This window comes from Miscanthus floridulus, chromosome 11 (assembly GCF_019320115.1).
Source record: "Miscanthus floridulus cultivar M001 chromosome 11, ASM1932011v1, whole genome shotgun sequence".
Taxonomy (NCBI): domain Eukaryota; kingdom Viridiplantae; phylum Streptophyta; class Magnoliopsida; order Poales; family Poaceae; genus Miscanthus; species Miscanthus floridulus.
The window spans coordinates 77,596,869-77,668,957 of NC_089590.1; the positions used below are offsets into that span (position 1 = coordinate 77,596,869).

A 72,089-nucleotide genomic window follows, 5' to 3' on the forward strand; every position below is an offset into this window, starting at 1 on the left:
TCTCCCCTGTCTCTCGTTGCCTTGGCAAGCTGTTCGCCTTGCATCCGCCGGTAACAACACACCCTACTGCTTGCCCTTGCCGTCAAAAGAATGTACGCGTATCTGATTTACCGCTCTTGTGTTACTTCCTTACTGCACGAGGCGTGCATCGTCGATGCACTTAGCCATTGGTTGCGCAGGCGTTGCTCTTGAGTCTACCTATAACAGGATGTGACCTTGGAAAATATTCACATGCCACCTATCCATCTAAACCATCGAAGGGACAAAGAATCATAGGAATTTCTGACAGAAACTGTTCTCATCCTGGAGTCCTGGAGTCTCTCTTTCTAGGATTTGGCCACGCAGTGGTGATTTTGATTAACAAGCAGCAGGTTCGTTTTATCTGACTAAACATGAGATCTGATATGAAGTTGCTGTCGAAGAGCATCGATGCTGAATGTTTGTCTGCGCAAAAACAAAACGGTCTTTGGCCTAACCTACAGGGTGCAGCAGGGTTCGATTCCTTTCGGCCGAAGCGTTCGTCTTTCACATCTCAAGCTAATCATCATGCTTCTTCTTCTTTTTATTTGCTGCATATATTATTGTGCCTTTTAGTCCTCTAGTGTTTATGCAACTTACTCCGTACTAGCTATGGCCTTCTTTAGTCCACAGCGGGATTGTTTTGCATGCTAATTGCTGAAGATCAGAGACATATACATAAGCAGGCAGCCAAGCTGATATCATTTATCATCACATTTTTTTGGTTAGAAACATCACAATTGTTTTATCCCCTCCAATCAAATCAGAACGATATGGTTATTCTTGATGCATATCATAGTGTATTTTAGTCATCTAGTTTATCAAACTTATGACTTGTGAGCTATACTATTATATACTCCCTCCGTCCCTAAATATTTGTCATTTTCGTTTTCTGATAAACAACTTTGACTAAATATATATTAAAAAATATTAATATTTATGATACTTAATTAGTATCATTGGATAGATATTTGAATCTAATTTTTAATAAATTTATTTAGAGATAGAAATGTTGCACGTATTTTCTATAAATCGAGTCAAAGTTATCGATAGGCAAATCGTGGCGACTAACATTTAAGGATGGATGGAGTATACTGTTTCCATAATGTTCAGTCGGTAAACTAAGGGGCAGCAGGGGCGCCTAACGCTGACATCACTCTTCAGATTTGTTTGGATCATTGAGACAGATAAACAACCTGACATCTGTGTTTGATTTTTCTTGTTAAAAATTTTGATGGGACTTTGCTAAAGACGAGGCGGGGTGTGGGGATCGCCATACTTTATGCTCAAAATTCCTCACACCATTCAATCTCCAAACAACTTCTTGTAGTATTCGCAAGGAACAAATTAATCAAAAATCTTCCCCTACTCGTGTTTTTTCTTTACATGAAGGGTACCAAACCATGTCGTCACACAATATATTGGACAGAGATGGGTCAAATGCTTGTGTGCTTCATAACTATCACTGGTACTAATCAAAGCCCAAAATAACAGCAAAAAAAATGTAGATTGTATTACACATGGCCATTTCCGTGATAGTTCTGTGTGTTCACAAAAAATAACAGCAAAAAAACGTATATACTGTATACACATTAGCAACAAGACAAGAATGTCATTTCCGTCCGGATTAAACTACACACTTCACCCTATAAATATTGAAGCTCGCTTGTGAAAATGCACATAGCCTAATGGTTACAAGAGCCTCAGTAGCATCTTAGGTCTTGGTTTCAACTCTCCGTGGAAGCGAATATTCTAGGATTTATCAGTGTTGTGCATTCAGTGGTAGGCGACGTTCCCGTCGACAACGAGACACCTGTGGTGACTTTTTCAATCTCGAGGATTTACCGGCTCAGTCTTCAGAGATGCTCATAGGGGGAAAGGTTGACAGTGATGGGTCCCAAATTATAAGACATTGGCTTTGTCATAAATCAAGAGAAATGCTATCCAACACTCGAGTGTTTTAAAGCAATCCGACACTTAATTTTTTTTCCTTCCCTTCCCTTCTCTTCCTCTCCCTCTCTTCTTCTTCCAACCTCAGTTGGGGGAAGCAGGCCGGCCAGGCGGTGGGAACGGCGGGAGCAGAGGCAGATCTACAGGGGGGCTGGGGGGCTCCAGCCCCCCTACAGCTGGTGCATCAATGGAAATATGGGGAGGGTGAGGGAGAAGAGGTGGAGGAAAGAAGAAAAATGGAGAGAGAGAGAGAGAGAGAGAGAGAAGAAGAGACCAACCCCCTTCAATCCTGTTCTGCATCCGCCACTGGGCGGGAGGACGGCGGTTAGGGTTACAACGGCGTAGGAGGTGGTCGGACTAGGTTTGGGACAGGGGGGCGCCCGTGGCCATGGCGGCCGTGGGAGGGGAGAGAGAGGAGGAGGTCGCCGGGGATGGTAGGGTCACGCCGGAGCTCCGCGGCCGCGGCCACGGAGCTCTGGCGGGGCAATGGGCGGCGGCACGTCGAGAGGAGGCAGAAGGTATGGAGAAAAAAAATTGGGTATTGGAAGAACCTAAAACACACGAGTGTTGTATATACACATTATAAATCAATACTACCTCCGTCCAGAAAAGAATGCAATTATGGGATCGTGCCGGTCAAAGTAGCTCAAGTTTGACCAAATTTATAGTAAATAGTATTAATATTTATGTCTCCAAATAAATTTATTATGAAAATATATTCTATGACTAATTTAATGATACTAATTTTGCATAAAGAATGTTAGTATTTTTTATATAATTTTGGTCAAAGTTTAAATTGATTGACTTCTTTGGAAGCGAGAATTGCATTCTTTCGTGGACGGAGGGAGTAGTGACCAAATTTATAGAAATACGTATTGATAGATGCAATATAAAATAAGTGTTCTCTTAAGATATATTGCATGGTGGGTTAAATGTAACTTATTTGGTGCTAACATTTCACTATAGAATTTATCGAAATTAGATAAATTTAACTTAGGATAAAAACCAAAACGAATTATACTTCGAATGGATGGAGCATCGTGTTGTATGGGAGGATATCAATGAAAGGCGACGCGTCCATGGATCGGAGTGCAGCATAGGCATAAACAAAAGTTTATAATCTGTCAAGAAACTTGATATTCTAGAATTTTTAGACACGGGTGCCACGGGTGGAACGGCGACCCTCTATGTGGACGTACAATCTCTTGGTGAAAATCGTGTCCGGTTTGTCCAGGCCGGTGGCGGTGACGCAGTCTGCGGTCATCTATCTCCTTGGGGGGGCGTCGAAGTCTCTATTCGTCAGGAGCAGGCTAGGGACGAAAGTCCTACCCATGTGTTTTACCAGCGTTGTTGTCGTCTGCGGATATCAATAACCTTCCTAAAGGCATCATTGGCGCACTTCCGTAGCCCATCTCCCGCTTCTCTCGCTGGGGTTGCGCCTTCCTGTACTATGCATGTGTGTGCTTCAAGCTCCTCGTCGCAATTAATGGTCTGTCCATCATGTTTGCAGTAGATACTTTGCCGTTGTCCTTTTTTGACGAATGCTTTGTTGTCGTTCCTACTCGAGCGGATACTTTGCCGCTGATGTCGCTTCGGGCGTCCTCCCCTCCCCCCTCCCTCGCCGACCCCACCCCCCTCATGCCGACAGCTAAGGGCATGATGGCCCCCCTACTACGGATACTTTGTCGTGTTCACTTTGGCGGATAATTTACCGCCGTGTTGCTTGGGCGGATACTTCGCAGCCGCCGTCGTCTCATCGCGTCTCAGTGGATGCATTGCCATCGCGGCTTCATCTCTTTTGTTGGCACCCTTGCGTTGATGTAATTTTACTTTGCAGATATAGTCGGTTGGGTCTAAGGTGTGTGATAGAGAGCCTCTCCATAACGCCTTTCTTTCTATTCTGTCTGTCATCTAGGTTCCGAACCACTTTGCTCTGTAGTTTTGTAACCGGTACTATGGGTTCTCCCGTAGCTGCGTTATGTAAGCCATTCTTTTGGCTCTCCTTCTTAACGATACACGCGTGGAGTCGTGGTCACGAAAAAAAGAATTTTTAGACGGATTAGTATGAAAGACAAATGACCAGACCACACGACGCTTGTGATAGTATGCAATGGTATATCACGTGGTGCTCACGTTCATAACGGTTCTAGGCTATGACTCTATTGAGTCCCGTGTTTCTAATCGTGCAGCCGTGCATGCGGCGGAGCTAGGTCAAGTCAGATTCGGCATTTCAGTAGCAGCTGATCGGCCATTCAAGAGCCTCCGAGCCGGAGGGCAAAAAAACTGGCGTCGCAATCTCGCCTTCGTCCCTTCGAGCTCGTGTTCCCTATAAAAACGACTTCTCATGCTCCACGTGTAAACATAGTTCTAGCAAACCATGTGATGCACAGAGCGTAAAATGGCGGGAATATTCGCCTTATCAGTTTATCCATTTGGATGTTTTTGTGTGTGTGGGTGGGTGGGTGGGGGGGTTGAGAGCAGGCGAGCAGCGATGGAGCTCGAGAAGGCTAGCTAGTTTGAGTAACTACTGCCTTGTTGGTGTCCATGTTCCATTCCGATTCCGTGGCCTCATACAGTCATACTGCGAGTATCCCAGGGGGCAGGGGAATCTACAGCGCTGCCCACTTGTTACATTCAACGTACTCACAAGAAGAGGGCCAGCAGCACAGCACGATGCAGAATCTTTTGCCATATTAGTGTTCTCATCATTCATCAAGGCAACTCTATGGAGCATATTCAGCGAACGTTGGGATATCAGTAAGTTTGGTAACAAATTCCCTTATTTTTTTTTCGGATTACAATGACGACGGTCATGACGCCAGCACACCCATTTGGACATTCAGTTGAACAAAACGACACCTGGGGTAGTAGTATCTGACCAGGCCAGCAGGCACATCGCACAACCACACACGGTCCATTTCTATTTGGAGGATATCCATTTCGGTCCCTGTGAACACCAAGGGCGCCTGGAGTTGGGTCATAGGACGGCTGCGTGTTCACAAAACGGCGCAAAGGAGTATATACCTGATATATATGTATACTCGGCTAAGGGGGAGAAAATAGCTAGGAAGTTATTATAACTTATATGCGTGTACAACAAGATGCATTTCCTATACAGCAGAACAATTAATCTTAGCCGAATACTCGAAATGGGGTCTGATCCGCTTATTTTTTCATCCGGAACAGTGTTTTTCTCTCACAAATTCATCCAGCATTCCTCCAAACCATCCAGATTCCTCCAGAATTCAGACAAGCGAACAGGCCCAAATTCTGGAGGAATCTGGATGGTTTGGAGGAATGCTGAATGAATTTGTGAGAGAAAAACACTGTTCCGGATGAAAAAATAAGCGGATCAAGCCGGGTTTAAGGGCACGCGAACGGGGGCCCGTTCGCGTGCTCTTAAACCCGGCTTGATCCACTTATTTTTTCATCTGAAACAGTGTTTTTCTCTTACAAATTCATCCAGCATTCCTCCAAACCATCCAGATTCCTCCAGAATTGAGACAAGTTTTTACAGCAAGGCAAACACTTTAGCCTCTTGGGTCGTAGCTTTCAAGGATGAGCTTGGATCGGTGTGTATCAACGCCAAGCATAGTGTCGGAGTTTCGAATAAACACCAACTAGTAAATTTATATTTGTTGCGCGTTAGACTCGGATGGTGTACTAAAGGACACAAGGTTTATACTGGTTCGGACAGAATGTCCCTACATCCAGTTTGCTGCTGCTCGTGTTATTAGTACCGAAAACGGTTCGTAGTAGAGGTATAGACGGTCGAGAGAGGGACAGATCCCAAGTCTCTGATAGAAGAGTCAAAAGGATGCCAAGAGCTTGTTTGCTGCTTGGCTGTATGTTGTGTGATGTGTCGTGTATGAAAATTGATCCGTCCCCTCTCTAGTGGGGTGCCCTACCCTTCCTTTTATAGACAAGGGGGAGCATGGATTACAGACGGGAGAAAGAGGAAAAAACCAGAGGATAGAGAAGGTCCTTCGAAAAAGCTGGGTCTTGCTTTCCCCTTGTGCCTGCCCTATTGACATGGCAGACCGTATCCGGGATGGCATGTTCGATGATCCTTATAGGGCCGTGCTCTGGCCTTAGTTAGCAAGTGGGTACGTCCCATCCTATACCGGCGGGCAGTGCAGCGTGCCAGGGAGCTAAGCTGTGACCCTACAGGGAGTAGACGGGGAAGTGACCATATGTCCGTCACTGTAGATGATGTGAGTTCTCTCTTGTATGGTAGTGGTTGTCGTATGCTTGTGTCAGGATCCGCGCCCGAGGACTGATGGCGGCGCCCACAACACTATAGGACAAAAGTCGACGCCTACAACACTATTTGGGCTCTGCCAAGCCTAGGAGGGCTTAAAGCGCCCGTCCCGTCATACCCGGACGATACTTTTCCGTAGGCGCGTAGGGCATGGTCCTCGGTACCGCGGTTGACTAGAGTGTCATGTCTTACCCTGTGCTCGTCATCATGAAGGAGCAGGGTGCAGGCGTCGGGCGAGATGGAGCCAGCCCTGAAACGTCGGGCGAGGCGGAGCCAGCCCTCAGCCGTCGATCGAGGCGGAGCCAGCCCTCAGCCATCGGGCGAGGTGGAGCCTGCCCTTCAGTCATCGGGCGAGACGGAATCTGCCCCCAGACGTCGGGCGAGGCGGAGTCCAGCCCTCGGGGGTCGGGCGAGGCGAAGCCAACCCTTAGGGGTCGGGCGAGGAGTAGGGCAAGAAGTGTAGTTGCGTTCTTGTCTGTTCGAGAGCATCAACGCTTGATGGTTATTAGCTCCATCTCATTGGGTACCCTAGTATTAGGTCGCGACACATAGTATAGCAGCCCCCCTTTCTTTGTGGCGCGAGAATATCCCTTAATGTACTCTTAGATTTTCTTCTTGGGCTCTTCAAACCTTGTAATTTGTAAATATTCTCCTTTTATATATATATATATATATATAGAACTACTATCCTGTAGCTGGCTACAGAATAACTTATTCTGTAGCCACTTTGAGTTACGATAATTACTATGTTAATTTACGAGATTATAGTAACTCCTTACTAAGTGGTTTAATATAATGTTATGGTAAATATCCCTATGTATTATAGTAACCCAACTATCGTAAATATGTATTGACATTACGGTAAATTAGTATATAAAATTATAGTAAATGGAGGTGGCTACAGAATAACTTATTTTGTAGCCGGCTATTGAATAGCCTCTCCCTATATATATATAAGTTAGGTAGGGGCCTTCCCTGCCGTTCCCCTAAAAAATAACCTTAGCCAAACTAACCGAAGTCTTTCACTAGTTTGTCACAAGATATTTCACAGTCCAATCGCTTCTAATTAACATAGGAAATTGAATTTCGAATTGTAAATAGACTACTTTCATTCTGGAGATTAATTAAGGCCTTCTGTATGAAAACCTATAACTAAACGCCAACTGTGTATTAGATCTTGAAGTTTGAATTCAAACTTGGTTTTGATTTCTGATCTGCAAGTTATAATTGAATGCTGAGCTATATATCAACTTTGAATTCCAAATTTCCATATGTGGAACTCAATGTTTTTACCTAGAACCTAAACACAGAGCCAAAAAAAAAAAGAGTGTCCTCTTGTAAGTTGAGTGGTAACCGGTAAGTTATGTTACCAAGTTACCACAATCTAGATCTCTCCCTCACACACACACTAGATAAATATATTTTAGTTTGTTATAAATCGAACTACACTTTAAGATTGATCATTTTTTTTGAAAAAAGTATTAACATTTGTAGCAACAAAGTGGTAACTATAAAATTATACTTAATAATGTGTCTTATGATGTCGAAATTAATATAATAAGCATTAAATTTTCTGATAAAAAAATGGTTAAACTTAGAATAGTTTTACTCAGGATAATTTAAAGTCCACTATATTTTAGGAAGAAGAGAGTATTTGATTTGTTCATGCGAGTGAGGGGGGATGCTTGACTTAAGATGAAGTTTTTTGCTGTTATATTTGTTTAGCTCTATCATTCGTGGTGGTGAGGTTGACGGGCGTCCAAGTTCTGCTGGGTTGGTGCAACCGTGCTGCTGACAATTGTATGGCCCCGCCCTTAAACTCGGCTTAATCCGTTTTTTTATTCGGAATAGTGTTTTTCTCTCACAAATTTTTCCAGCGTTCCTCTAAATTATCTAAATTCCTCTAGAATTCCTCCAAGTGCATGAGTGCTGCTGACCATTGCATGAGCATGAATGCCTGATTAGTTTTGTCGATGTACCGTGTACGCACCTGCTGCTAATGTCATAGTGTTAATTTATGGGTGCTAACTAGTACGCAGCAAATCTTCACTTGTGGTAAGAAAAAAAAGGGCTAATAATGTCATATGACAAGCTAGCTACTACTCACGAGCAAGCAATGAGTGGGCAGGGCACGTCGCTTACTATTGGCGAAAAGATCATTGGAAAGTTTTTGGTACCACGGGACAGGAACGGACACTCCAGTGGCACGCAGATGATGCGCCGGTGTAGTAGTGTACGGCGCAAATCGAGTGCCAGTGCCGGATGCGCTGGCCTCCGCCGTGGAACCTCTGGCCCTGGCCCTTATCGCTTGACTGACGAGCTATCACCAGATTTTCAACGAGGGAAAAATATTATTAATTATTAAAAAAATATAGTTTATAAGCCAAGCGAATAAACGTTTGTCCACCACTTCTCTGCGTGTTACCGGAATATGGGTCGGGGATCCGCGTGCGTCCCCGGAAAGGCAGGAGCCAACCCTCCCCGACGACCTAGCGTGGACAAACGAAAAAGCCTTAGACCTGATTCGTTCGAACTTATCCGTCTAGCTTATAAGTTATAATACAGTATTTTTCTTTCACAACAAATCAATTAATAATATTTTTTTTTTTGGCTTTTCAACTTACAGTTAATGAAAACGGCATAGCAACGTAACGGAACAGCCCGTGACTGCAAGTTCGCAACGACACAAACGATGCCCGTCGCCGCCCCGCAGGCTGCAGCCACTCCAGGTCTCCAGCCGGCCAACACAACGCGCACGCCTTCCTCGCGAGTTGCTGCTCCACCTATAAAACCCACAGCCTCCTCTGACCCGCCCAGTCGGCACGGCAAAAGGCAGTGGAACACACCCACGAATGATGGCCGGGTACCGCCGCGCCATCTCGTTCCCGGCCCCGAAGCCCGCGGCGGACGGCGCCTTCGCCCTGGCGACCGCGAGCGACAAGCTGGCCACGTACCGCATCCGGTCGTCCAGCCTCCCCTGCCGCTTCCACCCGCTGCTGCTACAGCTGGACGACGACGTGGCCGCGCTGCGCCTCGTGATCGGCCAGTCGTCCCCGCCCCGCGGCCCGTCCGCGTCCGCGGGCGCGGGCGCACCGCCGTCGCCGCCGTCGGCGTCGTCCGTGTCCGCGGCGGCGTCGCAGGTGTGCCGTGTCCTGGTCTCGCTCTCGGAGCTGCTGCACCACCCGCAGGCGCAGGAGCCGATGCGCCGCCTGGGCCGGTGGCCGCGCCTCGCGGAGCGGCTCCTCGACGACTTCCTCCGCCTCGCCGACGCGCACGGCAGCTTCCGCCAGGCGCTCGTCGCGCTCGCCGCGCTCCAGGCCGAGACGCGCGCCGCGCTGCGCCGCGGCGGCGACCCGGCTAGGCTGGCGTCCGCGTCGCGCGCGCAGCGGCGCGCGGCGCTCGACCTCCCGCGCCTCGCGGCCGCCGTGCGCGCCGTGGCCGCCAGGGCCCCTGCGCCGCTCCCCGAGGGCCTCCCCGCGGACACCGCGGCGCTCGCGGCCGCCGTCGCCGACGCCACCGTCGCCGTGGCGTCCGGCTCCGCGGCCGTCTTCTCGGGCCTCTCCTCGCTCTCCAACTCCGCCGCCTCCGCCCCCGTCGAGGTCGCATCCACGCCGTGTTGGGTCACCGCCGCCCCCGCGAGATTCGCCGGCGGCTCGTCGGACGCGCCGAGGACCAGCACCCGCCACTGCATATGGTGGGTGGCCGACCTTGTGCGCTGGATGTCGCGCGCCAAACGGCGGTCCGCCGAGAAGCAGAACGGCGGCGGCAACGAGGACGAGTCTTCCACCGTGCAGCTCCGGTCCGAGGCGCGCATGAAGCCCGAGGAGAGGGCGCGGAAGGCGGCGTTCGAGCGGCACGAGAACTTGGAGCGGTGCATCGCCAACGTCGACGGCAGCGGCGAGAAGGTGTTCCGAGCGTTGGTCAACACCAGAGTGTCCTTGCTCAACATTCTCAGCCCGGGCTTCTGATGTCCGCTGAACCACTCGAATTGAAAATTTCAGAATTTGATCCTAGCTCGCGTGCTTGGACAAAACCTGTACATATACGCCACGTTCGATTGACTTATAAGTCATACTTTTTCTTTTAAATAAACGAATAATATTTTTTTCTAACAATAAATCAGTTAACGGTACTTTTAGTCATAGTTTATCAGACAAACAAACAGCCAATAGGAAATACCGTCCTGGAGCCAATCTGTTCGTGTTCGTTCACCTGCATCTTTCAAGAGATTTGATTTGAAACCGGGCGTTCTGAATTGCAAAAAGTCGCAACTTTTGACTCTGTGTTTGTCAACAACCGATCGAATCCTAATGCAGTATTCTTCCTCGAAGTCTTCGTTATCCAAACTCCGGAGAGGCATCTAGATTGATTGATGCCTATTGAGATTTTTGGAAAACAGAATATACCATGTGTGACCTCGGCGAATCCGCTGAAGAATTTCGATCGCCCATGGCTTCCGCCACCGTACGTTCATCCTTAGGCCTTTGATACGTATGTATTCATTCCAATTCATATGTATTGAACTGAATTAAATTGAAATTAAACTAAGTTCTATCCCAAATTCCCAATCAACTTCGACATATGTGAATTGTAGTAAATATAAGCTCATCCAAACAAGGTTGAAGAAGAATGCTCGTGACAAAGCGTTGGATCGCGTTATTGCTCATCCAAAGTGTGCAGACTGCAGAGGTTGTCTGCAGCCGAACCGAACGACTTTGAATCTGATTCGCATATATAATGTAGTTATTAACTTATTATGTACTAGACGAAAAGCCAAGAATTTCACGGCTAGCCAGCCGGAGATTGTAACATCACGCACGACACAGCCTGCACGGCTGCACAGTACTACAAAGTATTATCCAGTTCACCGGTGCCCTCGTGCTGCCCTGTCGCCTGAATGTTACTGTCGTCTGTTGGCCTTGTTTGCCATTGTTGTCACGGTTTGAGGCCTCAGGATTCAGGAATGCTTGAATAGGCTAGCAAAAACAAATTGATCTCCTCGGAGCTCGCAGGCGCCCCTGTGAATGAAGGAGCAGATCACGTGCTGTCGGGTCCCAGCCCGTGTCACCACTGCCCCTTGCCGGGGACATGCTTCTCTGGTGAGCGGTGACGGATGCGCGCCTGCGAGGACATAGCTGGACGCCTATGCAGGCTGTGCTGGTGCAGGGAGCAGGAGCACGGAGCAGGCGGCTGGCTCTTTGGTCGATGGACGGCGTGCGTTCGGTGAGTCGGTGCGGATTCCTGATTCCTCCGCGCCTTTTCTACTCGCACATCCACGCAGCGCCTTGTTGCGGAAAGACTTGAAGGAGCGCCCCCTTCGTTCTTGGCAAGCGGTACCATGTGCATTTCAGCGTTGCGACGCCTGTAGGATTTGTCAGTCGTCATGTGGCGCACACTACAACGACGTGGGTGTAAGAGAGATGCGCGATGGGCTTCCCGTTGCCAGCCTCGAGAAGGCAACAACGCACATCCATCTCAGAATCTCAGTTTGCCAAATTAACCAGCCTCCTAGAGATGTTTTGAAATCGCAACTTCCAGTTTGGCAGTACGTAATTTCGATATGCATCGCACAACCTGGTTTTGAAATCCAATCCAGACGTACGAACGAACCAGGCCTCCCAGCCTGTTCGGGAGGCCGTAAATGATCGTGGATTATTTACTGATTGCTAGTTTGATGTGAGAGAAAAACAGTGATCCTGGCTGGCGGCACTACCGGGGTAGCTATTACCTGCTACTGACCTGCATGCGGCAACGACCTGCTGTACCTGTACGCGGCTTCGCACGAGGCACCAGTGCGCCGCACGTCGTTAAAAGAGTATGTACAACCATGTATTTTTCGTAGTTTTAATACATGATTTTTTTACACCATAGGTTTAAGATCTAACAGCCTCTATCTTTAACCTCTACAGATCACAGATCATAATTTTCAGCCTGTTCGGCTAGTACACAAAATTATTGTGTACTAGTGTGTTCCGGCTGGTTTTGGTTGATTTAATAGTATTCTGTGATAGAGAATAAACTGAAACAAGCTGAGACAAGCCGAGCCGCTATTTATTTTCCTATGGAAGGACAAATCACAGATCCATGGACGTCGAGACGAGCTCGCGTTGTCGCCGGCACCGGTGGTCACCGGTGAGAAAGAGAGAGTGAGAGATAAAAAATACATGTGTTTTTTTAAACACATATGTGTTGTATAACATTTCTGAATAAAAAAAAACAAATTACAAAATCCTTCAGTAAAGTTTCGACGGACTAACCGAACCGGAGCGAATATTCGTGTTTACGGTTTACCATCCCAGAACGCCATTGAATTTGGGCCGGGAAGTCAGCGCGCACGTCGTGTCGCCGGAGTGCCAGTCTCCCGCGGTTATTAAACCGCTCTGACCTGCTGCGTCAAACATTTGCTGCTGCTACTGGGATGGGGCCAACGTAGTGGTGGTAGACTCGTAGTAGTAGTTGTAGTAACCGAGTACGTACGCGACTGGGGCGGCTGGATCGGTGGACCCGTAGACGCACGGGAGCTTCAGAAGTCTGTTATGGCTTTCGTCAAATGGTTGCTGTGCTGGTACTAGTAGTGCTGGCGTAGCGTAGAACTACTGCAGTTGCAGGACTGTAGAAATAAAGTGTTCCCTAGGTAACACGGCAGCTCCGTTTGATTTCTGTCTTCAAATATAAATGTGGGTACAAAACTGTTATGTGTGAAATTTCTGATTTTGTACCCATGGTAAAATTTGCTCAAAAGCTTCTCCACGATGTGTCAGCTGTCGCCACCGAAGAAGTTGAGGGTCTGGCTTGGGACCAAGAGTTAGGGTTCTTGGGTTCTCGGTCACCGGTAACCAGGCGATGTATAGACTTGGTCCTATGTTAAAGAAAGTTCAATTTAGGATAAGATTAAAATGATTTATAATTTAGAGTGAATGAAGCACTTATTCTACGAGTGTCTTGGGTGGAACCTGACAGTTGTAACACCCTCGGTATTACCCCGTTAATCATCTACTAAAATATATCATGAGTATCATACTTATGTGTTAATACATGTGGTGAAATGTATAGATCAATTTTTATAAGGAAAAAGTCTACTCCACCCCCTCAACTATGGGAGGTGGTCTACATAACCCCCTCAACTATGAAACCGTCTGTTTTACCCCCTGAACTTTTCAAAACCGTCTATTCTACCCCGGGGCAGTTTTCAGCGACGGGTTTGCTACAGTAACAGCGACGGGTTTCCAAAACTATGAAACCGTTGTTTTGAATTTCCTTTTTTTGTTTATTTTCGGTGAATTTTTGAAAAATCATAGAAAAATCATAAAATAAAAAAATCTAATTTTATTGGACTCCACATGAGTAGATCTACACAGTGAATATATAATACGGTATGTTTTAGTACAAATTTTTTTTGTAGCTTTAGATTAATTGGAAAATCCAATTTTATCTGTAATTAATTAGAATTTATCTATAACTAAGTTATACATAGTCCAATGAGTACGAAATTTTTACTATAGTTCAAGCATACAATAATTAGCGTACCATAAAAATTTCACCACAATTGGACCATAGAAGCTGCAGCTATGAATTATTCCAATTAATTACTGACAAAATTAGATTTTTCAATTAATCTAATGCTACAAAAAAAAATTTGTACTCATTGGTTCAATGGTTCATGCAAATCAAGTAGGATTTAAAACCAATTTTTATTAAGCAAAAATACTATAGAACATGTGTGTGATACTTAAATAAAGTTGGAAGTGCAAACTTTGTAGATGACAATGAAATACTTGCTGTTGAAAAAGAATATTGCTAAGTAATATTTTCAGTAGTTTAGATATGCAATATGAAATTAAGATTAGCCCAAATGCTTAGAAAATTTCTAAGTCTGTGAACAGCTACACGTTGCTATGTTTAGCAATTTATTTGGAGAAATTGGGTAAAGGAGTGGTGTAGTGCTATGATTCGATTTAGTAGTTCCATATGCCATCTTGAGTGTAGTGAAGCCGGTTTAGGTTTAGGAGCAACGGTTTGGTCATGATCAGTGTTTTTAAAATTCGTGCACATCACAACTTTGTACTGTCTGTCGCCGTGTGCGTGGTCACCACACATGGCCAACCTGCGTCGCCGCGCGGTTGTGCCGTGCGCGCGCGTGGTCGCGCACTGGCTGGCCGTCGCCGCCGTGGCCATGCCGCGGCTTGGACGCTCTGGCCGCATCACTAGGCCGTCGGTCCGCTCTACGCCCGACTGCCCCTGCCACCGTAGCCGCCACTGGTGCTGCTGCTACCTCCGCGCCCGCGCCGCGACGCCGCCGCCACCGTCGCATCACCACGCTACGCGTCTGCAACTGCGCGCACGCGGCCGTGTCGCTGTCGCCTTGCCATTGATGGCACTGTGGCGCGCGGGCCACGCCGACTGCGAGCGTGCGTGTCTGTCGGCTAGTGCTTGGCCGCGGGCTGCGCCAGTCACGCCAACCGCGTTCCGCCAAGGCACGCCCTTGCCGAGTCGCTGGCTGCCCCTCCCCCACTGCTCCCTCGCTCTCTCTGTTCTTGTCTCCCTGGCGTCGTCGAATCGCATCAACGTCGCAGCTGCGAGGGGTCACCTCTCATCAACCCCTCTTGTCCACGCCTCTGCCCTCACGTCCCCACCCCGCTTTGATTGCAGCTTAGCCGAGCCTCAATTTTGGAGCTTTGCCCCGCTACCGCGCTGTTAAGACACGTCACCGCCCGCGCCATGGCCAGCCCTTCCCACTTAGTCCCGCGTCGAATTGGCTGCACCAATAGCTCCGCCTTGAGCCCCTCTGCGCCGTGCGCACGCTAGTCGCAGCTCTACTGCCACCTCCTCGCCGCTGACGCGACCATGCCTTTGCAGTCCGCCATTCACCTCGCACGTGGCCAGCCTCGCTCGGGTCATCTCCGGCCAAGCCGACACCTCGGTTAGGTCACTGGTGAGTTATCATTCCTCACCCGCTACCCCTACTGCCTTGTTGTTGTTGTGGCTCACCAGAACGTCGTTGCCATTGTCGCAGGGTGTCCGCCGTCGTGGAGAGATCCTTCTACGGCGTCCCGGCTCGTGCAACCGCCGCCCATCGCCTCACGTTGACCCCTTGGTGAGATTCGGCCTCTTAGCGAGGTTAGCATGGGTCCTGGGTGGGCGGCGCTGTCGCCAGTGCCACCACTCGCCGCGCCAGAGCACGGGGGAGGCTAGGGACCATGCCATTTTCTACATTGTCCTGGATTTTTTTAAAAAAATTCTTGCCCCCAGAAATAAATTGTATCACCAACCCAATCTTCTTGAATGTCAGATTTTCAAAAGCCCAAACCCCTCATTCAAGTTGTTTTGTCTCTGGCACAAGACCCCATCCAAGTTTCATCTGCACAGGAAGCCACCACACCTGAACGAGTCATCATGCTACCAGCTCTGTATCTTGTATTATATTTTCATCCCACCTAGATAGAACATGTTTAAATCTTACGAGCTGGTTTTATAGTTTGAACCTATTCGAACTACTACGGTGCTCTCTCCTCACATTATCTCTTGGCAGCCTTATCCGTGTCCCTTCAGCACTTTTTGACACATCCTGGAAAGCTTGCAGTGATTTGGCAGCAAAGTTCTCAGAAGCTTCAAGAACCAGCCTCAGATTTATGTGCAAGTTACTTGCCTCAACACAATGCGCCTCGTACAGTTGTACGGTCCGAGGCACATGCAGTCTCTGCTGGCTTGGTATTAACGCCAGCTTCCTGTTTAGTTCATCTGCCTCTTTATTAATCTCCTGGGTCTTCCTCTCCAAAATCTTGATCCATTTTTCCCTTTCTCGAATCGAGATTATTTGTTCGCTTTGCTCAAGATGCTGCTGCTCCCACAGGTGACGCATGCTAGACACAAGAGCTTGCATGGCGTTAACCACATCCTTCTCAGAAATCCGATCCATGGCTTGAGACCATTTGTTGCAGGTAACAAAAACCAATGGAGCACCTATGCTTCCTGGTGAATAAGATGGAACTCCAGTAGTGTTATCCTCAGGCTCGTAGTTAAGACAGAGTGCTAGCCATCCATTCAGTGCCTTTACAAAGTTTCTTTGTGAATTCACCCAAGAGGAAAAACTGATGATCCATTTAATCAGCTCTACCTCAAGCTCCAACACCAAATCCTGGCCATTTCCACCTGACAAAACTGAAGTAAAGTTTTTGGCTTCTGATATCACTTGACACTGACTATGGTAACAGTCCAATTTATCTTGCCACATTAATACAAACCTGGAAATAAGCCATTAATTTGTTCAGGAAGGGCCCAACAATGCAAAAGAGGAGGGAGCAACCAAAGGGAGAAAGCAAGTAAATCAGTATTTCAATTTATTATAGATCACTTAACACGATTTGACATATAACATGCCACTAGGTATACAAAAACACTCTGACAATCCTACTTCCTAGATATCCATGTTTTATGGTTTCCTCTCAATCCATTTTTAGTTTGCATGAATGCGTACATCAGGTCACTATCAAATGTGTAAAAAGATTCAATTCGATATGTATCTCCGACACTGACTAGACCCAACACACACACAAAAAAAAAACAATAATATTAGTAGTTTTGGTAATAGTAATATTAAGAGTAAGAGTAGTAGTAATACAACAATAGCAATAACAGCATTGACAGTAACAACAAGAGGAAATTAGCACTTGAGCTAAAAGAGAGGCATACCCTTGGATCAAAGTGTTCACTTGCGGCCACAATTCCTCATCCCTTAATTTGTTTATTTTTCTTGAAATCTTGGCTATAACGCGCACAGCTATCCTTATCTTTGTTGAAAGCTTCCTCAGCAAATTTCGAGTTGCATCAATGTTTTGAGGACCTGAACCCTTTTGATCTAATAATTTTAGTCGCTTGGAGTTCTTGGCAATAAGTAAGCGCATCTTCTCCTAAGCCTGCATGAGAAATTGAGAAGTACATTAGCCCAAAGAAGAAAAGAACATTATATAAAAACAAGATAGCAAGGGTGAAAATATGCATGGACATAATCTATTGAACTATAACATTATCAAAATCAATGATAACAAATAGATTCATAAAGTGGCATATCCAATTCAAGAAGATGGCTGCAGTTTTAAATAAACAAAAGATGGTTCTATTTACTGTTTTGAAGGAACTGGTTCTATTTACTGTGACACATAAAACTGAAAGCAAATGGATTCTCAAAATATATCCACTTGTTCTCCCATGTTCCACTAGCTGGACCAATAAAACTCCACTACTACAGATCAGAAAAATATTTTAAAAGGTTAATGAGACATGTTCTTCCAAATCTGACCGTTAGGCTTCCAGAAAGCACTTTCCGTGGTGGGTATTATCCTAATTGGACCCTTGGTTAAACATGCGCATGACCTAAAGTACACAAAAAAAATACTGCTAGCAAACCACTGTGTTAGTAAAAACTAATCAGTTAACACTATTTAGAAACATATTAGGTTGCAAATCTGAGACTTAGCAGCCGGCCTTTCTTAAAAGTACGAAGTTAAGAATTTTGCTTCATATGCAAAAGTCAAAATAACACCAACCTTCCCATAGCGAAGTACTGTTGCTGATCAGCACCATTAATTAATTTAGTAGAGGTTGATCATAGTTTAAGACGAAGGGCATAGTTTAATGCGGATTAAGACTAACATAAAACTAACAATACACATTGGAGTGACATGATATGCAGCATACCATACAATATTATCATTTAATTTCCACTGAACATTTCCATAAGCCACCATTATCATAAATCCAGTTCATAGATGAGTTCTATTGTAGCATAAAGTTTAAAACAAGGCCAGTTTTTTATCAGAAGATGATGACCAGACCTTGACCTCACCATACAGCTTCCTCTCCCAGAAATAGAGCTTCTCAAGTGCGTAGGATAGGCTCCGCGTGTCCACCATCTTCCCTACCACTCCGACGTCCAACACGTCCATGTCTTTGCACCCCAAATGAGGCACGGAGATAGCCGACATCATCTTTGAGGAAGCTGATCAAAGAATTAAGCATCCAGTGGCATGAGTAACTGACAATCCAAGTTAAATTGGACGTGAAGTAAACAAGATGTAGCTCACATTGGTAGACTGAGCTGCGGCCTTGGTAGCTTGGCCTCCCGACTTCGAGCATCGGCGCGAGCTGCCTAGCCGCCTCGGCCGTGCGGACAAGCTGTGCCTTGATTTCGCCAGCTACACTCGCACTGTCGACGACCCTCCGCGCGGGAGGTGGTGGAGCGTGCACCGACACATTACCATGTGCTGTTGTTTGCCTTCGCCGTAACTCGCCGATGACGTCCTTATGGGCGACAACATTCTCCGGCTGGTCGAGCTCGGCGATGCTGCTGACACCGCCGAGCGAGCTGCGCCGGCTGCGGGCACCGCCACTCCCAGGCGCTGTGTACTGCCCGGCCACCTCTTTCACGACCACGCCGTCTTCCTCGTCGTCGTCCTCCAGGTCCGGGATGCCCTCCTCCTCGCGCACCTCCCGCGAGCTCCGGCTCGGCGTGTACGGCGCCGCGGCCGCAGTAGCTGCGGTGGCGGAGTCGTAGTAGTAGCTGTCGTATTCGTACGAGTCGTATTTCTCGAATACGTTGAGGAAGTCCCACGAGCTCGCCTTCGGCGGCGAAGGCGGAGCCGTCCGCTGCAGCGCTGCCGGAGGCGGGACCGGGGCCCGCTGGGCGCTGTAGGCGTAGTGCTGCGGGTAGCCGCCCGCCGCGTCGAAGGAGCCGAAGCGCACCAAGCGCTCCGGCGGCCCCGGCGCGCGCTGCGTGACGGCGACGGAAGCGAGGGGGCGGGCGGCTGCGAGCGTAATAGAACTGCAACGAACCCGGCGGCGCCGGGTACGACGCGTACGCGGGCTGCGCCGCGTAGTCGTACCCGTACGCTGCGTAATGCGGGTGCGGGTGCGGGTGCTGCAGCTGCTCGGGGACGCGGCGCGGAGGCGAGTCGGCCGGCGACGCCGCCGGCTCGGATCCGGGCGACGCGCCGAACTGGAGGTGCGAGGAATGGCCGTGGGCAGACGACGGGTCGAAGGAGCGCGGCGGTCGGTTCGCGGGCGCGCCACCACCGCCCTTGCGCGCGGAGGGCAGCGTGAGCCCCGGCGACTCGGCGACCGACTCGATGGAGTCCGCGAGCGCCGCGTGCGCGTCGGCGAGCGCGTAGCGGTGGCGGACGGCCGCGGCGAGCAGGTCGGCGCGGGCGCGGAACAGCGCGACGGCCTCCTGGTCGTCGAGCTTGGACCCCTTGCACCCCATCGCGTGCGTGCCTGCCGGCTGCCGGCGCTGGTGGCTGGTGCTGCCGCGCGAACGGTACAAGTACGACGCGCCCTCAGAGGTCTGGAGTGAAGTGGAGCAGGCAGAGGCAGTTGCCCACAATTATGGCGTTTGGTCTAGTCGTCCGGCGCGGCGATGGGGGGACTCGGCTAGCCGATGGCGCAATGATGCGGTCACGCGCGAGCGCGCGGGCGGGCCGACGGACGGGGAGGTTAACGTGGAAGTCCCACGCGGAAGGTGGAGAGGAGAAGGCGTGCTGGGGCTTGGCCACTTGGGACTTGGGAGGGCGAGACGACGGCGGCGGGGAGATCGATCCGGGGCGGTCAGAATCTTCTATCTTATTTGTTGAGACTGTCTACATAATCATGTGTTTTATCTAATTTCAATGCATGAATTTTTTTTTCAATCATAGGATTAAGATTCCATCAGTCTCCACCTTTTTTCTACTTTCAACCTCCACAGATCACAGAACCCCTCTTCTACCTTCAGGCCTCTATAGATCACAGATCATAATTTTTTTTTCTATCGAATGACAAATCACAGATCCGCCGTCGCCGCTGCCGTGGGCGCTGGGCTGAGCTCGCCGGTCGCCATCGCCGACAGGTCACCGGTGAAAAAGAGATAGGAAGAGAGATAAAAAAAATTCATATGTTTTTTTTTACTAAAACATACACGTGTTGTTATAGCATTTCTACGTTGAAAACGCTCGGCTTGACCAGCAGCCAGGCTCGCCACGCCACGGATATTATCAGTTTACATCAGTTCAACCCCCTCGTCCCCATGCAGGAGTACAAAACAGATCGGAACGCCGCGACCGTCACATTCGCCAGGCGACCGGGCTCTCGTTCAGCCTTTTCGTTAGGTAAGTTTCTAGATTGATAAGTCCGATACTAATATAGTATGAAAGAAAAATATTATTAATTGGTTGATAAGCGAAACCAAAATGCCAACAGGCTGATTCTTTAAGCCGGACGAAGCTAAGGCTAGATCCATGGCGTCTCGTGTCGGCGTCCGTCGCCCTGGCAGCGGCGAATATGAAACGAGGTGACGCGCAGGTCTTGGCTGGTTGGTGCCTGACACGGCTGCTCCCCAGTCCCCTCGGGCCATGACAGATGTGGACTCGTTACTTCCACGTCGATCAGCAGCGCCCTCGTCTCGTCTCTTGGGTACAGTTTAGTTCCACTTATTTTACAAAAAAATTCAAGATTTTCTGTAATCTTTGACACATGCATAAAGTATTAAATATAAATAAAAAATAAAACTAATTACACAGTTTAGACGAAATTCACGAGACGAATCTTTTAAGCCTAATTACATTATGATTGGACACTAATTGCCAAATAACAACGAAAGTGCTACGGTATCATTTCGCCAAAAATTTTGCAAACTAAACACACCCTTGGCTCGGCCTCGCCTTGTCTTCGTCGTGTCCTCTCTTCTCTGTGGTCTTTGTCCCTGTTGTTCGCGCACGGGTTGTCGGGCCGCTGCCGTCAGCCTTCTCGTTTAGCTATGGCATGTCGTAAACGATCGTAAATTTTCAGTCGGAATAGTATTTTTAGCCTATTCGTTTGGCTGTGGCTTGTCGTAAACGATCATAAATTTCTAGCCGGGACAGTATTTTTCTCTCACACAAAAGCCAGCAGTACTTCTTCATGAACCAGCAACGATACGAACCAGCCAACCGATCAGGCTGCGTGTCGGCCAGTGCTCGAGGCTCGACTCGGCTCCTGGGTGAGTGCAGATGATGGACGGCTCGCTCTTGATGATCCGTGTCCTGGCTGAATGCAGATGGAAGCCGGACAAGAGCCTGTTGATGCATCCGATCCTCGCCAGCAAGAGCCTGGTGCCGCATGCCGCTGGTGAGAGCCAAGGTACGATGGGTGTGTTTGTTTCCTGGCCAACTTCTAGCCAGGTTAGCCATGTCTGTGTTGTCTAAGTCTGGTTAGTCTTAGGGTGACGCATTTCGTCGAACAAGTGATGGGCATCCTCGACGAGCACGGCACAAGGCAGCAACAAGGCGAGCATCGCGAGCACGGCGGCCACGACAAGCAGCAACGCGAGCACGGCAAGCACGGCAGGGCTAGCAGGCAAGCACGATGAGCATGGTAGCACCACGGCGAGCACAGCAAGACCAAGGCGGGCAAACAGAGCACATTCAGATTCAGCACATTCAGATCAGTGGAACAACTGTATATTTGTTGCATTCAACTTGTGCAATTTACAGTTGAACTCCTCATTTTCCAAATTGAATGCCGAATCTTTCTCAAATGCGGCGATTCAGATGCAGTTGTGAGAATGAGAACGAAATTACACTCTTTAGCTCTAGTATTACACAATGTCACTGTCTTAGTTCTAGGCTTGCCAAATCCCCAAAACAGCGACTGAAGATAGATTAGAAGAAGCGCAGAATTCAACGAAGCAGCCCATCATGCGCTCAGCTAATATACGCCTAAAATATCCGCTAAATTTCGCTGGAAAAAAAAATCCACCAGATGCGATCAACCGAGCAAATTTCGTTGAAAACAAGGAATCAGAATCACGCGCGTCTCACCGTCGAGCTCGAAGCTCTCGCGACTGGACCGGTCGCCGTCGCCGCCGCGCCGGCCGGCTCGCCCCCCAGACGGCGCGCGGCCGCTGCTCGCCGCCGAAGACGACGACAGGCTCAGCTGGTCCGCCTCGTCCCCGCTACTCGCCGAGGCGGAGTCCCCGCGCTTGAAGGCCGACCTGAGCAGCCTGTGCACCTCTGCTCCGCCACCGTCCAACCTCCCTGCCGCGTCCGCTCCACCATGGTGACCCGCGTCACCTCCTCCATCGCGTCACCTCTGCAGCGAGCACCTCCGCTACGCCACCGTCGCGACCCCTGCCGCGTTCGCTCCGCCGCCGGTAGAGGAGAGCAGGGCCGCCGCCGGTGGGGAGGAGCAGGGGAGGAGGACGAGGAGCCGGTGGAGGCGAGCGAGGAGGAGAGCGCGGCGCGCGAGCGAGGAGGAGACCGCGGCGGCGCGCACCGCACCGGACAGGGGAGGTGACGCGAACCGGAAACGAGTTTTGGGCAAGCCAGGCTCCTCGCGAACGGCCGAATCGGGCATTCTACCCGGGCCAGGACCAATTGTACGGTTGGCCAGCCCCCAGGCCTCACACCCCTTACCCCAATAAAACAGGCCAAAATTGACTCAAGAAGCCAGGCTAAGGATCGGCCACCTATAGGGTCGAGACGACGGACTAAAGAGAGGGTAAATAGTTATTTCTAAAATTAATCGTGTTGGCTAACCATAACAAATACAAAATTAAAACTATCGGTCTAGCCAAGACTACACCCATCTATCTAAGTCATAAGCACCTTAAAAAGATCATGTCGGTGTTTTCGGACCACTGACAAGTAAATTTGTATTTGCGCGTCTGGCTCGGAGGACACAAGGGTTTATATTGATTTGGGCAGAACGTCCCTACGTCCAGTTTGCTGTTGCTCGTGTTACCGACACTTGATTTGCAGTAGGGGTCACAAACAGGCGATAGAGGGAAAGGATCTAAGTCTCTGGTGAAAGAAATGAATGGGTGTAGAGAGCTCGATCGCTGCTCAGCCGTGTGCTCGTATTGTGCTCTTGTGTTTTTATCTCGTGGTTCGGTTTTGTGCCAATCTGAATCCCACCTTTTATGGGGTGCCCTGCTTCCCCTTTTATAAGCCAAGGGAGAGCACGGGTTACGACGGAGGAAAATAAGAAGAACCAGAGAGAGAAGAATGCTTCCAGGATCGTCAGGTTCTTCTTCCTCTTCATGCGGGTCCCGTCAACCCTATAGACGTCAATAGGGACGGCTCCACGTCGTGGCCCTTTTCGTCATTGACGCCATGCGCATGCGTCGTCTGCCGGTCATGGCGTTCCATTTCGTCCCATGGACGTCGTGATGAACTGACGCGCCTGTAAGCATTCATACGAGGGTTAGTCAGAATAGTACCGGCACGCCCGACGCTGTTCTTGAAGTGAATCCTCAGGTACGGCCTGTTATGGCCATGGGTTACATCGAGCCGTGCTAGTCTCTTCCTTAATGTTAGAGTTTTGATCCATACCCATACGCTTGGACCTAGAGTGGTTGGCGGCGGTACGGGTCCCGTCGGATTGAGACGGAAACTGCGGCCTTGGGTCGAGCGAGACGGAGCACGCACCCAAGGGGTCAGGCGAGGCGAAAACCACGTCCTTAGGGTCGGGCGAGATGGAGCCCGCACCCAAGGGGTCGGGCGAGGCGAAAACCGCGTCCTTGGGGTTGGACGAGACGGAGCCCGCACCCAAGGGGTTAGGCGAGGCGGAGCCCGCGACCTTAGGTGAGACCCCCATGGCCTTGGGTCAAACGAGACATTTTAATACATCTTGTTTTATCTGGGGAAGTCTGCGCGGGCGCTAATCTTCTTGTTTTGGGTATCCCTAATATTGATAACCGATAGTAGCCCCCGAGATTATGGAGGAGTAGAATACTCCATTAGAAGCTTTTTTGGACGGGAGGACTCTGAGGGCCTTGGCCTTCTTTTTTAGCCCGCATCGTGTCCTAGTAGGGCGGCGGTTCCCTTTTGTCATGATCGGTCTTTTCGAGGGCATGTAACCGTAGGATTCAGGAGGTCGAAAAGATTTTTCTTGATTCCGATCCCTAGGATCCGATCGGTCCGCCGTCGTACTACGACCGTGCGTTCGGTCTTCTTGTGAGTCCAACTTTCCTCGAGCCCCCACGCGTAGCAGGGGTCCAGTCGAGGGTCAGCTCATCTTCGTGATCATCGTCCCTTAAGTGTTTTCTTCAATAAAACGGAGGGGCTAAGCCATACTATGTTTTTCCTTGATGGACGAAACATGGTGCTCGGTGAGCTATTAACGGGCTAGTCCGAGTGGGGCCCTGGTTTCCCATTTGTGGGGGTCCGGAATAGGTCAGCCAATGACCAACTCTAGACTCTTGGCAGTCAATCCATATAGTTCTCGGGTTTGTTCGACCGGTCCTAAGGGCTCATTGCCTTTCTATGAGGAAAAACCATGAACTAAGAACTGACCAAGACTCGAACATGGATCGAGATGCCCGCGGCGCTCGTGCGCCCGGGTACTGGCCGTCGGGGACGAGGACCCGCCTTCACCATAGGCAGGGCCCTTCCTGTGGCATCTCACGAGGCAGGAAGGGGAGGGTGCGCCCCCGGAGCCGGTGGAAACGAACGGCTCCGCCACGTCCGAACCTTTGATGACGGCCTCGAAATCGACGAAGCCAGGTCGCCTCGCCTCGTCTGGGCCTTTGACAGCGCCCCCGAAGCCGGTGGAAACAGGTCGTCCGAGCCCTTGACGATGCCTCTAGAGTCGGCAGGGGCAGCCGTGTTGATTCATTTGAGCCCTCCGAGCCGAGGGAGGGCTCGAAGTGGCAACATGCCAATAAGGAGCAGCCGGGTCGGGCAAGCCTACCCCAAAACGTCCTCGTATGATGGCGTCAAGATGAGTCAATAGTTCCTTTGTCCTTTTGTCTTAACGGACCTTCACCACAATCTGACCGCCATGTCCTTTGCAGCGTCAGAGGGCGTGGGACTCTCCTGCTGCTTGCTCTGAAGAAGATTCTCCTCTAGCAAACGCGCCAGGAGCCGGCTGGCGCTGCGCTGGTGGTAAGCGCGAGTGGCATCAGGGCGGCCACGACATTGATCAGGGAGGCACAGCCAGTGGCTGTATCCATGGGAGAGCAGGCGGAGGAGGGCGTGTTTGGGGCACCCATGGTGGGTGTGGCGCGACTAATCATGTCCTCAGTGTCGCAGGCAGAGGATGTACGGTCAGAGCCGCCGCTCGTGCAGGTGGTCATGTCCGCAGCGGGGTGGACGGAAGGGGGTGCACCCGAGACATCCTTCATGGTTGTGGTGATGGGGCACGCCTTCGTGTCCGCATCACCCGCCCCCTCTATCGCTGGAGGAACCGCTCTAGAGGAGCCGCCGCCGCTAGAGAGGTCGGCGCCGCTTGAGGTCGGCATAGGGACATCCTAGTCTCTAGTCCGGGTGGCTGCCCTCGATGAAGTGACAGAGGAGAGGGAATGGGGGAGCGTCCACATGGATGTTGGGGACACAGTTCATGCCCTGACCATCATGCTGATCTTGATGCACGACATTGTCACTCTGGTTGGCCAGGTAAGATACGATCGTGCTTTCCAACCCTTATGTTCTCCTTCCACGCCTCTAAGTCTTGTCTTCTTCACAGGTTGCTATGGCCCACATCTGAGAGAAGTCCTAGCTCCTTGCTGAGGAGACACAATGGAGTGAGGGGCTGGCCGCATAGCTCGTTGTCGCCCATCAGGAGGTGGCTGAGCTTGCCTCTACTGCCTGGGAGGTGGTCGACCTCCGAGTTAGGGAGAAGGACGCTCACGACGATGCCTGTGAGGCCAAGGACGCTCGTGACAGACGCTGTGGAGGCTGAACGGCTATGAAAGGAGCGGGATGATTTGCTTTGGGCCGTAGAGGAGCTCCACCACGGGGACTGAGCTGGCTCGCTAGGAGCATGCCGACGCTTAGCAGTGGGTCGCCCACCTCGAGAAGGAGCTCTGAAGGGAGAGGGACTGTAACACCCTCTGTGTTACATTGCATTATTCCTGCTAAACATTTCATGAGCATCATAATTATGTGCATGTGTGTATGACATGAATTATAATTTGATGTTCGACACCTAAAACATTCATACGAAACATGAGACAAAGGTTATGTTTCATATAATATTGTTTAGTATTCTAATCGAATTGTTGTCGAAATAAAAATGCTACAGGACGTTTGACTAACGGCGATGTAATAGGTGCGGTCGCGGACAAGGATAGCTAGATAGTACATCGAGTAGGCTGGATTTGGGGTTCGACGTGAAACCGTTCAGAACGACGCCCATTCGCGTAGGCTTGAAAGAAGGTCGACGAAGCTAACTTTGGCCAGTGTTGTAGAACGATCGGCTTAGGAAATAGCGCAATGTCACTGCTTCGATTGATAGCTTGATGTACCCTCTTGCGCATTGAACAAGTAGTTTAGCGTTTGGAGCTTTGTAGACAAGTTTTCTACTTGCTTTAAAATACGTGCACGGCACTTGAGTTGGCGTGGGCGCGGTCACCGCTTGGCCTAGCACGCTGCTATCTTGCCAGCGCACTGCCACACCAGCCATGTTCCACCGCCATGCCGGTGCACACGCACGGCTCTGGTGCTACGCACTAGGGCCATCTGCCTTCACTGCCGGCCACACCCGCCGCCGCTGCTCGACCACCACCACTACCTGGCCTGCCATCGCTGCTGACTCGCCCTATGCGTCGAGGCGTAGACCTAGTCTTCATGCCACTGTGACGGCGATGCGCGCTGACCCTGCGCTACTGCCTTAGCTGCTTGCTACCTCGCTAGCGCGTGGATCACCTCGCCGGCTGATGCGCTGCGCCCAGGCCGCCGACCAAGCTCCACCGAGCCTTGTCCTACCCCGCTTTGGTCGTAGGCACATCGGGTCCCGCGTTCACGTCGCCAATGACCATGCACAGTACTAATCGCTAACTTCCCTTGGCTGCTTGCTTGAAGGACGTCCGCCTGCTCCGCCATCCCTCCGTGTCGCATCGCACTGCGTCATTTGTCTGGTGCTGCCCGCCGTGGTGGCGCCATACCACGCTCGTCGCCTTGTCGCAGTGGCCGTGCAGACAGCCGTCTGGGACACGTCCCGCCTGTCCCATTGTTCCCATAGTGGTGTGTTGGCTCGTTGCGTTGACGCCGTAGACGGACCAAGCCAAGCCATGATAGGACCCCCCTGCCTCTGCTGTCTCCATGGCCGCCGAGACGTTTCTTTCAAATTTGCCATGGTAGCGGTGTCTTGATTCAAATTTGAAGGGATCGTGACGCCTAAGAGGGGGGAGGGTGAATTAGGCAACTTAAAAATTCTACTTCAAAAACTATGGCCTCTTTTTCTAACTCTAGCAAAACCTATGAAATAGATAAACTATCTTGATGTGCAACTATGGTTTTGCTAGTGTGTTGCTATCTCTACCACAAACGTAGTGAAGTAAACAATATAAATGCGGAAGCTAAAGAGCAAGGTAGAGATATGCAAACTCCCATCGACGACTCCGGTATTTTTACTAAGGTATCGAGAAGCACGCAAGCTTTTCCCTAGTCCTTGTTGGAGCCCCTTGCAAGGAATCCCTCGCAAAGGCTAAGCTCCCGATCGGGTAACTCCGTGGATAGCCTTAGGCCTTCCCCATGTGCAAGTGGGTCTCCGATGTGCCTCTTGGCAAGCCTCTCCTAGATGCTTCCCGCTGTTTTCACTATCAAGCTTCCAGCCGAAGCGCCATGGGCCTTGTTCCCTCCGGTATACAGTGGCGGCCACACCACAAACGTGGTTGGTATGATCACGTAAGACTTCAAGCCCCTCCGATATACAACACTTGTGCTCGCAAGCACGAGGTGGCAAGAGGTATGCAAACCTCACTAAACACTAGGCATACACCTAGAGCAAGCGCATAAGCGGTGGTCTAATCAACCTAAGTACTTTGCAAAGCACTTATGCTAATCACCTAATAAAACACTAAGCACTATGCATGTGGAGATCACTAAAATGGTGTACCAATACCCTTGGTATGTTTCCTCAGCTCCACACCCACCAAATGGCCGGTTGGGGGTCTATTTATAAGCCCCACTGAGAAAGTAGCCGTTGGGGATGAAATCCCGCTTTTCTGCTACTGTCCGGACTCTGACCAGCGTCCTGTCAGTACTGACCGGACGCGTCCGGTCACAAAAATGGCTCTCTGGAACCTTACTGATGTTGACCGGACTCTGGCACTCAGCATCCTGTGCAGCGTCCTGTGCATCGGAGCGTCCGGTGCAGCGTCCTATGTAGCGTCCGGTCGCTGCTGTTGACTTTGCTGTTGCTTGATTGGAGCATCCTATGCAGCGTCCGGTGCAGCGTCCTGTGCATCAGAGCATCCTGTGCAGTGTCCTGTGCCCTCTGTGAGCTTGTTTCTTCGCGATCTTGCATCCGGCTTGGTTCCTATCTTTATGCTTGAACTTTGCTTGATATCTTGTGTCTTTTCTTGTGCTCCTAAGGTCTTGCTTATGGTGTTGATCATCGGATCATCATGTCGCCTTTGTCCAAGTCACGTCTTGCACCCTATTGAACTACAAAACATAACACTTGCAAATTCATTAGTCCAATTTGGTTGTGTTAGTCATCAAACACCAAAATCCAATGTAAATAGGCCTAGGGTCCATTTTCCTTACAATCTCCCCCTTTTTGGTGATTGATGACAACACGACCAAAGCAAGCAAATAATAAAATTTTTGAAATTGAAAAACTATCTACTTGCTAGGATGCAATGCAAGGGACAAGATTATGTGATGCTAAAAGATACTATATATAAGATACTATATGCAACCTTATCTTGCCCTTGCAAATGTCCCCATGTGATATTATGGATTAAAGCCTAGCATTCTAAAAAAAATTCTCCCATTACTTAGACTAACCCATAATTCATTTTCCTCCCTTTCTCGGACCATTACTACTTGTAACTAAATGCTTGTCTTTGATCCTTCAAATTCTCCCCCTTTAGCATCAAACACCCAAAAGGAATACATTAGTGGCACAAAGAAGGGTCAAACTTTGTGAACCAAATGAATGATTTGATTAGCCTGGAATAGGTCACAAAACTTGACTATCACATTAAATAGACTAAGCTCCCCCTAAATTTATGCATACATTGCTAGGATGCAATGCAAGGGACAAGATTATGTGATGCTAAAAGATACTATATATAAGATACTATATGCAACCTTATCTTGCCCTTGCAAATGTCCACATGTGATATTATGGATTAAAGCCTAGCATTCTAAAAAAAATTCTCCCATTACTTAGACTAACCCATAATTCACTTTTCTTCCTTTCTCGGACCATTACTACTTGTAACTAAATGCTTGTCTTTGGTCCTTCAAATTCTCCCCCTTTAGCATCAAACACCCAAAAGGAATACATTAGTGGCACAAAGAAGGATCAAACTTTGTGAACCAAATGAAGGATTTGATTAGCCTGGAATAGGTCACAAAACTTGACTATCACATTAAATAGACTAAGCTCCCCCTAAATTTATGCATACATTGCTAGGATACAATGCAAGGGACAAGATTATGTGATGCTAAAAGATACTATATATAAGATACTATATGCAATCTTATCTTGTCCTTGCAAATGTCCCCATGTGATATTATGGATTAAAGCCTAGCATTCTAAAAAAATTCTCCCATTACTTAGACTAACCCATAATTCACTTTCCTCCTTTTCTTGGACCATTACTACTTGTAACTAAATGCTTGTCTTTGGTCCTTCAAATTCTCCCCCTTTGGCATCAAACACCCAAAAGGAATACATTAGTAGCACAAAGAAGGGTCAAACTTTGTGAACCAAATGAAGGATTTGATTAGTCTGGAATAGGTCACAAAACTTGACTATCACATTAAATAGACTAAGCTCCCCCTAAATTTATGCATACATTGCTAGGATGCAATGCAAGGGACAAGATTATGTGATGCTAAAAGATACTATATATAAGATACTATATGCAACCTTATCTTGCCCTTGCAAATGTCCCCATGTGATATTATGGATTAAAGCCTAACTTTCTAAAAAAAATTCTCCCATTACTTAGACTAACCCATAATTCACTTTTCTTCCTTTCTTGGACCATTACTACTTGTAACTAAATGCTTGTCTTTGGTCCTTCAAATTCTCCCCCTTTGGCATCAAATACCCAAAAGGAATATATTAGTAGCACAAAGAAGGGTTAAACTTTGTGAACCAAATGAAGGATTTGATTAGCCTGGAATAGGTCACAAAATTTGACTATCACATTAAATAGACTAAGCTCCCCCTAAATTTATGCATACATTGCTAGGATGCAATGCAAGGGACAAGATTATGTAATGCTAAAAGATACTATATATAAGATACTATATGCAACCTTATCTTGCCCTTGCAAATGTCTCCATGTGATATTATGGATTAAAGCCTAGCTTTCTAAAAAAAATTCTCCCATTACTTAGACTAACCCATAATTCACTTTTCTCCCTTTCTCGGACCATTACTACTTGTAACTAAATGCTTGTCTTTGGTTCTTCAAATTCTCCCCCTTTGGCATCAAACACCCAAAAGGAATACATTAGTAGCACAAGGAAGGGTCAAACTTTGTGAACCAAATGAAGGATTTGATTAGCCTAGAATAGGTCACAAAACTTGACTATCACATTATATAGACTAAGCTCCCCCTAAATTTATGCATACATATGATAAAAAGCAAAGTATATGCATAATTAGCAATTCATTGCACAAGAGAGGTTAATCTATATAATGTATGGAGAAAGCAAATAAATATCAAAGTGAGATCAACATGGTGATACCGGTTTAGAAATACCACATGTGAAAATCAATTTGATTTCTATCAATTGAAGTATAATGCTTTCCTCTGGGGACTCCATTTTCCTTGCAATGAGACTACTACACAAGATAAGCTTGAAGAGGTGTTAGTCTCAAAGCATCCAACTTGTAGATTAAGCTCCTCCTAAATTTGTGCACACAAGTGTTGAATACTTGTAAAATTTATGCATATTTTTGGAGAGATTATCTACAATTTGGACTTTGGCACATATTAGATAAATAATTATAAAATAAGCTATGTGCCGTGCTCCTACACAATTTTAAACCATGTAGGTTTGCTCCAAGGGTTGATAATGAAACCAAGCAAGCCTACCATATGATATACCTATTGAATGCATGACAAAAGATTTAAGCATGTAAATGCAAACATAGGTATAAAAGATAACTAGATGCTTTAAGAGTATATCAATTGAAAAACAAAACCAATTGAAATAAATACTATTTGAAAGTAATGACATCTAGTTACCTAACATAGGAAGAGGAATTTGAGTCCATAGTATTCACTAACCTACTTGGCAATGACTTTGTCCATCATGATGCACCCCATGAAATGCACCGAAACTTTGCCAAGTCTCTAAATTCTCCGAAGTCCGACAGACTTCTCACTTCCATTTTGGGATCCAAACCTTCTTGGTGTTCTTTATGTTGGAAATGATTTCCTTTGGCACCCAAAAGCATTTGACCCCATTGTTGGCTTGCTTGTTTACCTTGATGGCCACCACCTTGTCATTTTTCTTCTTCAAGAGAGATAAGGTGTGGAGGCCTTCTTGTCCACCTTATTGGTGTAGGTGTTGGAGAGCTTGCTTGCTTTTTCTCTTTCTTCTTTGCTCCTCCCCCATTCTTTATCTTGCACTCATAGGACTTATGACCTTCCTTGTGGCACACGTAGCAAACCATGGTTTGTCCTTCATCAAGCTTCTTCACTCCCTTGACGGTGTTATCTTGATGAAGTTGGGTTTGCTTCGCCTTGCCTTTCACTTGAGTCAAGTCCTTGGTGAGGCGAGCTACTTCTTGCTTGAGTTGCTCATTCTCCTTTGCAACCTCTTGTGTGCATGTATCTACAATAACTTTCTCAACACAAACTTAGTTGCACAAAGGTGTGTCTAAACATAAATCATTACAAGAAGTAGAGGCATCCTTTTTAGACATGTTAAAGATAGAACTTTTCTTTTTAGATGCCCTGGTGGGGTTTGTGCTAACAGCTTCAAGATTAGCAACTTTATTAGTTAGCTCATCACAATATTTGCACATGGTTTCCATTTTAGCAAGCAAACTATTATATGCTTCTTGTGAGCTAGCTAACTTTTCTTTTAATTTTTCATTTTTCTTTAAAAGTTGCTCATCATTGATTGTGCATGCATTTGTTGTTGTACTAGTCTCAAGTCTCTCAATTTTAGTAGATAGTTGAACATTGAGATTAGCAAAGTTCTCATATTGTTCAAGCAAGGTTTTGTATGCTTTTTGTGAATTATCTAGCCTTTCTTTTAAACTTTTGAGCTTCTTTTGTTGACTAGTGCAAGCTTTAGCATAATTAAGATTTTCTTGCACAAGTTTGTGATAAGAAGGCAAATCATCATCACTATCACTCTCACTAGAGGAAGAGCTTTCGTTACCTCGTGCCATAAGGCACACACGAGAAGAGCTTGATGATGAGTGCTTGCGGCCTCGCCTCTTGTGATGGGGTTCTTCTTCACTTGAAGAATCATCCCATGATCTTGTTGATGTGAGGGCTTGGTTCTTGTATGCCTTCTTCTTTGTCTTGGGCATGGGCTTGTTTGGACAAACTTCCACAAAGTGCCCCAACTCGCCGCATCCATAGCATCCTTTCTTTCTTTGCTCTTTTCTTTGATTTATGAAAATGAAATCTTGAATTTGGATGGGCACACCCTTGATATTGAGTCTTTGGATCATCTTCTCCACCTTGTTGATCACTTTGATTGATTCTTCATCAAGATCAGAGGTGGAGGAGAAAGATTGATCATCACTTGAATCTTCATCATCATCATCATCGTCCTGATCTTGTTCTTCATCTTCACTTGAGGAACTTGAGCTTGAGCTTGTCTCAACTTGCTTGCCCTTCATCTTCTTTTTCTCGCTACAAGCGAGAGCTTTGCCTTTGCTTGATGAAGAAGCTTCTTCTTGCCCCATCTTACATGACATTTCAAATGCCACTAACTTGCCAATGGCTATGCCCGAGGTCATATTGCTCAAGTCCTCCATGTTGTGAAGGATGGTGATGATGCTTGTATATTTCTTTTGTGGTAGCACGGAGATGATCTTCCTCACGATGTCCGCATCATCTAGCTTTAATAATCTTATAGAATGGAGCTCATTGATAATTAGATTCAAATGAGAATACATATCATGAACAAGCTCATCATCATTTATAGTAAAGGAATCATAGTTTTGCTTTGCTAGACAATGTTTTTGCCCATGGACATTGCTTGTGCCGTCATGGAGCTCTTGGAGTTTTAACCAAATTTCATGTGCCGTATTTAAAGTGAATACTTGATTAAAAACATCCATAATAAGTGATTCAAACAAGCAATTTTTAGCTCTAGCATTGAAGTGCATTTCTTTTTCATCACTCTTTGTGGGTTTTTTGGGATTCTTGATGGGTTTCATCCTATCATGAGTGACTCTCCATACACACAAATCAACCGCCTCAAGGTGGCAAGCCATTCTTGCTTTATAGTATGGGAAGTTAGTGCCGTCAAAGTGTGGAGGCCTAGCGGTATCCATCCCAACCACTCTAAATAGCGTCGGCTCAACTGCGGTTAAGCCAAAAGTCCAAAATGAGCCAACCGGCTCTGATACCAATTGAAGGGACCATGACGCCTAAGAGGGGGGGGGTGAATTAGGCAACTTAAAAATTCTACTTCAAAAACTATGGCCTCTTTTTCTAACCCTAGCAAAACATATGCAATAGATAAACTATCTAGATGTGCAACTATAGTTTTGCTAGTGTGTTGCTATCTCTACCGCAATCGTAGTGAAGTAAACAACGTAAATGCGGAAGCTAAAGAGCAAGGTAGAGATATGCAAACTCCCATTGATGACTCCAGTATTTTTACTGAGGTATCGTGAAGCGCGCAAGCTTCCCCCTAGTCCTCGTTGGAGCCCCTCGCAAGGAATCCCTCGCAAAGGCCAAGCTCCTGGTCGGGTAACTTCGTGGATAGCCTCGGGCCTTCCCTACGCGCAAGTGGGTCTCCGATGTGCCTCTCGGCAAGCCTCTCCTAGATGCTACCCGCTATCTTCACTATCAAGCTTCCGGCCAAAGTGCCACAGGCCTTGTTCCCTCCGGTACACGGTGGCGGCCACACCACAAACGCGGTTGGTATGATCACGCAAGACTTCAAGCCCCTCTGATGTACAACACTTGTGCTCGCAAGCACGGGGTGGCAAGAGGTATGCAAACCTCACTAAACACTAGGCATACACCTAGAGCAAGCGCATAAGCGGTGGTCTAATCAACCTAAGCACTTCGCAAAGCACTTATGCTAATCACCTAATAAAACACTAAGCACTATGCATGTGGAGATCACTAAAATGGTGTACCAACACCCTTGGTATGTTTCCTCAGCTCCACACCCACCAAATGGCCGGTTGGGGGGTCTATTTATAAGCCCCACTGAGAAAGTAGCCGTTGGGGACGAAATCCCGCTTTTCTGCTACTGACCGGACTCTGACCAGCGTCCTGTCAGTACTGACCAGATGCGTCCGGTCATGAAAATAGCTCTCTAGAACCTTACTGATGTTGATCGGAGTCTGGCACTCAGCGTCCTGTGCAGCGTCCTATGCAGCGTCCTGTGCATCGGAGCGTCCGGTGTAGCGTCCTGTGCAGCGTCCAGTCGCTGCTGTTGACTCTGCTGTTGCTTGATCGGAGCATCCTGTGCAGCGTCCTATGCATCAGAGTATCCTATGCAGCGTCCTGTGTAGCATCATGTGCCCTCTGTAAGCTCGTTTCTTCGTGATCTTGCATCCGGCTTGGTTTCTATCTTCGTGCTTGGACTTTGCTTGATATCTTATGTCTTTTCTTGTGCTCCTAAGGTCTTGCTTATGGTGTTGATCATCGGATCATCATGTCGCCTTTGTCCAAGTCACGTCTTGCACCCTATTGAACTACAAAACATAACACTTGCAAATTCATTAGTCTAATTTGGTTGTGTTAGTCATCAAACACCAAAATCCAAAGTAAATGGGCCTAGGGTCCATTTTCTTACAAATTGACCACGTGTTTGACTCCGCTAGGTAGCCTATAGCCCTACCAACCCCACATCGCCGCCTGTAGTTCAGTCCTGTGCTCCAATTTTGAATCACCACTCGCTGGGTCCATAAGACCATGGTGTCCTGCGTCGTCGGCTAACCAAGCAACCAAGGCATCTCGATCCAATTCCTCATGCTACTAGCCTCTCTTCTAGTCGGGTGTCACCATGCTCACCACATCCTAAGCCCTCTCACCGTATAGCAGTCCCTGGCACAGTCGTGCCATTGCCGTGCGCCGCTACACCACATCATGTGCGCATGGCTGGCTCGGTTTGAGCCATCTCCGGTCGAGTCGCCATGTCGTAAGGTTCTATGGTGAGTCACTGGTGCTCATCTGCTACTTGTTTGGCCTCAGCCTTGCTGATGTTCACCAGAACGGCGTCGCCGTGTTTGCAGGGTGGCCGCCATCATGGTCCGAGCCTGCTACTGCGTCCCAGTGCACGTTTCCTCTACCCTACACTTCACGTTCATGTCTAGGTATGAGTTGGCTCGTTGGTTTGGGAGGGGGAGGCCTGTGGTGGCTGGCGTGGGTTGTCGGTGCTAGCCCTGTCGTGGCGGTGCGCACGGGTGGCCGTAGGGGTGTCGCCAATGAGAGGACAAGAGTTTTGGAGGGCATAGCTGTAAAACCTTAGACTAGGGAAATAGTGTCCTAGAGCTCGCGGTGATTACCTAGTACTTCAGGGGTGTCCGTGCATAATTGCCACCACGTGCGGGCCTCTCCCGTCGCTGGCCGTGGCCGGCTGGGCCATACGTGCGTGCGTGGGCCGCGCTGCTCTGGTGTGCGCATCGCGCAGTCATGGGCCGAGGCCGCGTGTGTTGGGCCGCAAAGCCTGATTCGGTTTCTTAATTTCCTGAGAATAGAAATGCTTATTTATTTTAGTTATGAATCCAACTTCGATGAATCGTAGTAAATTGTGTGGTTGTCCAAAAATAGGAGACTAATTTTGTTAGGTTCGCAAAAATATCATCTACTTGTTAGTATAGTTAGTATGCAATTAACTATGGTGGGTATTGGCTCATAAATTCTAATTAGAAAGCTTAGTATTAGGTAGATTAATAATTGTAGGAATTCTTGTGGCAAATTGGTAATAGTTTTAGCTTTGAAAATTTTACAGTAGGTTCCCGAGGGTGTTATGTGCTCGCTGTAAATTTTGTAGCATTAGAAGGTGTTGTTGAAATAAAGTAGCTATTACCCTTGTTTATTGGTATATAGCGTAAATTGGCGTTAGGAATGGTAATACCGATAGTTGCTGGAATAACGATAGATGCTTTCCTTGATACTTGTTGTCGATAGCAATAGATAATTTAGCACCGTGGTCGATAGCACTAGCTTAGTAGTTAAATCGATGTACTTCTATTTTAAGAGCTGCTGTTGTTATATTATTAAACATTATATCATCATTTCATGTAGATCACGAACTAGTAGATTTCGTGCCCGTCGGCGAGCCTGAGTATGACGAGGTGATCGAGGAGTACGAGGAGGAGATCTTCACACAGGAGGACGCTTAGGAGCTTGTTGGTGCTGACCCTGTTGACCCAGCGCCTGCCCAAGGCAAGCCCTGGTGCATAACCCCTATTTTTAAATGATCACTGAATATATATATGATGTGCATTTACGTTATAGGCATTTTATGGAAACTACATGCATAAATATATCTACCCATGAGTCCTACTAGTACAAGTCGAGTAGTTGCTATGCTCAAGATATCAGTAGCGTGAGTAACCTACCGTTACTCACAAATATGTGCTAAAATATGAAAACTCATGATAAAATAGTGGAAAGGAAAACGGTGACCGGGCAGGGATCTAGATTGGGTACTGGTGGGTGTGAGGGGTTGTGTCCTGCGGCCAATAGGGCATAACTCGGTTACACTTTTTCCCTATCTATGTCGGTTAAGGACCGATCGTTGCATATGACTCTAGGCAAGTCACAGATTATTGTCCTGAGCGCATACTTGGGTATGGGCGCAGGGAAGGCTTGTTGCTCTCTTGTCATAGATCTGGCTCTTTTTGGACCGACTAATGGGAAGAGGGGGTGGTGGAGGTCTTTGCACCGCACTGAGTCTAGGACTTAGGAGTGGGGGCTTGGAGTCCAAGTTTGGACAGGGACCTAGACACCTGGGACAGGAGAGTGGTGGGTTAGTCCTGCTTGTGCCTGGGGTACAAGTGGGGTGTATGTTTTCGGGGCACCCAGCTGGGCACATTGATTCGCGAATCGCCGGGCGATCCGGTACGGCTTGTCTGCGGTTTAGCACCGTAGTAAGAACTGAAAGTGGAGGAAGGAGAAGAAATATAACTGATTGCTCAACCCTTGCTTGAAAGTAGACGGGTGCTTATATAGACTGGCTAGATGATAACTTAATACGGCTGATAATAATAATACATAAATAAGGACTCACTATTAGTATTGCTTTCTGCTAAAGAAAACCAGCAAACCATAAAGCATATCATATTCCTTGGAGTCGGGAAATTATTCCCACTAGTTAAGTAAGTCTTGCGAGTACATTGTATACTCAGTGTTTATTTACCCCTGTTGTAGGTGATGCTTGAAGAGTACCTTGTGTAGAGGATCCTTTTGGTGGGCTCAGACGGATTCCTCGCCCTCCCTTATCGCTAGATGTTATCTTTTTAAATTCCTCTATTTATCATTCCACACTCTGGTATTTGGTATTGTAATAATGTACTTTTTAAGAAACTCTAATGTATGAAATGGACTTGTGTTGTAACTCATTCTCATTATTGGATCCTTGAAAAAAAATGTGGACCTTTTGGGTTCTCCCTCAGGGTGTGCTTGATGGACACCGTTCGCTGTAGCTTGCTTTCAGGGTGCTTAGTGTCTAGCGGAAGACGAGCACCTCCTGCAAGTATGCTATTTCGGGTGGTTCTGCCATAGGAACTTGAAGGTTGCAACCAAGGGCATGTCTATCGGGCTCACCACGGAGGTCGTGCAGCGCCAAGAGGAGATCCGGCGCCTGGAGGCCGAGGTGACCAGGCAGCGCAATGAGGTGCGTAGGCTTCGAGCGGATGTGAATGGTAAGTCTCCAGTTTTTCTTGTTGTGTTTTCTCCCTAGAATCCATGGTGAGCCTTCTGACATGGTCGGTATGTGACTTGGGCAGGTCTCGACGACAAGCTCAGGGCAAAGGTGGTAAATAGCCATGTCCTAGAGAAGGAGCTCAGCGAGGTGAAGGACACCCTCTAGAAGGAGAGCGATAAACATGACAGCCTACGCATCACCGTCCAACTGGTCTACGACGAGCTTGAGCTAACCCCAAAGCAGGAGACAAGCTCCATCATGGTTCATGCCACCTGGATTATAGATCAGGCATGTGATATGGCGAGGGGCGCACTTCGCTTCAGCGTTCACCGTTTGTTCATGATCGCCCATTGTCATTACGAGAACATCGATCCAGTGACGATGAGCCAAGGCTTTGTGCCCATCTATACTGACACCAAGCTGGACGTCATCGAGGAGGAGGTGCCCTCCTGGCGCATGACCTTTCTACCAAGATAGAGGATGAAATCATCCCCCCTAGGGGTTAGTTCAGTCAGATAGGTCAGGCGATGTATCTTTAAAAGACAGACAAGTTCCATCCTTTGTGTTTCGTTTGAACAAGTCTATTCTTTCTCCCTTTTTATAAAACAGGTAAAAGCCTTTTGACCTTTCCTATTGTTAAGACCATAGAGCTTGAGGTGTGGGCAGGAAACTCTGGTCACGCTGGTAAGCAAGAGTGCCGTAGCCGCTAGGGCATAGGTTTTTGCAGTCCGACCAGTTTTACTCGGTGTTTGTTTCCGCAAACCTTGCCTCTGGGTTTTTAATGTGAGAAAGGGTTGAGCACGATGACTGTTTTAGAAAGGGTATATATATATGCCCTTATTAGCCCCCGAGTGAGACCTGACCCCTTGCCATTGCCGGGGTCAGGGAAACACTAAAGATCGAGGAGACGATAGCGAAACTAGTAGGAGAAAGCGTCTCTTGTTTTAGAAACGTTATTCTTAGTTTTCGTACGTACCCCCTCCCTAGGATCTGAGCCATCATTCTGTGACCGCACATTCGGTCTCCTTGTGAGTCCAACTTTCCTCGAGCCCCCACGCGTAGCAGGGGGTCCGGTTGAGGGTCGGCTCATCTTTGTGATCGTTACCCCGTCTGCGGTTTCTGTAACTGGAGGGGTTGAGCTAACATCACTTGCCTCGGATGGCTCAAGTGTCGTGCTCGGTGAGCTCGCTAACGGGTATGCCCGAGTGGAATCTGGGTTCGTCGTTCATAACAGGGTTGGCATAGCCCTCATGTGGCATTCCACTGCTCCTTAACCCATCTCCTGGCAGATGCCTAAGTCATTCTGGAGACCAACTTAGGTGGCCCGCTAGCCTCCCCTCGATGGAGATTCTATGGGCATGGCTCGAGGTTAGGATCGAATGAGAAGGTCGAGATGACCTTGTCTGCTTCTGAGCGAGTCGGGCGAAGGCCACTGGGGCTCATCCTACGTTTTCTCCCCTGGCTCTATTCGACGCGAGGCAACCTCAAGCCCTTCATGGGCCAGCCTTTGAACCTCAGTCGGTCGCCGCTCATGTTGAATGAGATGACTACCAGCTCATGACGCAACACGAAGCATTGCGATGCAATAATTGCATATGCGATGCTTGGATGTATGAGACTGGATGAATGAATGCTCATGCACAGGAAAAGTAAAGTGGGGGTCGGTAAAGTTACCTTGATGGCTCGAGTGATGGGTTTAGGGAGCTCTTACCGGATATATCCGAGTGGAATCTGGGTCCATTGTTCATGACGGAGTTGGCATAACCCACATGGGGCATCCTACTTCTCCTTACCCGTCTCTTAGCAGTGACCCGAGCCATCCAATCAACTTGGGTGACCCGCTGGCATAGGACTTACCTCGATGGCTCGAGTGACGGGTTCAGAGAGCTCTTACAGGATATGTTCGAGTGGAATCTAGGTCCATCATTCATGACGGAGTCAGTATAACCCACATGGGGCATCCTATTGCTCCTTACCCATCTCTCGACAGTGGCCCAAGCCATCCGATCGACTTGGGTGACCCACTGGCACAAGACTTACTTGTGGAGATAGAGGATGAGATCATCCCCCCAAGAAATTAGTTAGGCAGATAAGCCAGGCGGTGAACTCGTAATAAGTGGATAAGCTCTTAAATTTTGTTATGGCCAAACAAATTTTTAGCCCTTCTCCCCTTTTTGTATAAAAAGGTTAATGCATTCCGACCCTTTCCATCGTTAAGGTTGCAAAGCTCGGGGTGCGGGTGAACAAACTCTGATCACACTGGTGAGCAAAAATACCATAACAGCTGGGGCGTAGGTTTCTTGTAGTCCGACTAGTTTTACTCAGCGTTTGTTTCTTCAACCCTTGCTTTTAGGTCACAACGTGAGAGAGGGTCGGGCACATAGAATGTTTGATAGGTAGATATACTCTTAAACGCATACCGACTCTTTCCATTGTTAAGGCTAAAAAGCTCGTGGTGCGAAAAAAAACTCTGATCACGCTGGTGAGCAAAATCGCTGTAGCCACTAGGGTGTAGGTTTCTTGCAGTCTGACCAGTTTTACTCAGCGTTTGTTTCCATGACCCTCGCTTCTGAGTCTTAATGTGAGAAAGGGTCGAGCGCAGAGAATGTCTACTGGATAGATATGCTCTTATCAGCCTTCGAGGGAGGCCCAACCCCCTACCGTTGCTAGGGTCAGGTGTCACTAAAGATCTAGAAGTTGATAGCGAAACTGATAAAAGAAAGTGTGCGTAAATTAAGGGTAAAAGCGACGTAGCTACTCAATGTTCCAGGCGTTGATGAAGACTTCGTCGTCGATGGTCTTGAGTTTGTAGGTGCTAGGTCAGAACACCTCCATGACAACGTACGGTCCCTCCCATGGCGGAGAGAGCTTGTAGTGCTTCTTGTTGCTCTGGACAAGGTGGAGCTCCATGTCCCCGATGTTGAAGGCCTGACCCCATACTCGACGGCTATGGTACAAGCGCAATGCTTGTTGGTACTTGGCCAAGCGGAGGAGGCCGATGTCGCACGCTTCATCTAGCTGGTCTATGGCATCCTCGAGGGACACCTTGGCTCCCTATTCATCGTACGCCCTGACCCTTGGCACTCCATAATTGTGGTCGGTCGAGAGGATAGCCTCAGAACCATAGACCATGAAGAATGGTGTGTAGCCGGTGGCCCACCTAGGGGTCATCCTTAGGCTCTAGAGCACCACAGGAAGCTACACGACCCATCATCTGCCAAACTTGTTCAACCAGTTGAAGATCCTAGGTTTGAGGCCTTGTAGGACCATACCGTTCACGTGCTCGACCTACCCGTTCTTGCGAGGGTGTGCTACGGCGGCCAAATGGACGTGGGTGTAGTATTCATCATAGAATAGAAGGAACTCCTTCCTGATAAATTGTGTGTTGTTGTCCGTGATGATGGAGTTCAGGACCCCAAAGCGATAGACGATGTCAAGGAAGAACAATACAGCTTGCTCAAACTTGATCGCGGAGATCGATCGAGCCTCTATCTACTTTGTAAACTTGTCTACGGTGACAAGCAAGTGCATATAGCCCCTGGGTGCCCTCTTGAGAGGCCTGACTAGATCGAGCCCCCAGATCACGAATGGCCACGTGATGGGGATTGTTTGGAGTGCTTGGGCTGGTAGGTGGGTCTACCGAGCATAGTATTAACACTCTTCATAGGTGCGCACAATCTGTTCAGCATCAGCTACCACGGTTGGCCAGTAGAAGCCTTGCTGGAATGCGTTTCTGACCAGGGTCCTAGGTGCAGCATGGTGCCCGTAGACCCCACCATGGATATCACCTAGCAAACGCTTTCCTTGTTCGATGGGGATGCAGCGCTATAGGATCCCGATGTGGCTTTGCCTGTAGAGCTCGCCCTTAATGATGACAAAGAACTTGGCACGATGCGCGAGCCACCGAGCCTCTATTTTCTCCGTCGGTAGCGCCTCGTGGAAGAGGTAGTCGAGGTAAGGAATCCTCTAGTCGGCTAGAGGATTAGGCTCTATTGCTGGATCCTCGTCAAGCTCCATGACTTCAGGGTCAGATGGAGCCAACGGCTGGTTAGCCCCTGAGCCCAGGGCAAGCGACACATCATCGGTCTATTTTGTCTCCTCGTAGCGGACCGAGGGCTTGTACTAATCACTGGTGAAGATGCCCATTGGCACTGGCTCTCAGCCGGACGCCGTTTTTTGCCAGTGCGTCGGCCACCTAGTTGAGATACCTCGGGATGTGATTGAGCTTGAGACCGTCGAACTTGTCCTCCAGCTGGCGAACTTCACAGCAATGTCCAGCCATCTTGGTGTTGTGGCAGCTTGATTCCTTCATGACTTGGTCGATGATCAGCTAGGAGTCACCCCGGACGTTGAGCCATCAGATACCCAACTCAATGGCGATGCGTAGGCCATTGATGAGTGCCTCATACTCGGCCACATTGTTGGAGGAGGGGAAATGGATGTGAACCATGTACCTCATGCGTACCCTGAGGGGCGAAATGAAGACCAGCCCCACAATGGCGCCTTTCTTCATCAGTGATCCATCGAAGTACATCGTCTAGTACTCTTGGTCGACGACTGCTGGTGGCATTTGGACCTCGGTCCATTCAGCAACGCAATTAACCAGCACTTGGGACTTGATGGCCGTCCGAGGGGCATATGAAATGCCTTGACCCATTAGCTCGAGTGCCGACTTCATAATTCTTCATATGGCATCCCAGTTTTGGATGACTTCACCGAGAGGGAAGGACGTCATGGCCATCACTGGATGCAACTCAAAGTAGTGATGCAACTTCCTCTTGGTGATAAGGATGGCGTACAGGAGTTTTTAGATTTGGGGGTAGCGAGTCTTAGAATCGAACAAGACCTCGCTAATGAAATACACAGGATGCTGCACTTTGAGGGTGTGTCCCTCTTCTTCTCGCTCTACCACCAAGGCGGCACTGACCACTTGCGTGGTGGCCGCAATGTAAAGTAGAAGTGGTTCCTCGTTGATCAAAGGGACAAGGATTGGGGCCTTCATCAAGAGCTGCTTGACCTTGTCAAGTGCCTTCTGGGCCTTCGGCGTCCATTCAAAATGGTCGGCCTTCTTCAGAAGCCGATAGAGGGGGAGACCTCATTCGCCGAGGCGCAAGATAAAATGGCTAAGCATGGCGAGGCACCCTATAACTCGTTGTACCCCCTTTATGTATTAAATTGGGCCCATCCTTGTGATGGCTGAGATCTTCTCTAGGTTGGCTTTGATGCCATGCTCAGTGACGATAAAACCTAACAGCATACCCCTTGGGACCCCAAAAACGCACTTCTTGGGATTGAACTTAATGCCGTTTGCTTGGAGTTTCATGAAGGTCCACTCTAGGTCGGCCATGACCTGGTAACCTGTTTGGATTTGACCATGATGTCATCTAAGTAGGCCTCAAAGGTCTGTCCGATGAGATCCCTAAAACACTTGAGCATGCAGCGTTGGTACGTAGCTCTCGCGTTCTTCAGGCCAAATAGCATTGTGATGTAGCAGTATGATCCGAATGGGGTAATGAAAGATGTCATGAGCTGGTCAGACTCTTTCATTATGATTTGATGGTACCCGAAATACACATCAAGGAAGCAAAATGTTTCGCACCCTGAGGTCGAGTCGACTACTTGGTCTATGCATGGCAAAGGAAATGGATTCTTTGGACATGCTTTGTTGAGACCTGTGTAATCGACACATATTCTTCATTTTGCACTCTTCTTTCATACATGAACGGGATTGGCTAACCACTCGGGGGTGGTATACTTCCTTGACAAACCTGGTCGCCAAAAGCTTCGCAATCTCCTCACCGATGGCCCTGTGTTTCTCTTCATCGAAGCGACGTAGGCACTGCTTCACCGGCTTGGAGCCTGGCGTGATCTTCAAGGCATGCTCGATGACTTCTCTCGGAATTCCTGGTATGTCTGAGGGTCTCCACGCAAAGATGTCTCTATTGGCGCGGAGGAAGTCGACGAGCGCGCTTTCCTATTCAGAGGAAAGCATGGTGCCAATGCACACCACTTTGCCCTTAGAGCTACTAGGGTCTATGAAGACCTCTTTGGCACCTTCTACAGGCTCGAAAGACCCGACCGCCTGCTTAGGGTTGGGTGTTTCTTCGATAGCCTCTTCCCTGATAGCCGCAAACTCCTTGGAGGCAACAATCGCCACGACGTGTTCGCAGCACGTGACCTCGCACTCGTAGACATGCTGGAAGGAGGTGCTGATGGTGATGACCCCGCATGGACCCATGATCTTCAACTTCATATAGGTGTAGTTGGGGACGGCCATGAACTTCACATAGCATGCACGTCCTAGGATGGCGTGGTAGGTTCCGTGGAACCCGACCGCTTCAAAGGTAAGGGTCTCCATCCTATAATTGGTTGGATCCTCAAAGGTGACGGGTAGATCGATCTACCCAAGTGGCATGGCCTGCTTTCCTAGCACGATGTCATGGAAAGGCACCCTGGTCGACCGGATGCACGCTCGGTTGATGCCCATGGCGTCGAGTGTTTCAGCATATATGATGTTGAGGTCACTGCCTCCATCCATCAGCACCTTGGTGAGCTGCTTCATGTCAATGATCAGGTCAACCATGAGTAGATATCTTTCCCAGCTGTGGGATGCTTTCTAGGTGGTCGGTCCGATCAAAGGTTATGGCAAACTCCGACCATCGAAGGAAGGTAGGTGTGGCCACCTCGACCGTATAGACCTTGCGACGCGCAAGCTTATGGAGGCACTTGGAGTCATAGGTTGTCGACCCTTCGAAGATTATGAGGTAGCCATCTAATGTCGAAAAGCCGTTGTCCTTCCCCTCAGCGTCATCTACGGTCAGCTTGGGCTCCTTCCTATGCTCCTCCTTGTTGGAGCCTCTAGACAAGAACCGCTTCATGGGGACGCAAACCTTGTATAGGTGCTTGACGAGGAAAGCATGGTTCAGGCATGACCCTTTGAGCAGCTTCTCGAAGTGGTCCGGGCTACCCTCGGCGGGCTTCCGACCCCCTTGTGGTCGACGGTGGCCACAAGCGAGCCCTCACGCTACTGCTTGTTCTTCTTCTTGTTGGGATGGTTGGAGGCGCCTTCACCAGCGTCGTCGTCCTGCTTTGCCTTGCCTTTTATGTGGTCGAAAACTGCCCTGATGACCTCTTCGCCCGAGGTGTGGCTGGTGGCAATGTCGAGGAGCTCCTTGGTCATTCATAGGCCCTTACGTCCTAGCTTGTGAACTAGGGACTCACAAGTGGTCCTAGATAGAAAAGCTCCTATGACATCGGCATCGGCGACATTGGGCAGCTCATTGCTTTGTCTGGAGAAGCGTCGGATGTACCCACGAAGAGTTTCCTCGGACTTTTATTGGTAGTTTTTTAGATCCCATAGGTTTCTAGGACGCACGTATGTGCCTTGGAAGTTTCCCATGAACATTTCTTTTAGGTCCGCCCAACTTTAGATTCAGTTGGGCAGAAGGTGTTCCAACCACGTTCGTGCCAAATTGGCCAGGAACAATGGAAGGTTGTGGATAATAAAATCATCATTATCCGCTCCATCGGCTTGGCAACCAAGCCGATAATCCTTGAGTCATAGTTTGAGGTTTGTTTTCCTAGAATATTTTGGGATGTTGGTCGGCGGTCAGTACCATGGAGGGAAGACGACGTTGAGGATGTGTCAGCCAAAGGTCTGAGGTCCTAGCAAGTCGGGGCTCAGGCTTTGGTCCTCGCCATTGTAGTAGCGTCTACCACGACGAGGGTGGTAGCCATGGCTAGCCTCCTCCCTTGCATCACCGCGGGTATGCCTATGGGCATTGAGGGTGTCGCGTGCATCACGGTGGAGGCTGAGACGCTCATGCACTAGGATTGTGGCACGCGGCCTACCACCTTGCTGCACCTGGTGGACAAACACGTCCCTGTTGGGTTGCTTTGAGGGTGCACACTAGCTAGCATCGAGCTCATGTAGTCGAGACAGCAAGCTTTCAGCCTGTTGCGCCGCCGCACACTCGAGTAGAGTGCGAATCTCATGATGGGCCCGACGATCCTCGGGTCTCACAGGCCCCAGAAGCCCCCGGAGCAAGGCCGCCATAGTAGCAATGTTTTGGCTTGCCCAAGTGAAGTATAGGAGGGCTTTGTCGTCATCGATGATCCTCCGGTTCAAGTCACGGGCCAGGGCGCGTGCACACCCACCATCTCCATGGTGCTCGATCTCTCACTCGAGCTTTGTATGTTCCTGCTCAAGCTAGAGTCATGCTTCCTCGAGCTCTTGGTGCTGGGCCTTTAGCTGCTCTACCCACAGGCGAGGTGGGGCCCCTGCATCCCCCTCAACCTCGTCATCAAAGCCGTTCATTGGGGTAGCCTCTCCCTTGTGGATGTTTTTGACGTATCCCTCGGGGGTACCTACCATGAAACATTCATGAGAGGGGTGATGGCTCCTCCAGCTAGAGTCAAAGTTGGAGGGTGACTCCGATTCTCCTATGAGGAGGTCATGGAAAGATTCCATGACATATTCGGTCATCCCCATGAACTCGTCGTTCATGGGGGATGGGTGCATGCATTGCGCCACAAGGTGGCTAATGGTCTCTGCAGCATTGCGTAGGCCAAACGGGATGAGGTATTCTAGGGAGAGCGGTTCTCCTCTGGTGAACTATGTCATGACATTAGCAAACGAGAAGGTGAGGTGGCCTAGGTCCTCTTAGGATGGTCGGGGTCCTAGGAAGGCACCAAGCTAGCGCTCTAGCCTCCCGTAATCGAACCCAAGGAGCTGGTCGCTCCCGGGGGCATGGGCCTCCGGTGCATGCAGCCATAGCTCCTCAAGTGCCTCGGCGATCGTGTTGAGGTCGGCAGAGTGGAGAGGTTGGACGGCGATGGGACCTTCACCAACTCTCTCCCCCCTGTCATGACAATGAAGTCTAGGTTCCCGAAGCACACGTGCACGCCTAGGATCTAGCTGACGCCATGATTAGCCATCCAAGGCCTAATATGGACGTCAAGACATGCAAAAAGCCCCTACCTAGCGTGGCAATTATCAGTGTTTTTAGACCACTGATGAGTAAATTTGCATTTGCGCGTCTGGCTCGGATGGTGTGCTCGAAGGACACAAGGGTTTATAATAGTTCGGGCAGAATGTCCCTATGTCTAGTTTGCTACTGCTCGTGTTACTAGCACTTGGTTTGTAGTAGGGGTTGCAAATAGGCAAGAGAGGGAAAGGATCCCAAGTCTATGGTGAAAGGAATAAACGGGTGCTGATAGCTCAATCGCTGCTCAGTCGTGTGCTCGTGTCGTGCTCTTGTGTTTTTATCTCGTGGTTTGGTCTTGTGCCGATCAGGGTCTCACTTTTTATGGGGCGCCCTGCTTCCCCTTTTATAGTCCAAGGGAGAGCATAGGTTACAACGGAGGAAATGGAGAAGAACCAGAGGGAGAAGATGGCTTCTAGGATCGTCGGGTCCTTCTTCCTCTTCATGCGGGGCCTGCCGACCCTATAGACGCCAATAGGGATGGCTCCACATCGTGGACCTGTTCATCACTGATGCCATGTGCAGGCGTCGTCTACCAATCATGGCATTCCATTCTATTTAGGCAAACATCATGGTGAACTGACGCGCCTGTCAGCCTTCGTACGAGGGTTAGGCAGAACAGCACTGGCACGCCCGACACTATTCTTGAGGTGAATCCTCAGGTATGGCCCGTCATGGCGACGGGTTACATCGAGGCGTGCTAGTCTCTTCCCTGATGTCAGAGTTTTGACCCAGGCCATACGCTTGGACCTAGAGTGGTTAGTGGTGGTATGAGTCCCCATCGAAAGAGACAAAAACCATGGCCTTGGGGTTGGGGTGGCTTTGGGTAAGACCCCCATGGCCTTGGGGTCGGGCGAGACGGAGCCCGCACCTAAGGGGTTAGGCGAGGCAGAAATCGTGTCCTTGGGGTCGGGTGAGATGGGGCCCGTGGCCTTGGGTGAGACCCCCAGGGCTTTAGGGTCACGTGAGACGGAGCCCTCACCCAAGGGGTTGGGAGAGGTGGAAACCACATCCTTAGGGTCGGGCGAGATAGAGTCCGCATCCAAGGGGTCAGGCAAGATGAGGCCCATGGCCTTGGGTGAGACCCTCGCAGCCTTGGGGTCAGACGAGACGGAGCCCACACCCATGGGGTCGGGCGAGCCAAAAACCATGTCCTTAAGGTCAGGTGAGACCTTTTAATACGTCTTGCTTCATCCGGGGAAGTCTGCATGGCGCTAACATCCTTGCTTTGGGTATCTATCGGGTTCCTAAACCTGGGGTCCCCAATGAACCCGCTTTCTAGCAAAAACTCGGCCCAGCAGGCGGTATAGCGACAATGCTTGCCTCCTAGGCCGACCTAGTCGCCTAACGATCAGTCGGGAGAACGATCCAGTCTCTGACCAGAAGGCCTAGCCAAGGAGAGGACATAGTCTGACTCTGGCCTCCTTTTCTGACCAGGGATACGTCGGACCTTCGCTCATGATCCTTCTCCAACCGACACGGTCGGAGCCAACTGGGAACGAGCGACGGAGGATGCCCACTCGGTGAGGACCCAAGGATCAAGTGGAGCAGATAAGGCAAGACGCTCAAGTCAACTACAATACCGAGGACTGTATCCTGCCATACCCTGCACACCTATAGGACAGTGCCACCAGGCCATGCCAGATAGGTACTGTGTAACATTCCAGGTATGTTAGAACCCAAACAGTGTTATGGGCACCAACATTTGCCATACAGTATTGTAGGCGCCAACATTTATCATACCAGGCGAACACGGTAAAACCTACCAGATACATCTGGGCATGAATAGTATTGTGGCGCTGACAATTATCTCATACCCAATGGTGTGAGCAACAAGACTAGATAGCACACGTACACACACACTCTCTCTCTTTCTCTCTCTAACTTGTAAGGCCATCCCCTTCACCTATAAAAGGGGATGCGCTCTCTCCTAACAGGGACGGATGTTGGATTCTCTCTCTAGATCTAGCTCTAGAGAACAAGAGCATTCGAATAGCTCCACAGCTCTAGATCTCAACAGTTACATAGAGCATATGTTCCAATACTTAGCGCACATTAGAGCACCTATCACTCTTAACCACTTGGTTTAGAGTCTGACCGGGCCTCTAACACCCCCTTTTTATTCCATACCTGTTTGTAACCCCACAACAAACTTTGAGCACCTGGGCTCAGGAATAAAGTCACCGACCGACCGAAATTGGACGTAGGACACGTTGCTCGAACCAGTATAAATCCTGTGTCATTGAGTGCTAGGCCACATCCGATCACAACACACGGCAAAACTACAAATATTTACTTATTGGTCACTTTTCGCACCGACAATATCCCTAATATCGATATCCGACAGATTCTAAACTAACAACTAAGGTGGTGGACTAGTTAGAGCTCAACTAACCAATTCTAGGAGAAATGTCACATAAACCTATGCCACTAGTACTTCAAGCAACGGGGAAGCTCCTACACAAACTAGTGAAGCACAAGCACAAAGCTCCTAAGCTCACTAGCAATGCTCAATAAGAAGGCTACACAAGCCAAATTAGAAAGCGCAAGTTACTTAGCTACACAAACTAAGCAATTTGACTAACAAGATTACTCAAACCGAATTAGTCACGCAAGAGAGCTACTTCTATGCTACACAAGCAAGAAGGTAACTAGCAAGCTATATAAGCTAACTAATTACAACAGCAACCACACAAGCACAATGTAAAAAGTAAGTACAAGCTTGTGTAAAGAGGATGCAAACCAATGGGAAGACAAGGATGACACGATGATTTTTATCTTGAGGTTCACGTACTTGCCAACACACTAGTCCCCGTTGAGACAAGCTCCAAGGTTGCCGTCGGTCCTCTTGCTTTTGGTGACCCGCAAGTCATACTCTCCCACATGGAGTGCTTATCACAAGCTCTAGCACTTGACTCGGATAGACCACTTGTCGCCCTTCGCATCTCTCTCTACTAGAATTGCTCTTCGCGGCTTCCGCGGGGTGAGCACAACCTCCCTCACAATCACTTCTCTAGAGCACCGCACAATCTTTTTTGCGTGCTTTGATAGAGACCACCACCAAGCTATCTAGGAGATGGCAACTTCTAAGAGTAACAAGCACCACCGGCTTGCAACTCAATCACCTAGTGCCACTCGATGTAACCTCATAATGCAATCGCACTATCATCACACTCACACTCAACCGGATAATCACTATCAAGCGTATGTTAGTTAGAGGGCTCCCAAGCACACCTACACAAGTCACCAAGGCTTAAGGGTGCTCAACAACCAGCCTAAGCCCGAGCACCACCTCTATTTATAGCCCCCAATCCAAATAGAGTCATTAGAGCAAAGCTGCTGGTTTCTACGAGGGCACTGGACAACAACGTGCGGGCACCGGACAAGGGGTGGCAGTGCCCCAATGGTTGACTTGCAACGGCTATTTCAACTAGCCTTTGTAGATCTAGCACTGGACAAGCAGGGGTGGTGCCACCGCCACAGGGTGTCCGTGCCCCTAACGGTGTCCGTGCCTGTTTTTCTCCCTCTCTAGATTCATAGGCCAGTGCACCAAACATAGGGCGGTGGTGCCCTTGATGGTGACCCCCTTTGCTTCAACACGAAACAGCCAGCCTTGGGAAAAACACGGCGGTGGCACCGGACAGCACCCGATGGAGCACCGTCACGCACAGGGCGGTGTACACCGCCACTAATGGTGCCAGCACCCAACACCCCCTTCTCGGCCACTGCCAGCCGGTCACCGCCACTAGGGTGGCGGTGCACCGGACAGGGGGTGGTGGTGCCACCTAGGCAGCACCCCAAGCCCGGTTTCACCTCCTTTTCTTTACCAACTTCTTTACCTTTGCAAATGTGCTCATACCACCAAGTGTTCACGAACTTGTGCACGTGTGTTAGCTTTTCAGAAACATTTTCCAAAGGGTTAGTCACTTCTTTCACCACGCCACCTGATCCTAACACGTATGCAAAGTTAGATCGCTCAAGTGGCACTAGATGGCCGATATGCAAACAAGTTTGCCCCTCTTGATAGTACGACCATCTATCTAAACCCGATCATAAACTTCTCTACACATCTTTGACCGGTGAAATAAAATGCCCTAGGTTATACCTTTGCCTTGCGCATTCCATTCCATCTTCCTTCAATGTCGATGCAACACATGCACCAACATGATCAACAATGATATGATCCACTCAATATCATCATGTGACCATATTGGTTCATCGATCTTGACTTCACTTGCTCTTCACCGTTGCTTCGGTTCATCGGCGCCAAGTCATCACTCAACTTGTCCTTCACACTTGCAACCGGTCCGTCGAGCCAAGCCTTGTCTTGATCTTCTCTACTTTGGTCACATTACTTAATGTCATATCTCATGCAATGAGCTCCTTCATAACATGTGTGAGCTTTGCAACATCTCCGAGCCATTTTTATCTCCATGGCATATGTTGCTCACATACATGTACCTGTGGACTAATCATCTGTGTACCTCACATTTAAACACATTAGTCCACCTAAAGATGTCACTCAATTATCAAAACCAAACAAGAACCTTTCACCATCCAACCAAACACGCTGGATGGGTTCTTGGGGCAAGGAACCGGCCAATCACACCCAACTAGCCATTGGTCCATTAGTTGATAAGCGTAGACTAATATAAACGTAGACACCTAAGCATGTGAACTAGCTAGTTTTTAGGTCTCAACCCAACTAGCCATTGGTCCATTAGTTGGTAAACGTAGACTAATGTAAAATAAAAAGTGACTATAAATATATGTCTAAGGAATCTTTTTACTTCTAATTTATGAGTTTTGCTATTTATTTGTTGACATATTTTTTTGGTATTAAATCTGTCAGATTCCTATACGTGTGATTGTGCTTCATGATTTTTGCTACAACTGTCTACTACTGGGTAGCATTTAGAAAAAATCTGACAAATTTGACCATATAAAATTTATCGACCGATAACTAGACACTCCTTTAATTTATTTTTAGTTCAAATGTATCAAACATACTAAACTAAAAGTATCTAAATTTTAGTACAACTAAATTTTATTTTTATGTGATCCTAAAAAGCCTAGGAGAAGTGAGAGCCGACGTCATCGTAGAGGAGACGCACCGGATGGTCAAATTTGGATCGCATCAGATTGGGCCGACACGAACGTTTGCAGGTCAAATTTGGGCTTCAACTTCAAGTCGAGTCATGCTGGGCTGTATTTTGAACCAGTCCAGGCCCAATTCCCTTGAAATACCGGGCTTTTGACTTTTTGTTTCTTCTGCAGCCCTTGGAGTTAGGAACTATTTTTATTTTTGGAGCTGTTTCATTCTATTGATTGATTATATTAAAGAGTTTGGACCAGTTGATTGCTCCGATCAGCCGATCGTTGACATCAGTTGCTTGTTGCATTTTGACTGATTCGGGCCCAAAACAGTATGATGCATTTTTTTTCTCAATCATACAAAAGATTTACGCGTCTTTGTATTAAGGCAGAGAAAAGTTGAATACAACACACCTTAGCGACGTCATAGAAGGTCAGAAGAGTTATACATGGACGTTCAGACCCACCTAATGTACTGAAATTTATATTGTTATATTGGACACGGATCAACCCGAGTTACTGCACCGGCTGAAAGGCCTATGCCCAGTCTACTGTGTGGCAATGGCGGCGGCGCTTGCAAAACAGTATGTTGCATTGGACGGAGCACGGAAGAATTTCATGCTACTGCAACCCTGGCCTTGTTTAGTTGCTCAAAGTTGGCGCGGCCGGAATTACTGTGCGGCACTGTAGCGCAATGTAACATTTCGTTTGTATTTGGTAATACTTGTCTAATCGTTCACTAATTAGGCTCAAAACGTTCGTCTCGCAAAGTACAACCAAACTGTGCAATTAGTTTTTGATTTCGTCAACATTTAGTACTCCATGCATATACCACAAGTTTGATATGACGGGATTTTTTTTTTGCATAGTGCCAAAGTTTAGATTTTGGGTAACTAAACACACCCCCACATTAGAAAGCAGGGAACAAGTACAGTGCCCGGTCACAAAGAAGGGGTGGGGTACCGAGTACGACCGTACGGGTAAATGAGACTCAAGAAGCGGAGAGCGTAGGGGTGTTTGGACTCCAGAAGCGGAGAGCGTAGGGGTGTTTGGACTGGTCCGCTCTATATTTTTTTAAAGCTCCGTTTCATGTTATTTTTAGCTAAATAATTTTAGCTCCGCGCAATATGTTTGAGAAAAAATGATGGGGTTGTGAGAGCGTCTAAAAAGATGCTCCACAAACTCAAGTTTTTTTAGCTGCTCCACGGTGAAATGGTGAAATTTGTGGAGCAGTTGCAAACGACACCCTAAATTGCTCTCTCATGCAGCCCCTGTAACCTGGGACAGAGCTCCATTTTTACAGACTTTCAATTTCGCTGAGAGGCACCGAGGCAGGTAGATCTTTACAAAGATTGAGTGGTTGACGATTCTTTAATATGGTTATAGGAGGAGGGTATCCAATGCTCTACTCTATCTATGGCTCCAGCCATTGGCGGATCGGGGGGGGGGGGGGGGGGGGGGGGGGATTCCTTGTTAAATTACTGTAGTATCAAGCATAAATCATCATTAAATCTTCATTATCAATCAATATGTCTATTACTTAGCCCCCTCCTTGATCTCATCCTGGATCCGCCACTGCTCCAGCATCCCAGCGGTTATCCTGAACTGAACCCCTGATTACACAGTGGCCTAAAACCAGTGTCATCATGGCCTTTCAGTTCCTGGCTGCCAAACCGATGATGGGCTGTGAATGCTAACGCACATCATTCCACTTCCTGGTGTGGTGCAAATCATGGTCTTTTACCAGTAGTTCCTTGCTTTGGCTTCAGAGGATCTCTGAAAGTCGATCTGGTCAGCCAGAGACCACGCCGCACATGTTGCAAATGATGTCTGATCAGCACAGAAGCTTGCGTGCATTTTCAGGACAAGCCTGTATGTAGATCTCTTTTAATCCAGGTTGCATTGTGCTCTTGTACTCAGTATACAAGAGACAACCAATAACAGCTTGGATACTTTTGGATCCTTTCTAAGCAAGCCTATTTGCAGCGAAAATCTCTGTACATGTGATCTCCTATCCGTGGGTTCGACTGTCGGTTGCCAGCGTCACGTGTATGTCTGGTCCCGTCGTTTTCGCTTGTTGCGGTGTGAACAATACGGCGTCAGCGTCACCTTTTTTTTTTCCACAATACGGAAAAACAAGCTCAGAAATGGAAGGGAAAAGAAAAGTGAGCGAGGGAGGAACGGCAAAGGAGCAGAAATCTGCAGTGAAAGCTTGGCATAGGATTCAGGAGAGACGAGCGCGGCAAAGACACAGCGTACTTCGAGCATGTGGCCGCTTGCACGAACGGAGGCTTTTAATTTGGGGGCAGACCTCACCAACTAGCGCTCGCTACTCCTATGCTATGAACTGTGCTGGTGCTGCCACCACACCCCCACACGAGCCGAGAGCACTTACTGAGGTGAGCATAGGCTTGTCCTGGGGTGCCCAATCAAGGATCACAACACAAGGACCATTAAGGGATACGATGGAAACAGTGTAGCATGGGCTCGTTCGGCTGGTTGAGACCAGCCGGATTTCACTGTGGCGGGCATGCATTGTCCCGCTGCATGAAAATCTTGGTTCAGGACGCATGCATTATTGATCTGCTGAGTAGCTGTTAATGTGTGCAAATGTGTATGGTCGTATCTCTCTCTATTGACGATCCCTACTTGGAGAGATTAACATATATGGTACGTACTACTAGTATACTCAGTTTTCCATGCACGAATTAACATTGTTGTTTGTCACAAAAAAAAAAGAATTAACATTGTTGTCAAAACATTTTTTTTATCGAGAATTGACTATGTTTGGGCGAGAATATTTTTTTTTGTATACCGGCTGGCGAATCCAAAGGAGCTCGTGCATCGAGCATGACTTTTTGCAAGGAGAAGAGAGAAATGGGCATCGATATAGCAGGACGTGGTGATTAGTGAAACGATTATTTTGAGTCCCCGCAGTTATTACAGCGCAATTGTTTAAGCAAGTCAAACGCTACGTACTGGGTCCTATTCAGTCATGCTGCTGCTGCTGCTCGCATTGGCCCCATGTGTTCTCGAATAGGAGTTTAGGTGATACAAAAAATCCTCCATATATAACCACGCCGCCATCATGGTAGGGTCTTAATTAGGCCATATGATACAAAACTCACCCCCCCCCCCCCCCCCCCCCCCCCCCCCCCCCCCCCCCCCCCCCCCCCCCCCCCCCCCGATGTGAACTTGATGGGCCTCGCGTGGCTCTAAGCTCTAATCCTGCGAGTAGTGGGCGTGATAATTGAAACGTCACTGCACGGCTTCAGATCGAACCTGATCGTCAGCAACTCAGCATCGCAGCAGAACATGCATGGTGAAGCAGGACTTGTGTGTTACCGTTTAGGTTAGGTTACTGGGTTTGGTCAGATGAGCATTAGGCAATGATGACTTCAGTGGAGGTCTGGAAGGTACTGTCAAGCAGCAGACAGCAATGGCTCTCCCTCGGGTATCGACAATTGAGTACGGGCCAATTAGGAGTCGATCGGGAACGTGATTACTATATAATTATGCCTCCCTCACCAACACAATCATGGCACCATTCTGAATGCACTGTGGTCCGTGGATACTACTGTCCCGAATCCTCTGTTGCCAGTTGCCACTGCATCAACTGCTCACCCCTCTGAATGCATTAGGACCAAGGACTGCTAACCAACCCTCTTACGGTCTTGCCGGGTTCTGACATTTTGCGATCGTCTTCCAGCCAAGGTGAAATGAAAATGGCTGCGTTCGCCGTTCGATGGAGAAAACAGAGGTGATCCTACAACAAGACGTAAATAAACCTTTTGTTGCCCTACCCTACTAGCTTGCGTTCATCATGCATGTGGCCTAATGGCCTTCTTGTCTCAAGCGTGTACAAATGATCGTGAGTGAATGACATGCAACCTTTTTCTGTTGCTCCCTAGTCCCTACTCCACTACTGCCAACTGGGGCCACGATGAGCTGCATGGCATGATGGATTTATTCGGGTGGGACCTAAGTGAGAAGAATAAACATCGATTCAGCTCATTACGACCTTATTACCCAGTGGTATCATACCGGTTTAGATCTCCCCAAGACCCCCAACTACTTGCGGTTAAGGTAACTAACTACTCCTACTTGTCATGGACTGTGGCGCGATTCAATGAAGTCTGGTCAGGGGCTCAGGGCTAATGAAGTACTCCGTACTACTACAGTCGAACAGTTGCAAAAGAGCAGAGGCCACAAAATCTGAAAAGAAACAGTGAAGGCACGTAGAATTGATGATTGAACCAGGAAGCCACGAGGGGGGAAAAACATGGCACGGGATCAATGTCTGGTTCTGTGGTTGCATTGAAGTAAAGGCATGGTCCCTGTCTCGGAGACAGGCCCAAAGCTGTAGAAGACAGCTGAACAGGCCCAGAGGTGATTGGTGCTGCTCAGACGCGCTCGAGTAATTTTCTGGCAAGAGTTTGCTTTGAGATCTTGGCACAGTGCAGTGTATGCATGCTTCTCTGACGTTTTTGCGCATCAGATTTGACCAACGGACGTCAGACGGTGGTCCAGTCTGAACTCTGAAATAGCGATAACACGCATGCCGGGCCGGGTTGGTACAGCTTATAAACTGTTTACGGTTAGAGCTAGACTTCACGTTTTTCAGTAGTTTATTTTAATCACACTTATTCTCACCGTTTCTATTTGTACTAAAAAGTAGAAGCTGAATTAGACTAGCTTATTTTGACCGTTGCTTTTACTCTATTTATGTAGCTTATCTGAAAAGTACTAAACAGGGCCAAAATCTGCACCTAGATTGATTATTTCTTCAGGGAGTTTGAGGCTCTAGACCTCTAGTTGGGTTCTTGCCACAGGGGGCTGCGGATATAAAAATATTTCTGCACCTCAAATTTAGGATGGAAAAAAACCGCTTAAGCCCATGTTTAGTTCCAACCCAAAATTCCAAAAAGTGCTACAGTCGCCATCACATCGAATGTTTGTAGCCCGTGCATGGAGCATTAAATGTAGACGAAAAAAAACTAATTGCACAGTTTGGTGGGAAATTGCGAGACGAACGTTTTGAGCCTAATTAGTCCATGTTTGAACACTAATTGCCAAATAAAAACGAAAGTGCTACAGTATCCCGAAATTCCAACTTCCTGAAACTAAACACGGCATAACATGTCTTAACACGTGACGGGTCGCACATCCACTTCTGTGCTGCTCCCCTTCCTTTGCGCCTCAGCCGGTAGCAGCTGGCCACCATATGGCCGAAAACCGAAACCCCAAACCCAATTGAAAGGAAACCGAACCGAACTGTCAGTTTTTTGTTTGTTTGGCTTCGGTTTTTGAACCTACGAAGTTCGGATCTCGGCTCCTTCATTGGATTTTACATATAACCTAACTGAGTAGTTGAGGAACAAAACGCATGAACCATCTAAGTATCTAACGCCGAACTGAAACAGCCACAACCCACAGACGAACCCTGCCCCATGTGACCTTGTCCCACAACCCAAATAAACTCCCATCTGCAAACCCTAGCCCCAGATGGAACCCCACACCCCAAGTCTGGCGGCAGCGTGCAGCACATTTGGCCTTCTGGTAGTGCCGCGGCATGAGCAAGGAGTGACGGAGCATGGCGTGCAAGGACGGTGGTGCTCACGCGGCATGCGTGCAGCACTTGCAGGGCTTGCTTGCACGAGCGCCGCCGCCAACAAGGAGCGCACGTGCACTTGCGTGGCATAAAGGAAAGTCCAGTCTTTTTGTTTAAACTAAAAACTCGAGGTAGAAAACCGACACTGAGCCTCTTCTGTTCCATAAGAAACCGATCAGTTCTATGTTTTTAAAAGCCGAAGTTTTGATAACCGAATAAACCAAACTAAATTTTTTGGTTTAAATCGATTGCCCAATCCTATCAGCAAGTAGGCGGGCCGCTACCATGGCTACCCAATGTACATTCGCGGCCCTTTCTCCACCAGAAACTGGTGTCTTTGCTCGACCATGTGTCCTAAATAACTACTTCATTTTTAGATAGAAGATATAAAATCCAATCTCTGTATCCATATGGGAGATATGTACCCAAAAGATACACGAGCTCCTAGGCTCAAAACCTCAAACATGAGGAGCATAAATGATAGAACAAGAAAAAGACCTCATGGACTAAGGAAAAAAAATCTATGAAGACTAAGGTTTAGGATTTCTTCTCCGCCCTTGCTTTCAACTTGTTTTTTATCTTCGCGTAACAACACCTCTCCACACCGGCTTTTCCAAACAAAAGAATGAGACTAAGTCCTTGTTCTTGTCCGACCGCGACAACCAAACTTGCGGTCGACTTTGTGTGAAGATGGACCTCCACAATGACGCCTCCAAGGAGAAAAACAATGAGGGTGGCCGTCGCTGCCGCCCATCTCACTGAGGCAAGGATTTTTACCTGAAGATCGCCATGGCGACTATGAAATGCCATGGCAGCACCTCCAGAAAAGAAAAACGACACCCGAAGGTGCCATCGTTATCGAGACCGGTAGGATCACCGGCACCTCCATGGCACCGGATCCACTACCTACACGCAAAACACAGTCTGCCACCAGCACAATGAGAGTCTTAGGCTCTGTTTGGTTACCCCTCCTAAAAACTTTAGGAGCTAAAATCTAGATAAAATTTGCCTAAAGAACAAAACACCCCCTCTTAAAAGCTCCTAAAAACTTTAGAAGGGGCCACAAACTTTAGGAGCTACACCCCCTCCTAAAACCTCCTAAAGTCCTTCCTGGACCCCCACTACCCCTCATTTATTGCCCCCTCCCTCTCTCTCTCCCACCCTCCATCCCACCCGCGCCTCCATCCTATGCCCCTTCTCCCTCCATCCTGGCGGCGGCGGGCCTCTTACGGCCCCTACCCTCCACCGACGGTGACGGCGCCCCTTCCCGATGGCTCCTCACCCTCGGCCAGCGGTGGGCCCTCTCCCCCATGGATCTCAAGCACGGGAAGCAAGTGGCGGCACTCCCTCCCTCGGCGCATTCGGCCGTGATGGCCCTCCCCAATCCCATTGATGCGGTGATGATGGGCCCCCTCTGGTGTCCCTCGGCGGAGCGTTGCTCCCTCCCTCCACGTCGGTGCCCGCACCATCCCCCGCTAGATCTGCCACCCCCGCTCCCTCGCGCCACCGCATGGGCCGGCCGCGATGCCCCCGCTTCTCCTCGGCGTCGGCATCTCCCCCAATCCGTCCGCCGCTCGATCCGCCATCGATGGTAGCTTCTACAACCAAGAACCGCTTTTGGGCGGGCATTGGGGCGGCCACGAGCGGGGTCGCGTGGAGCGGTGGTGAGGTGGAGAGGCCAGGTGGGGCTCGTGTGCGGGAAACTGCGGGCGGGCATTGCTACGCTGGGGGTGGGGATGGTTGGCACGGGGGTCTCACTCAGCGACCGCGGAGCAAAGAGGAGAAGCGACGTGGCGTGGAGAAGCGGCGCTGGCGAGGAAGAGATTTTTGCTCGTAGGGGTAGCAGGGGTAGGAGGAAGAAAGTTAAAAGTGTCTTTGTTCAATAATATTTATTGCTTTTAGTCAGTTTTAGGAGGTGCAACCAAACACTCTTTTAGGAGGTTTTAGAAGGCTGCCTAAAATTTTTAGGAACTAAAGTTTTAGAAGCTTGGAATCAAACAGGGCCTTACACGTCTCAAATCCATGACATAGCCACCCTTGAGAAGCACAATGAGCCATTGCCTAATTGAAAAGAACCTAGGATACCACCTAGAAGGGGGTGAATAGGTGTTTCTAAAAATTAATATATTTAAATGCGGAAGCGATTAGTAATGGGAGTTTCCAATGGAAACTCCAAATAAGAGTAATACCACCCCTCATAAGTTAGCCACAGAGTATGTAAAAGATACTAAATAAATCTAAGGAGCCAGACACCTGCAACCAAAGAGTTCAATCAAAATACAATTAAGTTTTGCATAGGCACCAATACCGGACGTGTCCGGTAGGTATACACGTGTTCAGTGGAATTGCCCCAAACCTGTTCCTTTTGATTTCAATCTTCAATCCAAGTTGCAGGTACCTACTAGAAATGATATGATATACAGAGAACCTACAGAAGAGCTAGAGCAACACAACTATCAAAAGAAATACGAATTGGGACACGATATTTGTTTTACCGAAGTTTGGACTCGGTTGAGTCCTACTCTCTGTTGAGGGGGCTGCGGACGACCCAGCAAAGGCTAGCCCTAGAGGGTACCATGAAGGTCACTCTAGCTAGAGTCTTTTCCAACTCCTTTTTCTCCTTTCACTAGTTGACTCCTTCCCTTGCGGCGGTAGAATCTACTGTTACAAACTTTCTGAGGCACACCACAATCTCTCGGGTGCTCTCCGGCGATGCCTAGTCATCTAGGATCAAAGAGTCTAAGAGTAACAAATGCAAATCACGAGATTGACAATATGCACAAGTGCTCAAGTGGTGGCTTGCTCTCTTTTTCGAATTCTCTCTCAATCCACAAAAGGATTTGGCAATTTGGATGAATCACTCACTAAGATAGGGTTTGAGAGTGTTTGCAAAGCTCAAAAACATGCTAGAGGATCAGTAGAATTAGCAGCATCCAAAGGTGGAGGCTTGGGGGTATTTATAGCCTCCATGGAAAAACTAGCCATTTTCTAGTCGTTGCCTATCTACCGGACATGTCCTGTATGACTTACACAGCGTCAAACGGTCACTGAGTAAAAGTATGCGAGGTGTCAGAACTACTGACGCTTTTTGGGACTTCTAACTACCGAAACTCCCGACCCACAACTCATTTGAAAACTAGTCGTTGGGCTCTGGTCGGCCATACCGGACATGTCCGGAATGATCACGATAGTGAACTCTCAAGTCAGTAAGGTGTTGGGACTCCCGGCGCTTTTTGAGACTTCCAACCCTCAGAACTCCCGACACATGTCACGACTTCCGACACACAACTCTTCCAAAACTACAGAGGTAGAAAAGTGCACACCCCAAATACCAGACACGTCCGGTATGCACAGGTACTATGCAGGGTGTTAGAATCTCTTGTCTCTCTCACTCAACCTCACATAGGTTGGCTTGAGCACTTATGAATAATCATCTATCAACATGATGCATCTCTCTTAATAGTATGATGTTCCTATAAACTCAAGATTAAAAGGAAAAATAAGATTATACCACTTGAGTTGATTTCTTTTGAATTAATGCCGTCTCTTTCATTGTTCATCAAGTGAGGGTGCCAACATGTTGATATTGATCTTTTTACTTGAGCGTAGCCATCTTGAGCATGTGACTTGATTCCATTCATCAAATATGAATAACTCCAAATGCATCAAGTCACTTCCATCAACTTGTCTAATATAGATTTGATCATCCACATCAATATGACCTTCATAGCTTGATTAGTACCATAACTAAATACAAGTACTTCCTTCTTCACCCTAGCTAGGTTCTTCTACCACCAAGCCATCACTTGCCCTTCACCCTTGCTGAGTACCTTGAAGCCTTTTCCTACCATCTTCACCATCTCAAGCCATCAAGTCACACCTTGTGTTGAATCATACAATGAATTTCATAGAACACCATTAATCATTGATATCTCACCATAATTAAGCCTTTGCATGAATTACATTTGCATTGTTGTCTTGTGTTTGAACTAGACTGCTTATACAATAACACATCTGTCGGTGCAGAAAGTGACTAACTAGTAAATATTTGTAGTTTTGCTGTACGTTGTGATCGGAGATGGCCTAGCACTCAATGACACAGGATTTATACTGGTTCAGGCAATGTGCCCTATGTCTAGTTTAGGTTGGTCGATGACTTTATTCCTGAGCCTAGGTGCTCAAAGTCTATAGTGGGGTTACAAATGAGAAGGAGAAAGGAGGAGTGTTCAAGAGGTCCGGTCGGCTCCGACTAGAAGGGTTGCGGTCGGAACTTGGAGGTCCTGCGGTTGTGAGCTATCGATCTAGTGAGTCTAAACTTGAAGTAGTCCGTCCCCCTCATAGGAGGGAGCGCATCCCCTTTTATAGATAAAGGGGATGGCTTTACAGACGAGAGGGAGAGTACGGATGTTTCTAAGCCTTGTCGCCCATGCTGATGAAGATTGGATCACGATTGATGTCCCCCAACACTGTCGATGTCGCTGTAGAATGTCAGATGTGCACGGGAGGTTGAGCTATCTTCTTCAAGAAGGATGGACGCCGATACATACAAATACTTCTTGATGCCTAGTGGCATGTGAGGAGCCGTGCTATGTTCATCCGGTATGGCAAATCCTGGAGCCCATACTGCGATCGATGTCTAGAGACATACGGGGAGGCTTATCGTATGGGAGTTTTTAGCGGCCCCTACAATACTTTGTGTCAGGGTGGCTACAGAGCACTGTTTCGTGTAGGGTATGGTCCCTGGTACAGTGGTTTTGACTTGTAAGCCATGCCTTGCCTTTCTCCGTATGTCTTCTGGTCCCTTCTGAACGGGGTGCCCCCAGTCGGATGGCACCAATCGGCTCTCAGTGCGCTGGTCGGAGAAGAGTAGTGAGCAGGGTTCCCATGAGCCCTGGTCGCGGGGTCAGAGTAGGAAGCAGCATTTCAGGCATTCTGATTGGAGAGACCACTTGGAGACGGCTGGTGCCCGAAGCGAGCGCTCCAGTCGGAGAGGTGGGCCGAAGAAGCTGACGAACAGGCACTTGTTCTTTTGGTAGACCTTCTGGTCGGCGACCGGATTGCCCTTCTGGCCCGTTGTGTTTTAGACTCTTGGGCCGGCCCATGAACTATATGTTATTTTTTTGGGCCGAGCCTAGGCGTGGAAGTCAGTCCTCGTGGGACCCTGGGTTTATGAACCTGATAGGAGCCCCTGAGCCTCCGGGCAATTTGAGCCAAATCGACCAGGGGATTTTTTGTCTTGTGGGCGGGTGTGCGCGAGCGCACCCGCGGGTGTAGCCCCGAGCCCCCGGGTGGTTCGGGCGGAATCGGTTGGGTTTTTTTTGTGTTGTGTCGGTGGGTGCGTGCGAACACACCCGTGGGTGTGTGTGTTTTTAGTTTTGAGACATAATTTTGTTTAACCATGGCGTCGTTGTGCAGCCGAGGTGTTTTTTAAGCGTGGGGATTAGATTGAGACAGAACTTACTGATCCCGGCGTCGGTGCACGCCGGGGATCGAGCGAGAAAGTTTAGTGAGTAGACCCAGGTGTTGGTGTGCGCCATGGGATCGGGCAAGGCGGAGTCGCTAGTTAACCCAGGCATCGGTGCACGCCATGGATCAAGATTTAGTTTTAGTTAGTGAAGCCGTTACGCGAGTTTGGAGTCGCGATCCCAAGAGCCATAGCCAGATGTCACCGATCTAGTCAACGCGAGTTTGGAGTCGTGGTCCTAAGAGCCATAGCTGGATGTTGCCGATCCAGTCGATGCGAGTTCGGAGTCGCGGTCCCAAGAGCCGTAGCTGGATGTCGCTGATCCTGTCGATGCGAGTTTGGAGTTGCGGTCCCTTAGCATTTGAGCCCCCGAGCCTTGTTGGGCCTTCATGGGGGTTGGTGTGAGTCATTTTGTGCTACCCCATCTGGTTCCTCATAACCAGAGGGGTTGAGTTTCGTCGCCTATCTCGATCGCTCGGGCTCGAAGACTAGCTCAGTGAGCTCGCTAACGGGTGTGATCGAGCGGAATCCAGGTCCATCGTTCGTGACGGGGTCGGCATAGCCCTCTTGTGGTATTCCACTACTCCTTTACCTATAGCCCGATAGATGCCAAGGTCATTTCGGAGACTGACCCGGGTGGCCTAATGGCCTCTCCTCGATGGAGATTCTATGGGCTTGGTGAGAGGTTCAGGATTGAACGAGAAGGTTGAGATGACCCGGTTTGCCAGACCGGGCGAAGGCCGCATGGTGCTCATCTATGGTTTTCTCCCCTGGCTTTGTGTTGGTTGCTCATGTTGAATGAGGCAAGCTGCCGCTTCATGGAGCAACACAGAGCATTCTGGTGCATTTCGCTGCACGTGCGATGCTTAGTTCCCGAGCCCTCGGGCGGTTCATGCCCTAACCATCCGGGGGGTTTAGGCGTATGAGATGAATGCGCGTATGGATGTATGAATGATTTGTAATGAAATAGAGGGGGTTTTGGTAATGTTTACCTTGATGACTGGAGTGATAGGGCTCGGAGAGCCTCAGTCGGAAAAGTCCGACTGGGACCCTGATGACCTGAGTGATAGGGTTAGGAGAGCTTCAGTCGGAAATTTCTGGCCGGGCCCTGTGCTCATCGTCCATGATGGAGTTAGCGTGGCCTACATGGGGCACCCCTTCGCTTCCTTACCTGTTAGTCGATGTCTATCCTTACCTATCGTTCGGGTTAATTTAGGTCTGGCCTGGGGAAGTGGGGAGCCGCTCGCGTGCGGTGGCGCTTCGGTTCCTATGCCCGTCGTGTGGTAGTGGTTGATCATGCGGTAGTGGTGGGCCATGACCAGGCCATGTCCCATCTGAGCAGCGTGGTAGTGGTCGAGCAGGGCGCGTCTTATCTGCATTAAATGAAAGAAAGAGAAAAATCTCGCCCCGTCGTTCTGGCTTCCCCGATCAGCGCGTCCCACCATAACCACCACTCCCTTTTCCTTAAGTAGGAGAGGAGAGAGGGTTTTCATTCTACTCTCTTGCCTGTTCTTCATCTACCACTGCCTTCTCTCCTCCTTTGTGTTGTGAGCGTTCCTGAGAGCCGCGGAGGTTTCTTGGAAAGAAGGGGAGAGAGCAAGGGAGAAGAGAGGAACTCACCGAAATGTCAGACTAGAGGTCATCCACCGTGAGGGCATCGGTGCTGGAGGCGTTCATCATGAAGGGGTTCCTACCGTCACAGGAGGTGGCGCACTAGAGGGTCCCTAGGAAGGAGGAGTTCCTGCAACCTCGTCCCGATGAGGTGGTTTCTTTCCTTACCTTCCACGAGCGTGGGTTAGGATACCCCACACACTGGTTCCTACATGGGTTCCTCAACAAGTGGGGTCTAGAACTGCAACACCTTAATCTGATGGGGGTGCTGCACATCGCTGGCTTCGTCACCGTCTGTGAGGTTTTCCTCGGGATGGAGCCACACGTGGATCTCTTCCAGCTCTTCTTCTCTAGAGAGCTATGGCGGACTAGAGTTTGGCCGAGATCGCTCCAGTCAGAGGCTTTGCCCTATAGAGGAAGCCACGCGTGGGAGGCTCGTATCCCACATACTCCCCATGTGACTCCAACCGGGGATGGCATGGGGAGTGGTTCTATATTAGGAATCCGGCGGAGGTGCTGTTTCTAGCGTTTATCGATGGGAGGCCGGTGAAGCAGAAGAGTTGGTCATAGGGCTACGCCCACACAGAGAAGCACAAGGTGGAGGCCATCAAGGAGGAGCTCTGAAAGCTCGTAAGGGGCGGCCTCGATAGGGTGCGGGTGTTCCACACCCTTTACCACCGCTAGGTCACGTCGTTGGCGGAGAGGACGCACCCGATGTGGAAGTATGACGGCTGGTTGGACCTAGACCGCACGTCACTAGAGGAGCCTGTCGGACGATGAGATCTGGAGTCACGTCGGCCAAGTGCTGCAGCTGAGGCCTAGAGAGACGGTGGTGGGAAAACCCATACCGTTTAATGCCTCGATCGTGTCCACGCTGGTATGCTTCCTTATTTTGCTCGTGCTTTTTTCTCTGCCCCCTTCTTTTTTGATTTTGGTTCATTCGTTCCATAGGGGCTTGGGAGGTACAAGTCCCAGCCACACCTTCCCAAGGGGCCGACGGGCCGGGCCCGGTAGGCCACCAAGAAGGAGGCAGCAGACGCCCAAAAGAAGAAGAAAACCAAGGAGGTTTATCGGAAAGAAGAGAAGAAGAAGGAGGTTGCCCGACGCGTGAGAGCCGGAGAACGTGTGAGTGACGTCGAGTTGGAACTCACGTCGGATGATCCTATGGATCTGGATGACATGGTCTTCTCTGATGAGGAGGAGGGTCGAGAGGTTGTTGCGACCTTGGCGGTACGTCGCGACCCTGCGACGATGTCTGCTGGTGAGGAGCAGGAGGCCACGCGACATACGAAGGTTCCTTCATCGAGGAAGCGTGCCGTGAGTATGGATGTCGTCGGCGAATGGGTGGCGAAGCGAACGCAGTCACCGCGCCCCTCGGCGGTGTTGCCAGCTCCGTCATTGCCTATGGCGGACATGGCTGGACGAGCTGGGTGGTCCGAGGAGCAGACCGATGTCCGTGCGGCGATGGAGCCAGTGGCAATGCTGGACTTGCAGCCGAAGGAGGCCTTGCCTGCCGTGGGTGCAGCCGAGTAGTCCATGCGGTCTGAGGGGCAGACTGGCGCTCGGTCCCTACACGACTCGTAGTCGGGGGATGCCCCGCTCGTTGCTTCGGTCGGGGAGCCTCGAGCCGAAGGTCGTGGCAACCCATAGGCCGGGCAGGAGCGGGTTGGGATGACTCCAACCCCGTCTAAGGTGTGGGGGCGTCAGTCGCTGTCTAGGAGCGGTCCTCATCCTGTGGGCCCGTCATCATTGGAGCCTGTCTTTAGGGTAGTGCCGCTCACCACCCGGTATGTTTCCTTTCATTTCCTCTTTGACTCTTGATGGTTGAGTCTTTTTGGAGTGTGGCTTACCCACAATTTTTGTCAGCAGCGGGGGGATGCCAGGGTTGAGCATCGCCCTAGCCTCCATGCAGGAGGTTTGGAGGCACACTCTATAGCGTACTGTGGCGAGCGAAGGGGGCAGCAGGGCGGCGATGAAGGCTTCCCTCCTAGGGGTGGTGCCCCCCAGGGCAGTTGCTGATAACATGACAGCAGCGGCGGCATTATTGGTGGCGATCCCAATGCTAGGGGCAGAGGTGGCATCAGAGGTAACCCTTACAGCCCCTCCTCCGCCGGCTGCGGTGGAGGAGACGAGGGGGGTGAGCTCCCCATCTCGCTGGGTGGAGGGCTGCACGACCCAACCTTGCCATCAGGGCTGAAGTCGCGAGAGGGAAGTGTGGCTGGGACGGAGTTGGGATGCTAGGTGACATCCCATGCGAACGTGGTGGTGGAGATCCCATCTGACGACGAGGCGGATACCATGGCGGAACCGTTGGTGTCTCCGCGGGAGCTGGCGGTGGTCCGGTTGGAAGCTAGGCCCTCCGGTGGTTCATCGGAGGGCGACCTGGAGTGGCCCTTCCCCGAGGACCCGTTGAAGGCGAGGTTCATCCTCTGGGATTCCCAAGAGCACCAGCTTTGGGACATTTGGGGGGGGGGCAAGGGCATGCCATGGTGTTTGAGCTCACCAAGTTGTTCGCAAAGCTGGAGAGCGCCCAGAAGCAGGCTCAGTTTGCCTGGCAGCTGGTTAAGGTCGACCTGCAGCTCACCACGGAGGTGAGTTTCTGGTACTTCTCCTTGCCCTTTGAATCTTTCATCGGTTGTTTTTATAATGCATGTTTTCCACAGGAAATAAGGAAGGTGTCGTCCCACAAGTCTCACTTCCTCCGGGTGGAACACGCCTGGATGGCCAAGCTTGAGCGCCGTGTGGAGTTCGCTTGTCGCGAGTCCCAGGCCCAAGCGGTCGAGGCGACTGCGACGTGGGCGGAGGAGCAGCGTGCGGTAGAGCGGGCGACTACTGCCGAGCGAGGGCTCGAGGCGGCAAAGGTCCACCAGGCGGAGACTGAGGCAAGGCTATGGACGTCCCTGGCGAATATCGAGGCATCGCTCTAAGAGGCCTTGGCAGCCCTTGAGACGGAGCGAGCCGCCCTAGAGTCAGCACCGAAGGCCCTGGAGGTGGAGCACAGGGCCTGGTTAGAAGCGGATCGGGAAGTGCTCACGCTCTGGGACCAGGTGATGGGGATGGAGGACGTGAGTGCCCGGCTGCGCGAGCAGGCGGCTCGATAGGCAGAGGATCTCTCCACCCTTGAGGCCTCTCGCATCGGTGCGTACCTTTTTGTTTTCTCATGGTGTTGATTTTCTTCCCCCTAGCCTGTTTCTGAGCTTGTCGCCCTTCTTGTAGAGCTGGGTGAATAGGTGAAGGCACTAGAGCGAGACCTAGAGACGACCAGGATGAACTTCAGCTGGAATGTTGAGGAGCTGGTCAAGTCCTATGAAGAGCGACGTGCTCTCGAAGGGAAGCTCAGCTAGATCCACAACGCTGCCTAGCTTGTTGTCTCGGAAGTCTTCGGGTCGGCGCCAAGTACCAGCGCGCCCGTAGTTCAGCTGGCGGAGGTCCCGGACATGGTCAAGGACCTCGTTAGGAGCGGGCTATTTTATGGAGCGTCGAGGGTGCTGACCTCGGTAGCGACGTACCACCTAAATCTAGACTTCGCCACTATCTGCAGCGGGTATCCTAAAGGCCTAAGCATGGAGGACATCCAGTCAATCAGGGTGAGCTCGCTACCGCACGCGCGGTCGGTGTTAGAGCAAGTCTCCGCCAAGTGGGTGATGGATGTTCGCCGCCAAGACATAGCCCGAAGCATGCGTGGAGAGGATGCCTCTAAGACTACATATAGCACGGAGCCTGGTTCAGGGGGAAACATTGCCTCGGCCCTGATCGAGCTAAACGTCGTGCTGCCGGGGAGCGAGCAGCCTACGCCTTCGTCGGTCGCGCCGTCAGCAGATGCCGCCGGGTCGGTTTAATACCTTTTTTTAAATATAAGTAGTTAGTAAATGTAAGAAGTTTAAGTTCATGGGGGGGACCCCTGTGTAAAACATTTGTGTGTGTTTTAACGACTGCAATCGATTTTTGTTTTTGTAATGGAGTCGCTCCGTTTGGGGAAGCTTGTCCCCTTTCATTCCTTAGTCCTCCCTTAACATAATTTTGTTTTAAATTTCTTTCTTTCTCATACCTGCCCGTTTGTTTCGTAGGCTGCAACTTTGTGAGCCCGAGGCGTGGCCCACGAGGCTCGCCCAGTCGTAGCTGTAGGAAAAGGCAGGGTGCGGTCAGTCGGAATGTTCTAAAGCAAAGTTACGTAAGGTAAATCAAAGGAACGAACTGCCCTTTCGTTCGGATAGGAAGGAGTTTCTCCATACGAAACTAAAAAAGTACTTAAGGTAAAAACAAAAAATAGAGGGGTAGTAGAGCCCCCTAGTGGAGCCCCCGAGCGCCCCGAGCCGAAAAGTGTTTGGGTCAGGGTGCTCTTATAGGAGCGTTCGCTAAGTAAAGGTAAGACTGAAACTTAGGAAAAGAAGAAAAGACATAGCTGTTCCAAGGTCCTCGGAGAGAGTGTCATTGTCGTTGTTCAGTCGGTAGGCTTCCGGTCGGATCACTTCAGTCATCTAGATCCTTGCCCGCTGTGCCCCCTTCTTCGGCTGCGGCCTCCTTGCCTTTTTCATCCTTTAGCCTGCCAGCCTGCCTCAGCAGGCGCTTGAGGAGCTAGCAGTCCTTGTAGAGGTGCTTGATGGGGTAGTCATGGTTGGTGCATGGGCTCTTCATGAGATCATGGAAGTAGCCCGAAGGGTCTTGCTGGGGCTGCATGCCCGCATGATCGTCCACGGTGACCGACGCAAAGTTAGCCGGTTGGCGGCGATCCTTTTTGTTCTTTTTTTCCCTCTACGTGGAGGGGCCCTCATCTTGATCCTAGTGCTTGGCCTTACCTTTGTTGCGGCCCTTGTTGAAGCGTGGCAGAAAAGGCGCTTGCTGGGGGTGTTGGACAAAGGTTCATGGTTCAGGGCTAGGACTCCGGTCGATGCTACACGTGTCTCGGTTCGGCCTAAGCCGCGCGTAGATAGGCGGTCGGCACGGGGCGGTCGTCAAGTCAAGACGAGGTGCAGTTGTGGCTTCTTGTACCGTAATCGGTGGTTGTGGTGGTGACAGGGTGTACTGCCCCATCTGCTGCGTCCCTGTTCCTTGGACGGGGAGCGAGGTCATGAGTCGACGTTGCGATATAGAGCACTCCGCTTGTTGAATGGCAGTGGTCTCCACCAGTGCCTCAAGGTTCTAGTGGATCGCCTATTCACGAGGGTTGTTTAGTTCAGATAGGCTGTGCAGGAGCATTGCCACAGCAGCAATGTTCTGACTGGCCCGAACGAACTGTGGGGGGTCGGTCCCCTGAACCAGGGCATTGCGCTGGGGCTAATGGGTGCGATCCCAAATGCCGCTCGTCGGTCTATGCGCATGGGGCATAGTGTGTTGCATCAAGCGCACTGGTGCAGTTGGTGGCTGATGCGGCCACTGTCATCGTAGATCCTCCCTGTGCTCATGTGTGAGCTCGGGGGTCTTCGTGTGAGGGCCCAACGGGGCGTGGGTCTGGAAGGACTCTGTTACCCCTAGCGGCTATTCTGGGGCATCCGCCGCAGCGTACTCCTAGGACCGACGATGGCTAGGCGCTATGTCACCGATGCTAGAGCCATCACTCCTGAGGTCATCATCCATGATGTCGAGGAAACAGGTGGGAGCATAGCTCGCCATCCCCACGAACTCAGATGTGAGAGGGTACGTCGCCAGCACCTTTTGGAGTCCCCGAGTGTATACGTCCATGGAAGACGTGAGGCCATAGGGGAATCGGCCGTATGGCGGCTGCGATGGGGACAATGGTAACCCACCGAGTATTTGGTGGAAGATAGAGCATAGTAAGTAAATAACAACATGCATATTACACACAACGGGGTTTGAGCAGAGAGTTTGCTCGGAATGAAGTGCAGATGCCGTGCCGTCGAAGTCGCGTGTCCTAGAGTCGATGGAGGATGTCCCTCCGATGGGTGCCGGGTCACGAGCCTCCTCGTAGAGGTGGAGTACGCCGAGCCAGTCAATGACGAAGTCCAAGCTCCCAAAGCAGAAGGCCTGGGATGGCTCGAAGACGGGTGAAACCCATATCCCGGTGGGCGAGAGTGCGAGAAACTCCAGCGAGCCAAAGCGAATCGTATCGTCCAAGCCCGCCACGGTGGGGGTGGCAGAAAAATGGGCCATCCGATGATCAAAAGAGTGTTGAACGTACATCATCTTCCCCACGGATGGCGCCAACTGTCAGTGCAGAAAGTGACCAACTAGTAGATATTTGTAGTTTTGCTGTACGTTGTGATCGGAGGTGGCCTAGCACTCAATTACATAGGATTTATACTGGTTTAGGCAACGTGCCCTACGTCCAGTTTGGGTCGATCGATGACTTTATTCCTGAACCTAGGTGCTCGAAGTCTGTAGTGGGATTACAAATGAGAAGGAGAAAGGAGGGGTGTTCAAGAGGTCCAGTCGGCTCCGATCGAAAGGGTTGCGGTCATAACTTGGAGGTCATGCAGTTTTGAGCTATCGATCTAGTGAGTCTAAATTTGAAGTAGTCCGCCCCCCTCGTAGGAGGGAGCGCATCCCCTTTTATAGATAAAGAGGATGGCTTTATAGGCGAGAGGGAGAGAGTATGGATGTTTCTAAGCCTTGTCACCCACGCTGATGAAGATTGGATCACGGTTGATGCCCCCCAATACTATCGATGTCGCTGTAGAATGTTAGATGTGCATGGGAGGTCAAGCTATCTTTTTCAAGAAGGATGGGTGCCGGTACCTGCAAATACTTCTTGATGCCTAGTGGCAAGTGAGGAGCCACGCTATGTTCACCTGGTATGGCAAATCCTGGAGCCCATACTACGATCGATGTCTAGAGACATGTGGGGGGCTTACCATATGGTAGTTTTTAGCGGACCCTACAATACTTTATGTTAGGGTGGCTGCAGAGCACTGTTTCATGCAGGGTATGGTCCCTGGTATAGTGGTTTTGACTTGTAAGCCATGCCTTACCTTTCTCTGCATGTCTTCTGGTCCCTTTCGAACGGGGTGCCCCCGGTCGGATGGCTCTAGTCGGCTCTCAGTGCGCCGGTCGGAGAAGAGCAATGAGCAGGGTTCCCACGAGCCTCGGTCGTAGGGCCAAAGTAGGAAGCAGCGTTTTATGCCTTCCAATTGGAGAGACC

At 49.4% G+C, this 72,089-nt stretch overlaps 1 protein-coding gene and 1 pseudogene across 1 annotated transcript; one reads left to right on the top strand and one right to left on the bottom strand.

Annotated features, from left to right (window-relative positions):
- Positions 1-9,054: 9,054 nt before the first annotated feature.
- On the top strand, positions 9,055-10,420 carry LOC136494770 (uncharacterized). The gene has a single exon (XM_066490947.1). The coding sequence runs from the start codon at positions 9,082-9,084 to the stop codon at positions 10,195-10,197; it is 1,116 nt and encodes a 371-aa protein (XP_066347044.1). The 5' UTR covers positions 9,055-9,081; the 3' UTR covers positions 10,198-10,420.
- A 5,244-nt stretch (positions 10,421-15,664) lies between these two features.
- LOC136494586 (protein ROLLING AND ERECT LEAF 2-like) lies at positions 15,665-19,631 on the bottom strand (annotated as a pseudogene).
- Between the last annotated feature and the right edge of the window lie 52,458 nt (positions 19,632-72,089).

Bases quoted from the DNA above. Each gene is read 5' to 3' on its own strand.
- LOC136494770 (XM_066490947.1), top strand. From the start codon at position 9,082: ATGATGGCCGGGTACCGCCGCGCCATCTCGTTCCCGGCCCCGAAGCCC.